The sequence below is a fragment of the Triticum dicoccoides genome, chromosome 3B (genome assembly GCF_002162155.2).
Source record: "Triticum dicoccoides isolate Atlit2015 ecotype Zavitan chromosome 3B, WEW_v2.0, whole genome shotgun sequence".
Classification (NCBI taxonomy): domain Eukaryota; kingdom Viridiplantae; phylum Streptophyta; class Magnoliopsida; order Poales; family Poaceae; genus Triticum; species Triticum dicoccoides.
The window spans coordinates 812,061,117-812,120,735 of record NC_041385.1 but is presented as its reverse complement, the minus strand read 5'-3'; the positions used below and the strand labels follow the sequence as shown (position 1 = coordinate 812,120,735).

The following is a 59,619-nucleotide window of genomic DNA, read 5'->3' as shown; positions in this document are numbered from 1 at the left end:
TATTAAGGTTCAAAACTAATCCCGTAGGTAAATGTAGAGGCAGCGTGCCGACGGCGATCACATCGACTCTGGAACCATTCCCGACGCGCATCGTCACCTCGTCCTTCGCCAGTCTCCGTTTATTCCGCAGCTCCTGCTGTGAGTTACAAATATGAGCAACGGCACCGGTATCAAATACCCAGGAGTTACTACGAGTACTGGTAAGGTACACATCAATCACATGTATATCAAATATACCTTTGGTGTTGCCGGCCTTCTTATCCGCTAAGTATTTGGGGCAGTTCCGCTTCCAGTGACCCTTCCCCTTGCAATAAAAGCACTCAGTCTCAGGCTTGGGTCCATTCTTTGACTTCTTCCCGGTAACTGGCTTACCAGGCGCAGCAACATCTTTGCCGTCCTTTTTGAAGTTCTTCTTACCCTTGCCCTTCTTGAACTTAGTGGTCTTATTGACCATCAACACTTGATGTTCTTTCTTGATTTCAGCCTCTGCTGACTTCAGCATCGAGAACACTTCAGGAATGGTCTTTTCCATTCCCTGCATGTTGTAGTTCATCACAAAGCTCTTGTAGCTTGGTGGGAGCGACTGGAGGATTCTGTCAATGACCGCCTCATCTGGGAGGTTAATGTTCAGCTGGGTCATACGGTTGTGCAACCCAGACATCTTCAGGATGTGCTCACTGACAGAACTATTTTCCTCCATCTTACAACTGTAGAACTTGTCGGAGACATCATATCTCTCGACCCGGGCATGAGCTTGGAAAACTAGTTTCAGCTCTTCGAACATCTCATATGCTCCGTGATGCTCAAAACGCTTTTGGAGCCCCGGTTCTAAGCTGTAAAGCATGCCGCACTGAACGTGGGAGTAATCATCAGCGCGAGACTGCCAAGCATTCATAATGTCTTGGTTCTCTGGGACGGGAGCGTCACCTAGCGGTCCTTCTAGGACATATTGTTTCCTGGCAGCTATGAGGATGATCCTCAGGTTCCGGACCCAGTCCGTATAGTTGCTGCCATCATCTTTCAGCTTGGTTTTCTCTAGGAACGCGTTGAAGTTCATGTTGACATTAGCGTTGGCCATTGATCTACAAGACATATTTGCAAAGGTTTTAGACTAAGTTGATGATAATAAAGTTCTAATCAAATTATGAACTCCCACTTAGATTAGACATCCCTTTAGTCATCTAAGTGTTACACGATCCGAGTCGACTGGCCCGTGTCCGATCATCACGTGAGACGGACTAGTCATCGTCGGTGAACATTTTCATGTTGATCGTATCTTCCATACGACTCGTGTTCGACCTTTCGGCCTCCGTGTTCCGAGGCCATGTCTGCACATGCTAGGCTCGTCAAGTTAACCCTAAGTGTTTTCGCTGTGTAAAACTGTCTTACACCCGTTGTATGTGAACGTAAGAATCCATCACACCCGATCATCACGTGGTGCTTAGAAACGACGAACTGTAGCAACGGTGCACAGTTAGGGGAGAACACTTCTTGAAATTTTATAAGGGATCATCTTATTTACTACCGTCGTCCTAAGTAAACAAGATGCATAATACATAATAAACATCACATGCAATTATATAGTTGTGACATGATATGGCCAATATCATATAGCTCCATTGATCTTCATCTTCGGGGCTCCATGATCATCTTGTCACCGGCTTGACACCATGATCTCCATCATCGTGTCTTCATGAAGTTGTCACGCCAACGACTACTTCTACTTCTATGACTAACGTTTAGCATTAAAGTAAAGTAGTTTACATGACGTTATTCAATGACACGCAGGTCATACAAAAAATAATGACAACTCCTATGGCTCCTGCCGGTTGTCATACTCATCGACATGCAAGTCGTGAATCCTATTACAAAGAACATGATCTCATACATCACAATTCATCATTCATCACAACTTCTGGCCATATCACATCACATGATCAATCGCTGCAAAAACAAGTTAGACGTCCTCTAATTGTTGTTGCATCTTTTACGTGGCTGCAATTGGGTTCTAGCAAGAACGTTTTCTTACCTACGAATCACCACAACTTGATTTTGTCAACTTCTATTTACCCTTCATAAGGGCCCTGTTCATCGATTCCGCTCCAACTAAGGTGGGAGAGACAGACACCCGCCAGCCACCTTATGCAACTAGTGCATGTCAATCGGTGGAACCGGTCTCACGTAAGTGTACGTGTAAGGTTGGTCCGGGCCGCTTCATCCCACAATACCGTTGAGCAAGAAAAGACTAGTAGAGGCAAGTAAGATGACAAAATCCACGCCCACAACAAAGTTGTGTTCTACTCGTGCAAAGAGAACTACGCATAGACCTAGCTCATGATGCCACTGTTGGGGAACGTTGCAGAAAATTAAAATTTTTCCTACGGTTTCACCAAGATCCATCTATGAGTTCATCTAAGCAACGAGTCTAGGGAGAGAGTTTGCATCTACATACCACTTGTAGATCGCGTGCGGAAGCTTGCAAGGTGATGATGTAGTCGTACTCGACGTGATCCAAATCACCGATGACCTGCGCCGAACGGACGGCACCTCCGCGTTCAACACACGTACGGAACAGCCACGTCTCCTCTTCTTGATCCAGCAAGGGAGGGAGGAGAGGTTGAGGGAGATGGCACCAGCATCAGCACGACGGCGTGGTGTTGATGGAGCTGCAGTACTTCGGCAGAGCTTCGCTAAGCACTATGGAGGTGGATGAGGTGTTGGGGAGGGAGAAGGAGGCAACCAAAGGCCGAGACGTTCAGGTATGAAGTCCCTCCTCTCCCCCACTATATATAGGGGTGCCAAGGGGGGGTGGCCGGCCCTAGGAGATCCAATCTCCTAGGGGGTGCGGCGGCCAAGGGGGTTTTCCCTCCCCCCAAGGCACCTAGGAGGTGCCTTACCCTCCTAGGACTCTTGCCCCCCTTGAACCCTAGGCGCATGGGCCTATGTGGGGCTGGTGCCCTTGGCCCATTAGGCCAAGGCGCACCCCCACCAGCCCATGTGGCCCCCCGGGACAGGTGGACCCACCCGGTGGACCCCCGGGACCCTTCCGGTGGTCCCGGTACAATACCGATAACCCCGAAACTTGTCCCGATGCCCGAAACAGGACTTCCCATATATAAATCTTTACCTCCGGACCATTCCGGAACTCCTCGTGACGTCCGGGATCTCATCCGGGACTCCGAACAACATTCGGGTTACTGCATATACATATCCCTATAACCCTAGCGTAACTGAACCTTAAGTGTGTAGACCCTACGGGTTCGGGAGACATGCAGACATGACCGACACTCTCTCAGTCAATAACCATCAGCGGGATCTGGATACCCATGATGGCTCCCACATGCTCCTCGATGTTGTCATCGGATGAACCACTATGTCGAGGATTCGATCAAACCCTGTATGCAATTCCCTTTGTCAATCGGTACGTTACTTACCCGAGACTCGATCGTCGGTATCCCAATACCTTGTTCAGTCTCGTTACCGGCAAGTCACTTTACTCGTACCGTAATGCATGATCCCGTGTCCAACACCTTGGTCACATTGAGCTCAATATGATGATGCATTACCGAGTGGGCCCAGAGATACCTCTCCGTCATACGGAGTGACAAATCCCAGTCTCGATCCGTGTCAACCCAACAGCTACTTTCGGAGATACCTGTAATGTACCTTTATAGTCACCCAGTTACGTTGTGACGTTTGGTACACCCAAGGCATTCTTACGGTATCCGGGAGTTACACGATCTCATGGTCGAAGGAAGAGATACTTGACACTTGCAAAGCTCTAGCAAAACGAACTACACGATCTTTTATGCTATGCTTAGAATTGGGTCTTGTCCATTACATCATTCTCCTAATGATGTGATCCCGTTATCAATGACATCCAATGTCCATAGTCAGGAAACCATGACTATCTGTTGATCACAACGAGCTGGTCAACTAGAGGCTTACCAGGGACATTGTGTGGTCTAAGTATTCACACGTGTATTACGATTTCCGGATAATACAGTTATAGCATGAATAAAAGACAATTATCATGAACAATGAAATATAATAATACTTTTATTATTGCCTCTAGGGCATATTTCCAACAGATGGTGGATGAAATAACGGAGGGATTTAAGGACCTCCTGCTTGACCACCCTACCGGTGAAGGGGAGACTAGGCTGGGTTCTGCTCTGAAGACTCCATGCCTATGGCGAAAGGAGCTCATCAACCTTCCGAACTGGACGCCTCCGCCTCCTCCTCCTCCTCCGGCGAGTCAGGGCACTCCGCCTCCTCCACCGCCTCCTCCTCCAGCGAGTGATGATCAGGGCACGCATGGCGGCACTCCGCCTCCTTCTCCGGTGTGTGGCGGCACTCTGCCTCCTTCTCCGCCTGCGCCGGCGCTCCCGAGCAGCCAGCAGCCTCCTCCTTCTCCGCCTCGCCAGCAAGGGCGGAAGAGACCCGCCACCGCCCCGGCTGCTCCGGCGCGTCGTAGTCCTTCTCCTCCGCCTCGTAAGCAAGCACGAAAGAAGACAGACGCTGCAACCGCTCCGTCTGCTCCGGCGTCTAGCAGCACAACCAGAGGCGGGAGGCAATACAGATACGGTCCACCTCTCAAGCCTCTAGAGAAGTTACCGTACGAGAGGACCGAGGAGGAAAACGATACGATCGTGCGGACCCATGTGAAGGAGTTCTTTGAAGGGGTGAAAGCAAAGAGACATCCACCTCCGGAGGAGAAGGTAGATCCGATGAAAGCAAAGCGCACTCTCGATACCCTAAGGAAACCGGCAAAGTCTCCGCCGAGAACCAACTATGAGCGCATTACTGAATAGACATATCTCCAAGCGGAGCGGTCGGGAAGTACTGTCAGACATCAAAGAGCAAGAGAACGAGCAGCTGCGAAAAAAATTGACCAGCTTGGCGAACAAGCAAACAAATCGTGCCCCCCGCTCAATGTGTCTAGAGGCAATATCGTCGCTAATGTTCCGGGGATGGTGGCCGGTTATGGCAATCTACAAGATTACCTGCCTAACAATGCACTTCCGTATTTCATGGAGGTGGAGGAACACAAATACGAGTACGGGAAGCCTCTCGTCAAAGATGAAAAATTTCTAACAACGATGATGCGAAGATTCCATAATTGGTACATGAAAACCTGCAGAGAGTCTGGGGGGGGGGCGAATACTTTGTATCTGAGAATTAAAGAGGAGCACGACCTCGTTGGAAATGATCTGTTGCCTGTTCCATTTGAGGAGTTCTTCGAGTTCTTCAATCAAAAGGCCCTCGATAAATTAACGGTCTTTTGCTACTGCATGTAAGTACTATTTCTGTCATTAAGTCTCTATATATAGCTCGGCTCTTTCATTGCATGTATTTATAATTAATTATCCTCAATATATTATGCAGATTGAAGATCGTCGAGTGCAAAAAACAAGAAATTTATGATATTGGGTTCATTAACACAAATATCATAGATGAATTTCTGGTTAAAAAGCATGCCAAAGAGGCCGAGGACAACTTGCTACAATCGTTGATCAAAAATCAAAACAAAGATACCATACTCTTTCCTTACAACGGTGAGTGAGTGTTACTGTCATGTGCATATTCGGTTTCCCTTATTACTCAAGCGAGGTTATAGTATTGTAATTGATGATTTATGCATGCGTTCTTCTGGAGATTAAGCTTGAGCGGGGACTAGTAACCGTCTTAGACTCGAGACGAAAAGATCCCGAAACCTATGCGGAAATCACTGAATTGCTCAACAAGTAAGTTCAATCGATAATTATCGCACCATATCGGTAACTTTTTGTTCATTTCCTGATATCTCAAGTAATAATTATTATTTTCTTTGTCTTGCAGGGTTTGGAAACAGTTCACCGCTAAAGCTCCAGGACTGCCGAAGGAGCTGCGATATACATACCCAAAAGTAAGTACTACTGGCTAGCTAGTTGCGCGCATCTCCCGTTGATTCTATAGCTATATTTTCATCAATGCCATTTATAATGCTTCATTATCAGTTTGATTGACCTCTATTTCTCGTAAAGTGCTTGTGGCAGGAACAAGGTAATAATTTCTGTGGATAATACGTGTGCGAGTTCATCCACACCACGACTTTGAAAAACAAGCGGGGCTACTCTCAAAGACAATATGAAGTGCGTAAGCAATAATATTGAGAATTTCATTTTATTACACCATCATTTCTGTTGAGTTTCATTCATATATATGTATTAATTAACCCCCTTCTTCAAATTAGACGTGGCAGATGTGGAATGAACTCCTAGAACCAGATCGCATGAAAGCAATTCAAGAGAAATTGGCGGGATTCTTTCTTGACCACGTCATCAACAAAGCCGGAGAATACCATGCGGAAGTTGATTCAATTGCTAGGGGACTGTAATTGAGAGATCTTACATATTGTACATGTATGTAGCCAGTAGCGTCGGATACATGATACGAAAACTTGTTGTTCGACCAATCTCTCGGAGAATGAGAGGTCGATCGATCATTTCTCTCGGTATGCATGACGAACTTCTGTACTCAATGGTTCCCTTCATTTTCTTACTAGCTAGCGTGTCGAGGGCTATATGTAATATAGTACGTAGCGTCGACCAAGCACGGACATAAGAGAGGACACTTCTCTCTATTAATTAGCTAGCTAACACAATATATGAAACACCTAAATTAACCCCAAAACCCCCAACCCCCCACCCCCTTAAAAAAACAAAAACCTCAGCCACTGGAATGCTAACGCGTGGATGTCTTTTGGTCCCGGTTGGTGCCACCAACCGAGACCAAAGGCCCCCCTGCCTGGGCTCGGCGCACCGGCCACATGGAGGATCATCTGTCCCGGTTCGTGTTTGAACCGGGACTAATGGGTGCAGGTATTAGTAACGACTGGTTGTTTGGATAGAGGAGATTAGCGATGGGATTATGGAAAGTGCGTTTTAAGCTGGTTTTAAGGAGAATCGGTTTTATCTATGTTTTTGTGAATAACCAGTTTATACAAAACTCTGTTTGGATTAGAAAAGTAAAAAACTGGCCGCTTCAGTTATTTGCTTGGATAGCCCGTGACTTGTGAGTGTCTTCTCCCGTTCGTAAACTTCGCTCGTCACTACTTTCCCTAAATTAGCCGTCATGGCTTCTTCATCGAAGCACGCATGTGCCGCTGCTCCCCTCCAGTTCATCCTCAGCCCCCTCTGATTCTCCTCCGCCATTAGCTCGTTGACACCGCTGCTCCATTCCTGTCGGTCGTAAATGAATCAGCGCCTTGACGCCATCTATTGCTCGGCTCCCCTCCGTTGGTGCTTCACCAGGTAGACGCCACTGAAGGGTGCGGACGGCGCCAAGGACTTCCACTCGACGGCTCGCCGTGCGCGGCGGTTGCTTTACCTCGACGTCGGCAAGCACGGACGGCGGCAGCGGCCGATTCCCTCGACGACTCGCGCGTTCGTGTAGTGCGGACGGAGGGAGTACATCACAGAAGAGTTCTTCTCTGCGTAGAGGCGTAGGTCTAGGATGGGGCCAACCAGCTTTACTATGTAGTTACGCACGTGTCGTCACTCGTCGGCAAGGTCAAACCGGTTCTGGTAGGGGAGCGGCACGGCGGCTCGTTCTAACGATGGCGGTGGTCGACTAAAAAAGACCGAAGAGAATGGTAGGACCAGATGCATCCATTTGAGCAATAAGTATTTCCCGACGGTGGGAGGGAGTGCTATTAACCTAGCAAAATGTTAATGCACGCCATCACCAATCAGCCACCCGTCCCGACTCCCGACCCGCAAAGCCAAAAGCGACGCGGGCGAGTCCCAAACAAAAACAAAAATCAGATCGCCAATACTCTCTCTACTCCTCCCAGAGCTCACAAAAGCTCCAATTCTTTTCTCTTCCCAGCTCCTCTGTTCCTCTATCTCGAGTCTCGCCTCACCCCCCCTCCTCCTCGCCGCGATCTCTCCCCCCGAACCCACCCCGCGCCCCCTCGATCCGACCCTCCCCCGGGCGCGCGTCGCCGGCGGGGGACGCCCGGGAGCCCCCTCTCGCCGCCGCCGCCGCGGCCGGTGGTCGCCGGCGAGCCCGGCCCCATTGGCGCGCGCCTCGCCGCCGTCCCGGGGCGCTAGCAGCGTTTTGTTCGGCGGAGGCGAGGCGTTGGTCGCCGGGCGCGATGGGGCGGGGCTGATACGCGGCGCCGATGTCAGACGCGTCGTCGGATCTCGGCGGCGCCCGGGCGGGGCCGCTGCCCGTCGTCGAGCGCGACCTCGAGCAGGTGCGGCAGAGAATTGTCAATTTCGCACTTGTTTCTGTCTCTGCTCGCTTGCTTGCTGGCCGGCTGGGTGGGTGCAACCGAGGGCGCGCGGGTAGATAGTTCCGGCGCAGCATGTTCGTTTCTGTGATGTGTGAGTGGGGTCTCGTGCTCGCCGGCTTCCGCTCGTGTTTGCTGGGCTCGATGGTGCCGGAATTCACGGGGCTGGACGCTGTTTTCGGCTGTTTTCTTGCTGCTGGAGCCGTCCTCCGTGGTGGAATGGAGCCCGGAGCGGCAATGCTGGTTCGGCGCCACTCACCACGCTTGCTGCTTCATCAGGGGGAGTTCGGGACGCCCGTTTATCGGAGCTTATCTTGTGAGATCGAATCGCAAGACACTCGGTTCATGCCATTTTTCTGGTGTGTATGTGTGTGTGTGTGAGTGAAGTTGGGTCCCGAAGGGGATTCAGTTCCGGCGTGGGGCGCTTTGCTTGCCTGCTTCCAGCTGAGCTCGCGCTGGGGTGCAGAGACGACGAGCACTCGGTGTAGTTTTACTCAACGCTCATGTTGGCCTTGGGTACACAAATGCGTTTCTGGATGTGCAGATTGCTGCCATGCATTGCGCTTCTGTAAATTCAGCTCCCCTGCTTCTTTTTAGATAGTGAAATCAAGGCAAGAGAGCAAGTGTTGCTCTGTGAAAATGTCAATCTGAGGAACTAGCAACCAGTTATATCTGTTATCTCAAATCAGTTATTGAGGTGATGTATGCCTTGCGTGTTTCATTCCTTCAGTTTACTCCCCCCCTGCCCTGCGTAGATTAAGCTCCGTACTCAAGGCCATATACTTTTGATATCAGCTTCTCAGGGTTAGACATTCAAGAGGACATACATACATACCCTTTAGTTGCTTCTGATAACTGATGAGATATGACTTGGGAATTCCTTTATATTATTCGGGACAGTCATATTTATTTCTAAAAACACTTCCATGACTTCGAAACATTTCATGGTTATGCCATGCTATTTTGCTTTCCCATTTGGCGTCCGAAAGTCTGATGTTCCTTATAAGTTTATTATATTTGTATGATACATCTTGAAATGGCAGACGAGGCCTGATACAACCTTTCTCTTGGTCGATTCTGGCTTTTGGCAGGCTATCACTGCTCTCAAGAAAGGAGCCTACTTATTGAAATATGGGCGTAGAGGGAAGCCGAAATTTTGTCCATTTAGGCTATCCAATGTGAGATTATTTCCGCTCCGTAACTTCGTATTTCTGAAGTTCTTCCTGATTGTCTCACTTGTAAGGAGTGTTCTTTGTTTCTGCAGGACGAGTCTGTATTGATATGGTTTTCAGGGAAAGAGGAGAAGCATCTAAGGTTGAGCCATGTGTCCCGGATAATGCCTGGCCAACGGACTGTAAGTTAATTATCCTAAAAATGAAATTTCCAGAAGGGGATCTTATCAATGTTGTAAACATCATGATGAACTTTTTGACCTGACTTGCTGTTGGTGTTTGCTTGTATGGAGCTTTTACTCTGAATCACAATTCACAAACCTTCTAGACAAACTTTTGGTTAATGAATGCAGTCATTACTGGGGAGTGGGGACAAACGCTTGCATCATCTTTTGCTTTCTCTGTGGTAAACCGATTTGTGCAGTTGAATTGCTTGTCCGGATATTCTACAGCTAGATGAGTTAGGTTTCAGCTTGGACGAGTTAGATTTCTGCTTTATCAAGCTTTTGAGGCCGGGCAGTACTCAGTTTTGCATTTTAATAAGTCCGATTAACGCTGCATTTGCATAACTTGGCTCAATATAGATTTTTTGGCATGAATTTTAAAACTGTCAAAAGTTGACCATTCTGCTGGGGAAGTTACTTAGCATCTGCATGAATTCCCTTGTAATAGTACGATTGCTTAATCTTTGTGGTGCCATACTTGATCTTGGTCGTTAAGTATCCGCCCTGTATTGAAGTTGCTGTGCAATCTTACTAACTGGACCTTCGTTCTTTCATTTCTGGAATCTAGGCAATATTTCAGAGGTACCCACGACCTGAGAAGGAATGCCAGTCCTTTTCTCTAATTTCGCATGACAGGTCACTGGACATCGTAAGTTTGCCGTCCACATTCCATGTTTATTTCTGCCTGTTCTCTTCCTTTTGTGCTTATACAAGTGTCATGCTTACATGGTAATATTAATTGAATTAATGATGTCAGATATGTAAAGACAAAGATGAGGCAGAAGTGTGGTTTGCTGGGCTGAAAACGTTGATTTCACGAAGTCATCAAAGAAAATGGAGAACCGGCTCAAGAAGTGATACCATTTCGTCTGCTGCAACTAGTCCAAGGACTTTCACGCGACAGAGTTCTCCGTTGAGTTCTCCTTTCAGCAGCAGTGACAGTCTCCACAAGGTAGCATTTACTATCCCTATCTGAATATGTGAATTTGAATTATGTTCTTTTTCGAAAATTCTGTGAGATGATACTTCTTTTTCATCATGTTGATAATACCATTACTTCATGAAGATGAGTTCTGATAGATGCTGTACACCAGGATTTCAATGAAAACTACCGGTTCCGTAGTCCATATGGGAGTCCACCAAAGAATGGCTTGGAGAAGGCCTTTTCTGATGTTGCGTTATATGCAGCTCCCCCCAGGGGCTTCTTCCCATCAGATTCTAATGCAGCATCAGTCCACTCTATGTCTTCTGGACAATCAGATAACACAAATGGGAATTCCGGAGGTATCCCAATGGATGCTTTCCGGATCAGTTATTCAAGTGCAGTTAGCTCTTCAAGTCATGGTTCTGGTTATGATGACGGTGACGCTTTAGGTGATGTTTTAATATGGGGAGAAGGAACCGGGGAAGGAATTCTTGGTGGTGGAAACTCAAGAATTGGAAGTTCCTCAGGTGCAAAAATTGATTGTCTTGTACCTAAACCATTAGAGTTTGCTGTGCGGCTTGATGTGCAGAATATATCTTGTGGAGGAAGGCATGCTGCACTTGTCAGTAAACAAGGCGAGATCTACTCCTGGGGTGAGGAATCGGGTGGGCGGCTTGGTCATGGTGTAGATTGTGATGTGGCGCATCCAAAACTCATTGATGCTCTTACTCATATGAACATTGAGCTGGTAGCATGCGGTGAATACCACACCTGTGCTGTTACACTATCTGGAGATCTGTATACATGGGGGGACGGCGCCTTCAAATTTGGGCTTTTGGGTCATGGTAATGATGTCAGTCAGTGGGTACCAAAAAAGCTGCATGGGCCACTGGAGGGTATACATGTTTCATCAATTTCATGTGGCCCTTGGCATACAGCCATAGTAACTTCTGCTGGGCAGCTGTTCACATTTGGAGATGGCTCTTTTGGGGTTCTAGGCCATGGAGACCGTGAGAGTCTCTCAGTCCCCAAGGAAGTGGAATCTCTCAAAGGGCTTCGGACAGTGCGGGCTGCTTGTGGTGTTTGGCACACTGCTGCAGTTGTAGAAGTCATGGTTGGGAATTCAAGCTCTAGCAATTGTTCACCTGGCAAGATATTTACATGGGGCGATGGCGATAAAGGCCGTTTAGGACATGGTGATAAGGAATCGAGACTTGTCCCGACATGTGTGGCTGCTTTGGTGGAGCCCAATTTTTGTCAGGTTGCTTGCGGTCATTCCTTGACAGTGGCTCTTACAACATCAGGAAATGTGTACACAATGGGGAGTGCTGTATATGGCCAACTTGGAAATCCACAAGCAGACGGTATGCTTCCTGTACGTGTTGAAGGAAAGCTACACAAAAACTTTGTCGAGGAGATCTCCTGTGGTGCTTATCATGTAGCTGTTTTGACCTCTAAGACCGAGGTCTACACATGGGGTAAAGGTGCAAATGGTCGGTTAGGTCATGGCAATACTGATGACAAGAATACTCCTACGTTGGTTGAAGCGCTAAAAGATAAGCAAGTCAGAAGTGTTGTTTGTGGAACTAATTTCACTGCAGCAGTATGCATTCATAAATGGGTATCTGGAGTTGATCAATCAATGTGCTCAGGATGCCGTCAGCCTTTTAACTTGAGGAGAAAACGTCATAACTGCTATAATTGTGCTCTGGTATTTTGTCATTCCTGTAGCAGTAAAAAATCTCTGAAGGCTTCATTGGCACCAAATCAAAGTAAACCCTATCGTGTTTGTGATAGCTGCTACAGCAAGCTGACTAAGGGACCCGGATCAGACATGTACTCTTCAGCTAAGCAGGGAGCTGTTGTACAGGGATTCAGTGACACGGTTGATGAGGAGCTGGAAACAAGGTCAAATGCTAAATTGTCAAGAATATCTTCGATGGAATCTTTTAAGAACATGGACAGTAGATATTCAAAGAAAAACAAGAAGTTCGAATTTAACAGCACTCGCGTGTCCCCTGTTCCAAATGGCGGTTCAAGATCCTTCAATCCTGTGTTTGGATCTTCAAAAAAGTTTTTATCAGCATCTGTCCCTGGATCCAGAATTATTTCTAGGGCCACATCACCTGTTTCAAGAAGGTCAAGTCCTCCACGTTCTATAACACCAACACCTACTTTGAGGAGTCTAACTTCTCCTGGAGGTGTCATCAATGGCACCAAGACGACAAATGATAGCCAAACTCAAGAAGTTCTAAGTTTGAAGTCCCAGGTTCGCACCATGCTGTGTTTTCTCTGTTAGTGTCCTAGAATTTCAGCTTACTTGTTGCAGAGATGTGTCAATTTCTAGTGCTAGCAGGCAGCATTATTAAGTGTGTTCCTGTTTACCCCTGTGAGTCTATGCCTCTATGGTGTACTTAGTTATACACTCTTGTTAACATTAACATGATAGATATTACTCGTTCAACTGTACCAGATAATTCGATACTAACTAACTATCAATCTATTTAAATGGAAGCAGTTCTAAGCACTACCTAGGTATACTACCTGTTGTCTCGTCAAGTTTGATCATGCAAAAAATCAAGCAAAGTTCTCTTAGAATTGAGGATTTGTTTGCTGTTATATAAAGGCGTAAAGCTCTTCACTGCCAGGTGGACAATCTTACTAGGAAGTCTCAACATCTCGAACTTGAGTTGGAGAGAACTACCAAGCAATTGAAGGAAGCTATTGCCATTGCTGGGGAGGAAACCGCGAAGTGCAAGGCAGCGAAGGAAGTAATCAAGTCACTGACTGTACAAGTAAGATTGCTTATTCTGTTTGTATATATGCAACATCTTCATCTACGTACAAGGCCATATAATCAATTTATAATAGCATCAACTGTACGAGGGAAATATCTGCAACTGTGATCCATATCTAGCTCATGTTTTATCTTGTGTATGCTCTGCCAAGGCATGAAACCTGAATTGTATGGTTTTTGGTATCGCGCAAAATCGAACTGTTTCAATAATTAGAACCAATTAAAAGTTGCAATCTCACATGATCCAAGTATCTATTAGCCGGAATTGGTAAAATTATTGTTTGCTAGAAAGAGAGACCTCTTGTCACTCCTGCCACATGTTTATGGCTATTGTCTAAGTGTTGCCAGTTTCTCTTCCATGATAGTTGAAGGGGATGGCCGAGAGGTTACCTGGAGGAGTAGCCAAGAACGGCAAGCTACCACCCCTTCCTGGAATTCCTATACCAAGTGACATATCAGCCATAGTCACCGAAAGTTTGGGCAGCCCAGGAAGTTCCGGAGAACAAGAACAAATTTCAGATGGTCCTAATGGATTGCTTGTTTCTAATGGATCAAGTTCTGTAAGGAACAAGGCAGGCCATCCAGAAATGACCAATAATGGAAGTGTACCACCTGATGCAGAATCCCAACTCGAGGCCGAATGGGTAGAGCAAGACGAACCAGGTGTCTATATCACTCTCACTGCCTTGCCTGGAGGGGCCAGAGATCTCAAGCGAGTTCGGTTCAGGTAAATGCATTCGAATCCTATCGAAAAGAGAACTTTTGTGTTGACTCCTGTATCTTTTCATCTTGTCGCCCATTCGTGTTGAGTTGGTTCATCGATTCATTTTTCGCCTTTGTGGATGCAGCCGTAAGAGGTTCAGTGAGACACAGGCGGAACAATGGTGGCAGGGGAACAGGGCAAGGGTGTACCAGCAGTACAATGTTCACATGGTTGACAAATCGGTTGCCACCATGGATCGCGATATTGCGACTCATTGACTTGACTTTGTGCGTGAGGGCTCTCTTGTCAGTCAAGGTTTTCCGCTAACGTGGCTACCATTTAAGTTGGCCCATGACAAGAGATTCTGGCTGTTAGTAGAGACAAGACAAGTTTTTAGCTTTACACAATTATTCTCTCTACCATTTTCTTCCTTTTTCCTTGTGTGGAAAGTAGATTGCTCATGCAGAAGTACTCCCTCCGTTCCAAATTACTCGTCACCATGATGAGTAATTTGGAACGGAGGGAGTAAAATGTAAATGTCTGGTAGATGTTACTGCCTTGTAAATGCTTATGCAAACACATCAGTTTTATAATACCATTTACTAATTTTCCTCTAGAAAGTTGTTGTACATACCTAGTTAACATCAACAGCTCGCGAGCATGTCTCTGGTGAGTTTAAAATACGTATCATTTACTGATTTGAAGTCTGTAAGAGTTTCAGAAGTGTGGTTTAATTTGATGCGCAGAAAAAGTGTGGTTTAATTTGACAATACTATCTCAAGATTGGATCTAGTTCTTTTTTCCCCTCTACAGGCCTGGGAAGGAACGGAGCAGATGTTTTGTAAACTCCGGCCTAGTCTTGAGCCGCCTACGCCTGATCCGGCCCCCTTCTCCCTCCCCTCCTCTAACCCTAGGTGCGAAATCGACACCTTGAGGCGCCGTCTTGTGGAGAAGTGCTCACAGCCAGGTGGGCTGAATACCTATACGCGCTGGGAGGCTGACTCTAGTGCTGAAGAAGCGAACGGCCACGCTAAAATATGGAGAACAACTCGCAAAAAATTCCCAAAAATGTCCGTGTGATGGATTGAACACACGATTTCAAGTGAGTGAACCAGTTAGTCGATTGTATTCATAGACTTGTTTGTCTAAAATGCCAGCTCATTTTATCTGAACTATACGCGGCGAAAGAAAATAAACTATTTTTGAAATTTTGAACGTGTGTTTATTTTTCACAAAAGTAAATATATTTACAAAAAGAACATTTTAAAAATGTGCTCACAAACTTCTAAAAACTCGAACATTTTTTGGGAATATCAATTTTTTTTAAAAGGAACAAATAAAAAACGAGAACATTTTTGGAAACTACGGACAACCTTTTAAAAATTGCGATTTTTTTAAAAGAGGTACAAAATTGATAAACTCTAACATTTCCCGAACATTTTTTGAATTTGCAAGTCGGAAACATTATTTTTTTTAAATTGGTGATTTTTTTTGAAATATTTGAATATTTTTTGAACTTGTGAACAAAATTAAAAATGCAACCACTTTAATAAAATTTAGTCTTTAATGAGTTTCCGATTTTTAAAAAGAAGTGAACAAAATTTAAAGTACTAAAACTTTGTTGGAATTTCTGAACACAATTTTTAAACGAGAACAAAATTGATAAACTCTAATATTTCCCGGACATTTTTTGAATTTGCGCACAAAGTTTGGAAACATAAACCTTTTTAATATTTGTGAACAATCTTTGAAAACAGGAACATTTTCTAAAACCCATGAACATTTTTAAATTTGTGAACAAAATTAAAAAATGCAAATGTTTTAAGAAATTTTAATCTTTATGAATTTTTGAACATCTTTTGAAAAGAAGTGAATTTTTTTGTAGTACTAAAACTTTTTTCGAATTTCTGAACTAAATTTGAAAACAGGAACAAAATTGATAAATTCTAACATTTCCCGACTTATTTTTTAAAATTTGCAAACATATTTTGGAGACATTAATTTTTTTAATCTATGAACATTTTTGAAAATAGGAACATTTTCTGAAATCCATGAATATTTTTTGAATTTGTGAACTAAATTAAGAAATGCAAACATTTTAAGAAATTTAAATCTTTTATGAATTTTGGGACACTTTTTGAAAACAAGTGAAGAAATTTTAAAGTACTAAAACATTTTTGGAATTTGCGAACAAAATTTGAAAACAGGAAAAAAACTAAAAAAATGAACAGATTTTGAGGAAATAGAAACATTTTTAAATTCGAGAAAATTTTGTTGAAAAAAGAAAGAAAAATGAATAGGGGAAAAATGAAAGAAAATGAAAAGAAACAGGGAAAAAATTAAAAAGGACAGAAAAATAAAAAAACAGGGAAAATAATTTTTTTAAAGGAAAAGCAAAACCGGTCCAGGAACTTCTAGAAGGTTCCCGAAACTAGCAAAAACCGGCTGGGAATCCTCTAGAAGGTTCCCAAAACCAGAACTTGAAAGTTGTATGCCATAGTTGGGCCGGCCCAAACGCTCGCTAGTGCGATTCGCCGTCCCATGTACGAAAACCGTCTCCAAAGCCCGATTACGCACCGGTGGTTATATAGATGTGTAGCAACTTGAGGCCTTAGGGGAATGCATTTCCGCCCAATATGCAAGTTGAGCTCGTTGCAAGGAGAAGGGGCTCAATGGAAACAAATAATTGAGGCTTAATGCAGTCTATTGCAGGAGAAGGGCTTTAGGACATTTCTAACCAAACTCCTAAAATTTAGTCCCTCAAACCTTTACTCCTCAAACCTCAACTCAAGGATCTCTTTCCCCCCGGTGCGGGTGTGATACAAGAGCAATTCAACCGATGGTCTGGCTATGTTGATCAAATCAACATTGCACCACCGAGTGGGTTGTCAATCAATGAGTATGTGCCTATCATCCAAGACCTATACGCGCAACACAACAAGAAAGGGTGGTGACAAGCCATTCATATAGCTTCATTGCTACAAGGAGCTAGTTGGCAATGAGAAGTGGGTACAGAGAAACTACGAAATCATAATGAAGAGGGCAAATAATTATCATACTCGTTGATGCAGAGGAGGAGGAGGAGCAAGGCCGGATGGGCAAACAATTTCAAAAGTAAGGAAGAAGAATGGAGGCGCCGACGCCTAAAAATAGTAGCTTTGTGCTTCGACTAAGACCAAGAAAGCATTCATGACCGAATGGAAAGAAGAAAGGCAACAAGGTGGAACAAGCTCAAGTTCATGGAGGATGAGAAGTGGAGAGAAAAGGTGGCCCCATTCTTCTCTCCTGAGGGTGTTGTCGCAGAACTTAGGTGTCCTAGGACGTGGTGGGGTGTTGTCTTCAGTCCTTCCTGAATTCTTTTTTGGCAACATAGTGGTGTGCATTTGTGTTGTTTGGTTATTACATGATTCACTTTGTAAGAGGGCTGCCTCACTACCTTGTATCGTTTGCCACACACTTTGGTTTGTGCTTTATTTATAAAGCAGGCCAATGCTTGTTACTTGTGTGAGAGAGCAAAGGTGGCGGGCCAATCAATAAAGGTGGAAGCGGAGGAGCATATAATTGCACTCGAGGAGGAGTGAGTTGCAAAAGAGAAGAAGATCGAAGAGCGTGCTATCATGTTCAGATCCAAGCTTGATGGATGACATGATAAGGTAATGTGGGAACTTACTTGTGGTGCGATTTTGGCCCAATCGGTGTTCGGCCACGGTGGTGATGGTGAGCATGGAAATGCTTGAGTTAGTGTATCATGGGATTGGTCCATGACATAAAACATGCTATGTGGTGGCTTTTTGGATAAAGTTGATTGATTTGATGGCTTTTGGATAAAGTATATGCATTTTTTAATTTGAGTTGTTTGATTAGATGAACTATATGTATGTTTGTAGTTGAATTATTGCATATGGTGCATTTGAACCATTCAAACGATTGACGACATACCGCATAGTGTTTTAAAATGCATGTCACAAAGGATGAACGAATTAGTCTAAAATTATTTTAGGAAGCTAATTTTTTTGATGGAACGGGGTTTCCCCCTGATTTTCATTAAGAAAACCATAGCACTTTATCTTACACCACCACAACAGTACAAGATCAACAGAGCTCACATGCAGGGGAGTAGGATAGACCCTGCCTTCACCCCAAATGATAATACTCTTGGAAGCTCAACCTGCCAAAGCGAACAGCTAAAGCCCCACGGGAAGAGAACCAGAAATTACCAAGTAATAGACCGACAGAAAAATCCACATCTTAACCAGCAAGTATATTCCAGCAAAATCCTTAGGAGCTGAATATAGAGGTTCATTTAGGTTTGGCCACTTCTTAACTTCTCATACGAAGGCATTAAGATTTGAGAAAGCATTCGAGTAGTTATAAGATAGGGTTCGATCAAAGTTACCCTTCATTCGCAAAACAAAATTCTTTAGGTCTTAAACATTGTGGCATAGGGGGATCCATTTCCCTCCATGTTTCAAGCCGTCCCTGCATTAGAACATCATAAGTGTTTCATCATTGGTTACTCTATCCATATCATAGTGCATAGAGTCCTTGGCCGAAGTTGTTCTACACTACTAGTGGCAGCTCGATGGTGCAACACATCCACACTTGCTTCCAAGCCTCCCGCGCCTGTGCAACCATCCTGTCCTCAACCTTGCCCATGACATAAACGATCACCCGGACGATCGCCTAACCAAAAGTAAACGCTACGCCAGAGGACTTGAGCACCTAAAACCAGCAAAGAAGCTCAGCAGGAACACACCACAATAGACAAGAACAAGTGGGACGAGGGCAGTGTACATCTACCTACCAAGATAAAGTAGTCACGAGGCTTGGACTTGGCAGCAAATATGCAAGGTTGGCCCATAGGCCGGGCAAAAGGGGCGATCGCCCCGGGCGCCAAGAGGGAGGCCCCCCCGCCAAAAAATAAAATAGTAAACACTATACAATTATACATTACATCTGAAATATTATTAAATGCATGAAATAGAGCCTTAATGTGAAGGAGCCCAAATACACAACACATGCTAATAGTTAATACGCAGGGTTGGCCCTAGCTTTCTAGAGGCCCTTGTGCGAACTTACTATAACGGGCCTTGCCATACCCTATAGTAGAAAAAATGATTTCACGCATATCATGTACCACGAAAAGTCATTATGAAAGCTAGTATACATTTCATTAGCAAATATGGTCTTGAACTCTTGATACACCATGGATATATCATATATGATTATAGGATATACATGCTCCAACAACCCAGAAGTCTTGTTCATCCTCATTTGGATTTTCAGTATTAGACACGTTCTCATGGCCACCCAAATTTGTAGAATCCTCAATGGTAACATTTTCATCAACTAAGTTTTCATCAGGTTATTGTTCCTCAACACTATGAACAACTAATACCCTCTGGATTCTCGGCAGTGGCATTTCTAAAAACGAATTTATGCATAGCATCCTTTTGGGATCCAATGAACTCATCTACAAGTTTCTTCTTTCTTCTTTCCTCACAACCAGAATCTAGGTATCTAGTGAACAAAGAAAGAGAGGGAACATTCTTAAAAACAGAGGGAACACCTGAATTCTTGAATCCTGTTCTCAAAGTAAATTAGAAGAAATCTCGCACTGCTCTAGGTATCCAATGATCCAAATTCAAGCAATGCCACAACCAGAAAATCTACTGCAATGTCATACAACAAGTGAGGAATCAAGCAGGTCAAACATCATTACATCAATTCATCATAACAGAAACAAATAGACAAGGGTAAAAGAACTGACATCCAAAATATTAAAAGGAACTCCCTGGACTCTCTGTCCTTGACCGCCTATCCTCGGACAGTCAGACTCTCACAACTAAACTAACGACGAATGGCCACACCGTGGGCTACTGCTCTCCATGTTCCTCAGGGCACAGGGTGCATCGCCGTTGGCGGGCTCGCCTCTGTGTCTCCATTTGCCGGGGCCCCTTCCACCCTTGGGGATATTTATAGGATCAAAAGAAATCAATTGGAGTGTGATACAATGGAAAATCCATTGATTAGCTTGGGGATTTGGGGTCTTGGCCTTTTAGGAACTCGGGCAATCAATTGGATTTAGGAAAGAAGATGAAGAACACCAGAGCGAGAGATGATGAGTCGGTGGCTTGTTTCTGGGAGAGCGAAGGAGAAGGAAAGATGGAGAACACCAGAACATCAGGGAGAAGGATTCGTGCGTGACTCGCTCGCTTCTTAATGGGCAGGGCCTGCTTCTCTTGGGTACTATATTTTCCCTTGGAAATATACACTATGCATGCACAAGGTAGAGGTCCCTGCTCGGGCTGGGCCCTAGGCTGTCGGACTCGTCGCCATGGCCCAGGGCCGACCCTGTTTATACCATTCAGAGGCAAACCAATGTGACTGGCGAAGTTAAGTTTAAATATGTTAGTCTCCCTTTATGATGAATGTCTTAGACTCATAATGAAATTTATGATAACAAGATTTGAATGTTTAAACCAATGCACACATTTTTATTTAAGAAATAGGTTAGAAATCTCATTTGCACCAAATCAAGCCAAGTGAATCTAGATGAGCATGTCAGATAACCAAATCATGCGCAGAAGTAGAATCAACATGTTTGGTTTTTTTGATTATTCTATTACCGAACCCAACTTGCAAGTCACATTTGCTATACCCTAGAAGTTTCTATGAATATGGTTGCCTAATTTATAGTGGAAACCACTATTAAAATATTTGTTTTTATGATTTAGAAATATCTACCATGTTATTCAATAATATTAAAAGTTATATGAACAAACACATAGATATGCAAATATATGTGTACGCGCTATATAGTTTATTCAATATTAAAATTAATTTGAGGAATTTTTTAACAAGAAGAGATTTGCTAAATCATACAATTTAAATTTTGTAAAATAATATTTTTTAGTGATATATATTATAATTGTATAACAATGGATATAATACTTGAAAACATTCTTATGTGACTGAGTAATAGAATATATTAATTAAATTTATAATATGGTGCACTTACTTTAAAATAAGTATAAAAGTTTAGTAAAAAAATAATTATGTTACATCGCCTCCTGGCCCCCAAATGGTTTGGACCGGCTCTGCAAATATGGTTCAGGTCACGCGGTTCAACAGTGAAGCAAGCATGAGAAGAATGATTATCTGAGTCAGGTTTTTTGTCTTCCACACGGAATGCTACAAAGAAATAAGCACATTGATCAGCTGCTTAAAAATTATTGGTTGTATCTGTTTTTCCTTGGAACCGAGCAACATACGCATGAATCAGGTATCGTGTCCACTAGCAGAAGACCATACATGAAGAACGCGGAGATGGCTCCCAAGATGCCCAACACCATCACACGTGCGCCCTCGTGGCAGTATCCGTAGAAGAAACTGAAGTAAATGCTTCCCAGCAAGAGTACCCACACAATCTCGGACACAATCATCTAGCCAGTGATCTGGAGGGTCCTCCCCTCAGCATGGAAGAAGAATATGATAGTGTAGAAGCCCTCCACGAATAGTGCGGCCAGGTTAATGCCCATGCCAAGCTAGTTATGCATGGGTGCGTCATAAGCAACAAGAGCCGCGACACTAAAGAATGTCGCTGCATAATTGTACACAATTTTCTCGCCCACCGACCCATCCCTCTTGTTGGCGCGGAACGTCAGTACTAACACCCAAAATTATAGAAAAAGAACAACAATTATAGCTGATGTGAAAGAAGTTACGATAACAACCAAAAAAGAGTAATCATAACAGAGTTGAATGAACTGAGCCATACTTTTTCTCACATGATACATTACTAATACTTCAAAATATTGTCCAACTATATTCTTTACATTTTCACCTGCCTGCAGCTGCAGCTGCAGTGGGTGAGGGAGTCCTGAATTAGGGGGTATCAGGACAGCCGAACTATATACTTTGGCCGGACTGTTGGACCGTGCAGATACAAGTCTCAAGACTTCGTCCCGTGTCCGGATGGACTCTCCTTTGCGTGGAAGACAAGCTTGGCGATCCGGATGTTAGATCTTCTTCTTTGTAACCGACTCTGTATAACCCTAGCCCCCTCCGGTGTCTATATAAACCGGAGGGTTTAGTCCGTAGGACAGGGACACTCATAATCATCATAGGCTAGCTTCTAGGGTTTAGCCTCTACGATCTCGTGGTAGATCAACTCTTGTAATACTCATATCATCAAGATCAATCAAGCAGGAAGTAGGGTTTTACCTCCATCAAGAGGGCCCTAACCTGGGTAAAACGTCGTGTCCCCTGCCTCCTGTTACCATTAGCCTTAGACGCACAGATCGGGACCCCCTACCCGAGATCCGCCGGTTTTGACATCGACATTGGTGCTTTCATTGTGAGTTCCTCTGTGTCGTTGCTGCAAGGCTCGATGGCTCCTTTAATCATCAACAACAACGCGGTCGAGGGTGAGACTTTTCTCCCTGTACAGATCTTCGTGTTCGGCGGCTTTGCACTGCGGGCCAATTCACTTGACCATCTGGAGCAGATCGACAGCTACGCCCCTGGCCATCAGGTCAGGTTCGGAAACTTGAACTACACGGCCGATATCCGCGGAGACTTGATCTTCGACGGATTCGGGCCTACGCCAGGAGCGCCGAACAGTCACGACGAGCACGGCTTAGACCTGCTATCAGACAATACTCGGGATATTGCACCTGCAAGAGCTCCGGACCTAAATCTGCGGCAGATCGCGTCGACCGAGGACGGGTGGATGGACCCCGCCCCGGAGGCCGCATACTCATCGGTGGTAGAGCCGAACACAAACTCCACCCCTAAGGAAGTCTGTGTCACCGGACCCCCGGACTTGTGTCCGGCTGCAGGTTCCAGACCGCGCGCCCCCGGGCCCGCCGAATTCGGGTGGGCTCCGGTAATGGAGTTCGCCGCTGCAGATATCTTCCAGCACTCGCCCTTCGGCGACATGCTGAATTCATTAAGGTCTCTCTCTTTGTCAGGAGACTCTTGGCCAAACTATTTCCGGCTCGAGGGGAAGCAGGCGTCGAAGAAATTCGTTGCCCACCCACCACCCACTTTATAGCCACTTTCGATGACGTAACAGACATGCTTGACTTCGACTCCTATGAAACAGACGGTATAGACGTCGACGCAGGGGACGATTTGGAACCACCGCCCACGGGGCGCTGGACTGCCACCTCATCATATGATATATATATGGTGGACATGCCTAAGGAGGACGCTGGCGACAAAAAAGACACAACGGAGGATAAAACCCTCGGACAAAAGCCAAAATGACGGCGCAGACGCCGCTCTAAGTCCAGCCACAGTAAAAATAGCGATAACAGCGCTAGAAAGATCGACACCCCAGTCAACTCCAAAGGAAACAACGACCATATGGACCCAGCGATGGAGCAGGATGAGCCAGGTCACGCCGAACACAGCCCGAAACAGACGCCCAATCACAGCGATCCCGAGGGCCGAACTCATAGACCTGCCTCGGGAGAAGAGCATAGTCCGGACAACGATGCATTCATCATCCCGGAAAAACATTCGGAACGAGATAACCTCCACAGAAGGCTTATGGCCACTACGAGAAGTCTAAAGAAGCAGAAGCAAAGGCTCAAGGCCGCGCAGGAAACGCTCAACTGCAGATGGAATAAAGTGCTAGACACCGAAGAAAAATACGGTGATGATCGCCACACAAAGAGCTACCCAAAGCGCAAGCTGCTGCCAGAATTCGACGATGAGGCCATTCCGCCGAAGAACAATACAGCCAGTAGGCCGGACCAACCACTTCATGACCGCAATAGAGCAGCTACTGACGCCGCACACGATTTACGTGAGCTCCTGTACAAAAAGGCCGGCGCGACCAGGTCCATCTATGGATCTAGAGGACACGCTCCGGCGCAGGATTATGGTCACCAAAACGACCAGACTGATCGAATACCAGTTCGGAATCAGCACCGGACACAACAATAGTCGACAACATGTCACAACATGTCCAGATACAGAGGGGCTGCTCACCCACTGTGCTTCACCGAAGAGGTACTGGACCACGAATTTCCACAGGGTTTTAAACCCGTGAACATAGAGGCATATGACGGAATGACAGACCTCGGGGTTTGGATTAAGGATTTTATTCTTCATATCCACATGGCTCGTGGGGACGATTTCCACGCCATCAAATACCTTCCCCTCAAGTTGAAGGGACCAGCTCGGCACTGGTTGAAAAGCCTCCCCGAAAACTCAATCGAAAGTTGGGAGGAACTTGAGGACGCTTTCAGGGCCAATTTTCAAGGGGCCTATGTCCTACCTCCGGAAGCTGATGATTTAAGTCACATAATTCAACAGCCCGGAGAGTCCGCCCGCAAGCTTTGGAATAGATTCCTCACTAAGAAGAATCAAATTGTCGATTGTCCGGATGCCAAAGCCCTAGCGGCCTTCAAGCACAGTATCCGGGATGAGTGGCTCGCTAGATACCTCGGCCAAGAAAAGCCGAGGACAATGGTAGCCTTAACAAGCCTTATGACCCGCTTTTGCGCGGGTGAAGACAGCTGGTTGGCCTGTAGAGGCACCAGCGACCCAGGCACATCCGAAATCAGGGATGGCAATGGGAAGCCACGGCGCAATAAAAACAAGCGTCAAAACAAGGAAGAAAGTCCGGACAACACATTGGTCAACACTAGATTCAGGGGCTCTCGACCCGGTCAACAAAAGAAGCCATTTAAAGGCAGCAAAGAGGGACCGTCCGGCTTGAACAAAGTGCTGGACAGACTATGCCAAATTCATTGCACCCCCGAAAAACCTGCGAACCACACTCACAGAGAATGCTGGGTCTTTAAGAAGGCCGACAAGTTAAATGCCGAACACAAGGGAAGGGAAACACCAAGTGAAGACGAGGATGAGCCTCGCCAGCCGAACACTGGGGGACAGAAAAAATTCCCACCAGAGGTAAAAACAGTAAACATGATCTACGCGACTCACATACCCAAGAGAAGGCGCAAACGTGCGCTCAGAGACGCATACACTGTAGAGTCCGTCGCCCCCAAACTCAACCCCTGGTCGGCCTGCCCGACTAGTATGCGGCACGGAGGATCGGCTGCCTTGGTGCTCGACCTAATAATCGACGGATACCATCTTACTCGTGTCCTCATGAACGGCGGCAGTAGTCTCAATCTAATATACCAGGACACTGTCCGCAGGATGGGGATAGACCCATCCAGAATCAGCCAAAGTAACACCACCTTTGAAGGGGTGATACCAGGGGTTGAGGCCCGCTGCAGGGGCTCCCTCGTATTAGAGGTGACATTCGGTTCTCCAGATAACTTCAGAAGCGAAGAATTACTCTTCATCATCGCTCCCCTCCGAAGTGGTTATCATGCATTGCTTGGAAGAACGGCCTTCGCTCGCTTCAACGCGGTACCACACTACGCCTACCTTAAACTCAAGATGCCCGGTCCACATGGCGTCATCACCGTTAGCGGAAATACATAGCGTTCCTTACGTGCGGAAGAGTATGCGGCGGCTCTAGCAGCCGGACACTAAGCGGCCTCTCCTATCAGAACACATGATCGGTCGTTAAGACCACAGACATGGTTAGACGAGTCTGGCACACCACCGTCGGTAACATCCCAGATAAACCTGAGCTGGGTGCTATACATGTAATCCCATAGAGGGCACCAAGGTCTGCAAACATGCAATAAAGCCCACCTTTTGACTTGACCTTATTAACAGGCCAATGTCTTACACTTCTACTATCCACTGATAATAACCAACTCTTCGCACGCTTACGTCATACTCTTTTACATGAGTTTTCCTTTTTACAGACACCATTCGTGTGATACCCTCCCAGGACACAGCACAACGGAGACAAAGGCGCAGACGTGCAGCAGGGCCCCGCTCAAAGGTTTCTCTTTAGATTAAGCCCCTGTTTAAACCTTCTTTATTGTCTCTTGTTGCTTGACATCCCATGGGTACTCAATACACCCACAGGGGATACTGGCGTTATTGGCATTTCGCCACAACAGACTAATGCACGTACCTGGAAATACAGGGTTCATAATCAAGGGCGCTACTCAGCCCAGTATATGTTATAAAGTCCGAATACCTTCGGGAGTGTTCGGCGTCGTGAGTTAGGCCTTATATGCATCAACTCCGAATCATGTCTTTGGTCAAATGTTGGGTTTGCCCGGCTCCTGGGTTTGCCACCTTACGTTCTGCTTCTATAGGCTAAGGCGGCCAAAGGAGAACCTGCGATTGTGCCCTGGTTATTCCGGATGAGCACCTGAGTAGAGAAAGCCGAAAACTGTCTATCATGATATAGCGAGAGACTGGTCAACCACTCAAGGACTCATCAGAATCGTTAGGATTCCTCTGCATTAACGAAGGACCGTTTCCCAGTCATGTACACACGCGCCCGTATCCGGATGCACACGAAGGTACCAGGGGCTACATAGTAGCCCCACCGTCAAACTCCTATGGCTAAGTGAAAGTGTTAAAGCTATATAGTCCAGTTGCCTAGTTCTTCGTGCGATCACCTCCTTAATGGACCAAGATGTTGGATCAAGTGTGATTACACACATTTTTGCGAACACCCCCGCATTGTATGCGGCGGCGGGGGGGGGGGCGAAGCCAACGACTGCTAATTTTCAGGTTATATACGCATCAAACGGCCGCACAGGAGGCACAATAACACTTTCATGTGAAAGTATAAACATAGCCTCTATAATTAAAATACAATTGTTTTTACAATGAAACGATTTGTCACTCGAACATGACATTCTTCGAGCACTGAGCCTCTGTTAAACGAGCACCTTCTGTTACCTGCTCCAAGTAGTGCTCGGCCGGATCCTGGCTTCCCGCCGGATTCTGGGATGCAATGATTGTGGCCTCCACATCTGCCCAATATGTTTTAACACGGGCAAGAGCCATCCACGCACCCTCTATGCACGCCGACCTCTTCATGGCATCGATTCGTGATACGGTGCCAAGGAATTGTTGCACTAAACCAAAATAACTATCCGGCTTCGGCCCCTTCGGCCATAGATGGTCTATTACAGACCTCACTGCAAGACTGGACAACCTATCGAGCTCGTCCACAACGGCCATCCTTTCACTCAATGACAACGGGAGCGTTGGAGCACTGAATTGCGACCAGAACAGCCTTTGTACTTCACTATCTTTTTGATCCTCGAAAAACTTGGTCGCATCAGCCGTACTTTTTGCCAGATCCGCATACGCGTCTGCAGCGCTCCAGCACCGATCCAGAGGAGCGTACTTTGAATCCAAGAATTTTATTCGCAACAAAAAGGGGCTTCCAGCCGCGATTTCTCTGGCCTGTCAAAGCTCCTCCCGTGCATCACTAATTTCGGAACGCGTCTCCTTGGCCGCATCAAGGGCCTTCTTTAGGTCAGCCAACTTCGCCTGATTCTCCTTTTCAAGGAGCTCATACTGGCCGGCGGCGTTTTTCAGCTCCACAACCATCTCGGCTATTTTATCTTCGCTTCGGTGATGAGAAGCCTGTTCGGCTCTCAAATCTTCAGCCGCCTTTAGGGCAGCCGCATTGCTAGCCCGGGCTTGTTCCTTGGCTACGGCAAGCTCCGCCCTCAGGGCCTCCACGGCAGCAGCTCCGCCTGCAGTCGAAGCATATCACATTAACATTATGCTCCTCTTAATATTTCCTATAAAAACAAGGAAAACAGAGCACATACTCTGTGACTCGTTAAGCTGCTCGTTCACAAGCATGGTGTTGGCATCCACAACTTCAATCTTTCGCCTCAGTTCGGCGACTTCACTGGTCCGGTCGACCGCCGGACCCTTAGCCACCTGCGCATGAATACAGTGCGATCATTACTTAAGAATATGATCCTCCGTTTGCCGGCTAGGGCTGGCAACCAGAGTCTCAGGGGCTACTATCTATACGGAGCACACCTAGCGCGTGCGCCACAACCAAAAAATTACGTATTTCATTATATACCTCAAAGCCTTTCAGCAGGCTCGTAAAAGCTTCATTCAACCCGCTTGTGGCGGATGAAATCTTCTCAAGCACCATGCTCATTAATGAACAGTGATCCTCCGAGAGAGCAGCTTGCTCCAGAAGGCCTGTCAGCGTGTCCGACCGGTCGTCGAACTGTGCTGGACCCTTCTTATCGCCCCCCGTGGGAGCCGAACGCTCCGGGCTCAGGGCGGCCGAAGTATTAGCTTCTGGCCTTGGCAGATCTGGACTCCTCCGTGACGACACCTCGGGGTCGACGACCCCATGAGGTGGAGAGGCAGGTGGGGTTTCACTCTCCATCATCTCCGGAAGAAGATCCCCCGAAGACGAACTTTGTCAAGAATAGCTGCAAGCCGGACTGCAAAGATTGGATCCTGGTTATTGTTCTCGGAGGAGGAAGCAGTAGCTTCTCGGAGGAGGAAGCTACAGCTCGGCTGAGGGCTGGCCCATTTGCGGGCATGGCGCGGTGAGGACGACCTCCGGGGCAGGGCCCCCTGGTGAAGTTTTCTTCCCTTGGCTAGGCACCTCCGTCTCCAAGTCTTCAGAGGCGGCCCTCTTCTTCCTGCGGGGGGAGGAGACCATAGATTCCCCTCCCCAACTATCCTCCTCCGTGGAGATAGTAATTCCCCGGGTTTGGATGTGCAATGTATGAAGCTCTGCTTCTCTGTTCTTCCCTCCGTCTTTTCCCAAGGGCACTTGACTTAGCACATGACTAAGCATCCTGGCTATGGCAGGACTAGGCGAGCCTTCGGGAAGCGGTGCCGGACACCTGATTCTCTCCGCCCTGCTGAGCCAATCCTGGCCGCGGATGGTTTTCAGAATAATGTTATGATAAATATAAACAAAGTGTTCGGTTTCTGGGTTACTTACTTGGGTATCTGGGCGGTTGCAGCTCAGGCCCGCATCCTTGGTGGTGTCCGAACACTTTACTTGTGGTCCGAAGAATAACTTACACATCCCTTCGAGCGTCATGCCGAAGAAGTACTGAATAGTCCGCGGACCTTCTGGGTTGAACTCCCACATCCAGAGAGGCCGAGGTTTGCACGGCAAGATCCGTCGGACTAGCATTACCTGAATTACGCTGACAAGACTAATGTCCCTCTCAAGAAGCTCCTGAATGCGGCTCTGCAATGTTGGTACGTCATTAGCAGGCCCCCAATCCAGTCCCACGTTGGCCCATGACGCCAGTTGAGGCGGAGGGCCCGAGCGGAAGTCGGGGGCAGCCACCCACTTTGTGCCTCTGGGAGCCGTGACGTAAAACCACCTCCGCTGCCATAGATCGGACACCTCCGGGAAGAAGCCCTCTGGCCATGGGGAGTCAGCGTTCCTGCTTATTGCAGCGCCTCCGCACTCCGCATGTCGCCCCTCAATCACCTTCGGCTTTACATTGAAGGTCTTGAGCCATAAGCCGAAGTGCAGGGTGATGTGGAGGAAGGCTTAGCACACGATGATGAACGACGAGATGTGAAGGATGGAGTCCGAAGCTAGATCATGAAAATCTAGCCCGTAATAAAACACGAGCCCTCTCACAAAGGGATCAAGGGTGAAGCCTAAGCCACGGAGGAAGTGAGAAACAAATATGACGCTCTCGTTGGGCTCGGGAGTAGGGATGACCTGCCCTGGAGCAGGAAGCCTGTGCTTGATGTCGGCGATCAGATATCTGACCTCCCTAAGCTTCGCAATGTCCTCCTCTGTGACAGAGGAGGCCATCCACTGGCCTTGAAGGTTGGATCCGGACATGATTGAAGATCCGAAGTGCCTAAGCTTGGGCTTCGGGTGTTGGGACTCGAGATGCAGAAATGCACAAGCGTGGTAGGAAAGAGGGATAGGCCTCGGCCCCTCGATAAAGGGGGTGAATATCAAGCGTCCTCAGCGTAACCGCTTGGGAATTGCCTAAAAACACGGAGTCATACCAACAGGCGTCGTGGGGTTGCCCGCGCTCGTATTGATGGCGGATCCCGCAATAAGGGGAACACGATCTCTTCTTCGACAAGGCGTGCCAATAAAATCGCCTCGCGACGCGTGTCGAGGCAAGCCGAGAGAAACCAGTTCGTATTGAGCCAGGCTGCGGTGTAAGGGCACACCGTAAAAAAAATTGTTGTCAGTAGATTAGATTTGTAAAGTGTTATGCTCTCTACAGTGGTGTGCGGAAATTATCTCACAGAGCCGGACACAATCCTTAATCTACTTTGGAGTATTTGGAGATGGAACCCGCCTTGCAATGCTGAAGACAATCTGCACGCCGGACTCATCATCATTGAAGCCTGGTTCAGGGGTTACTGAGGGAGTCCTGGATTAGGGGGTATCCGTGTTGGAAATATGCCCTAGAGGTAATAACAAATTAGTTATTATTATATTTCCTTGTTCATGATAATCGTTTATTATCCATGCTATAATTGTATTGATAGGAAACTCAGATACATGTGTGGATACATAGACAACACCATGTCCCTAGTAAGCCTCTAGTTGACTAGCTCGTTGATCAATAGATGGTTACGGTTTCCTGACCATGGACATTGGATGTCATTGATAACGAGATCACATCATTAGGAGAATGATGTGATGGACAAGACCCAATCCTAAGCCTAGCACAAAGATCGTGTAGTTCGTATGCTAAAGCTTTTCTAATGTCAAGTATCATTTCCTTAGACCATGAGATTGTGCAACTCCCGGATACCGTAGGAATGCTTTGGGTGTACCAAACGTCACAACGTAACTGGGTGGCTACAAAGGTGCACTACGGGTATCTCCGAAAGTGTCTGTTGGGTTGGCACGAATCGAGACTGGGATTTGTCACTCCGTGTGACGGAGAGGTATCTCTGGGCCCACTCGGTAGGACATCATCATAATGTGCACAATGTGACCAAGGGGTTGATCACGGGATGATGTGTTACGGAACGAGTAAAGAGACTTGCCGGTAACGAGATTGAACAAGGTATCGGGATACCGACGATCGAATCTCGGGCAAGTACTATACCGGTTGACAAAGGGAATTGTATACGGGATTGCTTGAATCCTTGACATCGTGGTTCATCCAATGAGATCATCATGGAACATGTGGGAGCCAACATGGGTATCCAGATCCCGCTGTTGGTTATTGGCCAGAGAGCTGTCTCGGTCATGTCTGGATGATTCCCGAACCCGTAGGGTCTACACACTTAAGGTTCGGTGACGCTAGAGTTGTTATGGGAATTAGTGTGCAGTTACCGAATGTTGTTCAGAGTCCCGGATGAGATCCCGGACGTAACGAGGAGTTCCGGAATGGTCCGCAGGTAAAGATTTATATATGGGAAGTCCTATTTTGGCCACCGGAAAATGTTCGGGATTTTTTGGTATTGTACCGGGAAGGTTCTAGAAGGTTCCGGAGTGGGGCCCACCTGCATGGGGGGACCCACATGAACGTGGGTAGTGGGGGCAAGGCCCCACACCCCTGGTCAAGGCGCACCAAGACCCCCCCTTAGAAGGAATAAGATCATATCCCGAAGGGATAAGATCAAGATCCCTAAAAAAGGGGGATAACAATCGGTGGAGAAGGAAATGATGGGATTTCTTTCCTCCCACCTTTGCCAATGCCCCAATGGACTTGGAGGGCAAAAAACCAGCCCCCTCCACCCCTATATATAGTGGGAAGGCGCATGGGAGCTTCACCCTTCCCCTGGCGCAGCCCTCTCCCTCCCCAACACCTCCTCCTCCTCCGTAGTGCTTAGCGAAGCTCTGCCGGAGAACTGCAAGCTCCACCACCATGCCGTCGTGCTGCCGGAGCTCTCCCTCAACTTCTCCTCTCCCCTTGCTGGATCAAGAAGGAGGAGACGTCCCCGGGCTGTACGTGTGTTGAACACGGAGGCACCGTTGTTCGGTGCTTAGATCGGATTCGGCCGCGATCTGAATTGCTTAGTGAACAACTCCACCGACCGTGTTCTTGCAACGCTTCCGCATCACGATCTTCAAGGGTATGAAGATGCACTCCCCTCTCTCTCGTTGCTAGTTACTCCATAGATTGATCTTTGTGATGTGTAGAAAATTTTGAATTTCTGCTACGTTCCCCAACAGTGGCATCATGAGCTAGGTCTATGCGTAGTTTCTATGCACGAGTAGAACACAAGTTGTTGTGGGCGTTGATTTTGTTCAATATGCTTACCGTTACTAGTCCAATCTTGTTTCGACGGTATTGTGGGATGAAGCGGCCCGGACCGACCTCATACGTACACTTACGCGAGACAGGTTCCACCGACTGACATGCACTTGTTGCATAAGGTGGCTAGCGGGTGCCAATCTCTCCCACTTTAGTCGGATTGGATTCGATGAAAAGGGTCCTTATGAAGGGTAAATAGCAATTGGCATATCACGTTGTGGTTTTTGCGTAGGTAAGAAACGTTCTTGCTAGAAACCCATAGCAGCCACGTAGAACATGCAAACAACAATTAGAAGACGTCTAACTTGCTTTTGCAGGGTATGCTATGTGATGTGATATGGCCAAAAGAATGTGATGAATGATATGTGATGTATGAGATTGATCATGTTCTTGTAATAGGAATCACGACTTGCATGTCGATGAGTATGACAACCGGCAGGAGCCATAGGAGTTGTCTTAATTTATTGTATGACCTGCGTGTCATTGAACAACGCCATGTAATTACTTTACTTTATTGCTAAACCGTTAGCCATAGTAGTAGAAGTAATAGTTGGCGAGACAACTTCATGGAAACATGATGATGGAGATCATGATGATGGAGATCGGTGTCATGCCGGTGACGATGATGATCATGGAGCCCCGAAGATGGAGATCAAAAGGAGCAAAATGATATTGGTCATATCATGTCACTTTTTGATTGCATGAGATGTTTATCATGTTTATGCATCTTATTTGCTTAGAACGATGGTAGTAAATAAGATGATCCCTCATTAAAATTTCAAGAAAGTGTTCCCCCTAACTGTGCACCGTTGCGAAAGTTCGTTGTTTCGAAGCACCACGTGATGATCGGGTGTGATAGATTCTAACGTTCACATACAATGGGTGTAAGCCAGATTTACACACGCGAAACACTTAGGTTAACTTGACGAGCCTAGCATGTGTAGACATGGCCTCAGAACACAAGAGACCGAAAGGTCAAGCATGAGTCATATGGTAGATACGATCAACATGAAGATGTTCACCGATGATGACTAGTCCGTCTCACGTGATGATCGGACACGGCCTAGTTGACTCGGATCATGTAATCGCTTAGATGACTAGAGGGATGTCTATCTGAGTGGGAGTTCAGAAGATGAACTTAATTATCCTGAACATAGTCAAAAGGTCTTTGCAAATTATGTCATAAGCTCGCGCTTTAGTTCTACTGTTTAGATATGTTCCTAGAGAAAAAAAATTAGTTGAAAGTTGATAGTAGCGATTATGTGGACTAGGTCTGTAAACTGAGGATTGTCCTTGTTGCTTCGTAGAAGGCTTATGTCCTTAATGCACCGCTCAGTGTGCTGAACCTCGAACGTCGTCTGTGGATGTTGCGAACATATGACATACACGTTTTGATAACTACGTGATAGTTCAGTTAAACGGTTTAGAGTTGAGGCACCAAAGACGATTTCGAAACGTCGCGGAACATATGAGATGTTTCGAGGGCTGAAATTGGGATTTCAGACTCGTGCCCACGTCAAGAGGTATAACACCTCCCACGATTTTCTTAGCCTGCAAACTAAGGGAGAAAAGCTCAATCGTTGAGCTTGTGCTCAGATTGTCTGAGTACAATAATCACTTGAATCAAGTGGGAGTTGATCTGCTAGATGAGATAGTGATGTTTCTCCAAAGTCATTGCCACCAAGCTGCTAGAGCTTCGTGATGAACTATAACATATCAGGGATAGATATGATGATCCTTGAGATATTCGCGATGTTTGACATCGCGAAAGTAGAAATCAAGAAGGAGCATCAATTGTTGATGGTTGGTGAAACCACTAGTTTCAAGAAGGGCAAGGGCAAGAAGGGATACTTCATGAAACGACAAATCAGCTGCTGCTCTAGTGAAGAAACCCAAGGTTGAACCCAAACCCGAGACTAAGTGCTTCTGTAATAAGGGGAACAACCACTGGAGCAGAATTACCCTAGATACTTGATAGATGAGAAGGCAGGTGAGGGAGTCCTGGACTAGGGGGTGTCCGGATAGCCGAACTATCATCATCAGCCGGACTCCAAGACTATGAAGATACAAGATTGAAGACTTCGTCCCGTGTCCGGATGGGACTTTCCTTGGCGTGGAAGGCAAGCTTGGCGATACGGATATGTAGATCTCCTACCATTGTAACCGACTCTATGTAACCCTAGCCTTCTCCGGTGTCTATATAAACTGGATGGTTTTAGTCCGTAGGACAACAACAATAACAACAATCATACCATAGGCTAGCTTCTAGGGTTTAGCCTCCTTGATCTCGTGGTAGATCTACTCTTGTAATACCCACATCATCAATATCAATCAAGCAGGACGTAGGGTTTTACCTCCATCAAGAGGGCCCGAACCTGGGTAAAACATCGTGTCCCTTGTCTCCTGTTACCATCCGCCTAGACGCATAGTTCGGGACCCCCTACCCGAGATCCGCCGGTTTTGACACCGACATTGGTGCTTTCATTGAGAGTTCCTCTGTGCCGTCGCAATCAGGAAGGATGCCTCCTCCCGTCTTTAAAGACGGTACCATTGCCAAAGGAGCTTTGGCTGCCGGTCAAGCTATCCGGCTAGGTGGTTTCCTTATGACCGCCTGTTCGGCCACCGCTTCGACGATGACCTCTCGGGTCATCAAAAGCGATCTTCGCATCAACTCGGAATTCGCCGAGCAGCTGGATCCGATGGAGCTCTCTTCCGTAAACGAGCTCTTGGATCGCATCGCTGCCCTGGGAGTCGCTACAGACTACGATCAGATTGGGCTTAAAACTGATCTGAGAGAAATTAACTCTCCCCAGGCTACCCACCATGTTGCTGTGGTAGAAGAACGACGCTGCGACTCTTCCCCTATGTTAAGAACCAGTTATGTCCGGATTCCCGATCCCTCCATGCCAGATTCCCGCGGAGGGACGGACGTCAATCGAGTACTGAACCTAAAGTCAGGCAGCGGACTAGATTCGTTGGACGACCTCCAGCAATCCAAGCTTCCAAATCCGGAAATTCCTCGGCCTTTGAGCCTCAGATTGGGTGGGGTTCCGAATTTAGTTCCACCCGCCCACCCAAACACAAGCGATCTATCCCAAATATGGCAAGAGCCCGTTGAAACAGTACATCATTACTGGGCCAGATTCCTCCTGGTTATGGACAGGATAAAGGACTGCCATGAGGAAAGCGCAATCTCTATTTTCTGCAATAATTGCACGGACAAGGGAATTATGAACGCCATAAGTCGTCGCAAGGTCACGCGCTTCGCCAACCTGGCGACCATAGTACGAAAATACTGTGCGATGGAGAGTGCCTGGAAAACCGAAACTAGATTTTGGGACAATCCGGCCCTAAACACAACCTTAGTCCGGAATAAAAAGGTGCACCATGCTCAAGCACCTGGGTCAAAAATCAAAAAGCAAAAACCCCCCAAAGGGTACGGAACCGTACTGGAGGGATGGCTCAGCGGACCCTGCAAAATCCATAATGCAGAAGGCGCCACTCTAACACATAGCCTCCGGGCATGTTGGATACTACGGCAGGTGGCCAAAACTGGCGAAGGGCTTCTAGCCCCGGAAAACCAGCCCAACAGTACCAGTACGGTATCAACAGTCTTCGAGACTTTCGCATCAAATAATATGCGGAAATGAACAATCCGCAGCCTCGCCGAAGTCTACCAAGTAGCAACAACAAATCCATGGAGCGACACGGCTATCACCTTCAATGCCAACGACGAACCTAAATTCCGAACAGCCCGAGCACCAGCCGCATTGGTCCTCAGTCCCATAGTGGACGGCTTTCGCCTTACCAAGGTACTCATGGATGGCGGCAGCGGATTAAACCTCATCTACGAGGAAACTCTCCAGAAAATGGAAATAGACTGGAGCCGCATTGAGCGAAGCAGCACAACCTTTAGAGGAATAATCCCTAGTCGGGAAGTACGCTGCACAGGAAAAATCACACTAGATGTGGTGTTCGGCTCGCCGGACAACTACAGGTCCGAGGAAGTCACGTTCCAAGTGGCCCCGTTCAGCAGCAGATATCACGCTCTATTAGGGCGAGAGGCATTCACAATTTTCCAAGCCGTACCCCATTACGGGTACATGAAGCTCAAAATGCCCGGGCCCAATGGAATCATCACTCTGATCAGTGATCTGGACATAGCACTCCGCGCCGAAAATAAGACAGCCGCACTAGCCATAGAGGCACTATCCGAAGCACTAGCGGCAGAAGAACTCACGGCACTACGCTCCATGGTGAATAGGGACGATGTGATACTCGACAAGAGATCTAAGTCCACATCTTTCAAACCAGCAGACGAAATAGTCAAATTCCAGGTCCATCCTACGGACCCCACAAAGATGGCCTCCATCGGGGCACAATTAAACCCTGATGTAGAAGCCACACTATGAGAATTCCTTCGGGAAAATTGGGACATTTTTGCCTGGCACCCTTCAGATATGCCAGGAATCCCACGCAGGCTGGCAGAGCACAGCCTAAATATCCTAAAAGGATTCAAGCCAGTCAAACAGGCTCTTTGACGATTTTCCAAACCCAAAAGACAAGCAATGGGAGAGGAGCTAGCCAAACTATTGGAAGCCGGATTCATCAGAGATATAAAACATCCGGACTGGCTAGCAAACCTGGTAATGGTACCAAAAAAGGACAAATCCTGGCGCCTTTGTGTGGATTTTAAAGACCTTAATAAGGCCTGTCCAAAGGATCCCTTCCCCCTTCCCCGCATCGACCAAATCATCGATGCTACCGCGGGGCACGATTCATTGTGCTTCCTCGACGCATACTCCGGATACCATCAAATCAAGATGGCGGAAATAGACCAGGCCGCAACGGCATTCATTACTCCATGCGGACCATTCTGCTTCAACACAATGCCCTTCGGACTTAAAAACGCCGGCGCAACATATCAGCGCATGATTCAGACATGTCTGGCTACCCAGATCGGCAAAACAGTGGAGGCATACGTAGACGATGTGGTCGTTAAGACCAAACACGTCGAAACTCTAATAGACGATTTGAGGCTCACATTCGACAACCTCCGAGCATATGACACTAAGCTTAACCCGGAAAAATGCGTTTTTGGTGTACCAGCCGGAAAGCTCTTGGGCTTCATTGTATCCGGTAGAGGAATTGAAGCAAACCCAGCCAAGATCCGAGCTCTGTCACAATTGGACATCCCAAAAGACCTCAAACAAATACAAAAATTGACTGGATGCATGGCGGCCCTAAGCCGCTTCATCTCCCGTTTGTGAGAAAAAGCATTGCCCCTCTATCGCCTCCTCAGGCGCACCGAACACTTCGAATGGACGGACGCTGCCACAGCCGGACTCGAAGAAATAAAGGCCATACTGGCAACAAATCCGGTCCTGGCCGCGCCCACCTTGGGCGAACCAATGTTGTTATATATCGCGGCAACACATCAAGTTGTAAGCGCGGTGCTCGTCGTCGAACGAGAAACAGAAGGGTACAAATTCCCTCTTCAAAAACCAGTGTACTACGTATCCACTGTCCTAACTCCATGCAAGTCCCGGTACCCACATTATCAAAAAATAGCATACGCGGTGTTCATGGCATCCCGGAAGCTACGACACTACTTCCAAGAGTGTTCGATAACAGTGGCCTCTGAAGTACCTCTCAACGACATCGTAAACAATCGCGACGCGACAGGTAGGATTGCAAAATGGGCCATTGAGATTTTACCATTCAATATGACCTACAAACCACGGCGAGCTATAAAGTCGCAAGTTTTGGCTGACTTCGTCGCTGAATGGACTGAAGCCGAACTCCCTAAAGAGTACGGTGCATACTCCAATTGGATTATGCACTTCGACGGCTCTAAAATGTTGGCCGGCTTGGGGGCTGGCGTCGTCTTGACGTCCCCAACCGGAGATACAGTCCAATACGTTCTTCAAATAATGTACACGGACTCCAACAACGCAGCCGAATACGAGGCCCTTCTACATGGTCTCCGGATGGCCATCTCCATGGGCATTCAATGCCTAGAGGTCCGCGGGGATTCAAACCTTGCAATATCCCAAGTAAATGGAGACTTTGACGCCAAGGATCCGAAAATGGCAGCCTACCGTAACGCTGTCTTAAAAATGTCAGCTCGGTTCGAAGGACTTGAATTCCACCATGTAGCCCGGGACAACAACCAGGCAGCCGACGTGTTGGCACGCATCGGTGCAAAACGCGACGCCGTCCCTCCAAACATCTTCCTGGAGCGGCTCTTTAAGCCATCCGTACTATGAGAAGAGGAGTCCGGAAATAGCAACCCGAAACCAGCCGCGCCACCCAACACGGAACATTCTGACACAGTCGGTGGCTCAGCTAATGAAATAACACCCTCAGCCCACGAAATAATGGCAGTAATCGCCCCGTGGACGGAACCATCCCTAGCCTACTTAACTAGGCAGGAACTCCCCGAAGACCAAAATGAGGCCCGCTGCATAGTTCGGCGATCTAAAGCCTACAAGGTCCATGAGGGAGAACTTTATAAGAAAAGCACAACCGGAGTCCTTCAAAGGTGTATCTCCGAAGAGGAAGGGCGAAATCTCCTGGATGAAATTCACGCCGGACTCGGTGGGCACCACGCCGTAGCCCGGGCCCTTGTAGGCAAGGCCTTCCGTACATGATTTTATTGGCTGACCGCCCGGGCAGATGCTCAGGACTTAGTCCAATGATGCGTCAGTTGCCAGCTCGTTGCTAATCAAAGCCACATGCCACCCACCGCCCTCAAAACTATACCCATCACCTGGCCATTTGCGGTCTGGGGGCTTGATATGGTTGGACCCCTTAAAGGGGGAACCCACAAGCAAAAATACCTATTGGTCATGGTGGACAAATTCACCAAATGGATAGAGGCCAAGCTAGTTAAAACGGCCGAATTCGGACCCGTGATAGACTTCATATCCGGGGTAGTACATCGTTATGGTGTCCCCCACAGCATCATCACTGATAACGGCACGAATTTCACGGCCGACGAGGTTAAACTCTGGTGCAAAAACATGGGCATCAAGTTCAACTATGCTTCAGTCTATCACCCCCAAACTAACGGTCAAGTCGAACGAGCAAACAGTCTAATCATGAGCGGCATCAAACCCAGACTAGTGCGGTTCCTCAAGGAACCTAACACGCACTGGGTAGAGGAGCTCGACTCTGTACTCTGGGGGCTGCGGACCACGCCAAACCGCACTACCGGATTCACACCATTTTTTATGGTGTACGGCGCAGAGGCAGTTCTGCCCTGCGATATAATTCATGACTCACCTCGCGTGTGCATGTACGAAGAAAGAGAAGCCGAGTTGGATCGGCAAGACAGTTTGGACGCCTTAGAGGAGGAGCGGGACGTGGCAAAAGCTCGTTCCGCATTCTATCAGCAGCATGCTCGAAGATATCAAAGCAGAGAAGTACGGGCCAAAACTTACAATGTTGGCGAACTTGTTCTATGCCTGCCGGACAAGAAAAAGGACAAACTTAAGCCCAAATGGGAAGGTCCCTTCATCATCGACCAAGTCCTGACTGCCGGAGCATACCGTCTACGTAACGCATCTGACAACCGACTCGAGCCGAACCCATGGAACGCAGCCCGTCTCCGAAGATTCTACGCCTAGCACCGGACTCAGAGTTCGTCTCCCTCCTCCATCCACCTTTTACATTTTCACTGTCTCTTGTCCCCCTCCTTCTTCCCACTTTTTTTAGTAAAAGCCTTTGATAGGCTGATTTGTGCATTGTTCGCACACATTTGATGTGCTCCTAGCACTCATTATACCTGGGGCTTCTTTAACAGAAGCATATTTATACGGGCTTCATGCCCAACACATGTGTCATACTTCCGCATGTACCTTTTATTCACCATTATATGCATCGATATGACTTAAGTTTTGGCCAAGCTGGGTTGCCTAGCTCCTGTGCTTACCCCTACATTCCCGATTGTTCGGCTAGGAGGTAAAGGGAGCACCTCTGCGATTGTTACTGCCGGGTCAGCCGGATGTGTACCTCAGACTGGGTGAAGCCAAAAGCTAGCGTTCTTAAGGGAATATTCGGTCGATGACTTGAAAGATGATTTATTACTTATTTAACTTATCTGCCCTTCGCAGTACGGACATGCACCTTAGGGCATGCCTCCCAGGGAAAGGAACCCCTAACGGAACTATTCTCCCTGGAAGATGTTTCTTACTAACCATGTAATATAACATAACTAGTTGGGCACTTGTCTGATAAAGCACTAATGACCCCTACGCCTGGTCTGAAGGAAATATGCCCTAGAGGCAATAATAAAGTTATTATTTATTTCCTTATATCATGATAAATGTTTATTATTAATTCTAGAATTGTATTAACCGAAAACATAATACTAGTGTCACTAGTATGCCTCTACTTGACTAGCTCGTTTATCAAAGATGGTTATGTTTCCTAGCCATGGACAAAAGAGTTGTCATTTGATTAACGGGATCACATCATTAGGAGAATGATGTGATTGACATGACCCATTCCGTTAGCCTAGCACTTGATCGTTTAGTATATTGCTATTGCTTTCTTCATGACTTATACATGTTCCTGTAACTATGAGAATTATGCAACTCCCGTTTACCGGAGGAACACTTTGGGTGCTACCAAACGTCACAACGTAACTGGGTGATTATAGAGGAGTACTACAGGTGTCTCCAAAGGTACATGTTGGGTTGGCGTATTTCGAGATTAGGTTTTGTCACTCCGATTGTCGGAGAGGTATCTCTGGGCCCTCTCGGTAATGCACATCACTATAAGCCTTGCAAGCAATGTAACTAATGAGTTAGTTACGGAATGATGCATTACGCAACGAGTAAAGAGACTTGCCAGTAACGAGATTGAACTAGGTATTGGATACCGACGATCGAATCTCGGGCAAGTAACATACCAATGACAAAGGGAACAACGTATGTTGTTATGCGGTTTGACCGATAAAGATCTTCGTAGAATATGTAGGAGCCAATATGGGCATCCAGGTCCCGCTATTGGTTATTGACCGGAAACGTGTTTCGGTCATGTCTACATAGCTCTCGAACCCGCAGGGTCCGCACGCTTAAGGTTTCGATGACAGTTATATTATGAGTTTATGAGTTTTTATGTACCGAAGGAGTTCGGAGTCCCGTATGAGATCGGGGACATGACGAGGAGTCTCGAAATGGTCGAGACGTAAAGATCGATATATTGGACGACTATATTCGGAGTTCAGAAAGGTTCCGAGTGATTCGGGTATTTTTCGGAGTACCGGAGAATTACGGGAATTCGCCGGGGAGTATATGGGCCTTATTGGGCCATACGGGAATAGAGGGGAGAGACCGAAAGGAAGGAGGCACGCAGCCCCCCTCTGGTCCGAATTGGACAGGGGGTGCGGCCCCCCTTTCCTTCCTCCTCTCCCCCTCTTTCCCCCCTTCTCCTACTCCAACAAGGAAGGAGGGAGTCCTACTCCCGGTGGGAGTAGGACTCCCCTTGGCGCGCCCCTCCTAGGCCGGCCGCCCCCTCCCCCTTGCTCCTTTATATACGGGGGCAAGGGGGCACCTCTAGGCACAACAACACAAGTTGATCTATGGATAGTTCCTTAGCCGTGTGCGGTGCCCCCCTCCACCATATTCCACCTCGGTCATATCGTCGCGGAGTTTAGGCAAAGCCCTGCGCCGGTAAAACATCATCATCATCACCACGCCATCATGCTGATGGAACTCATCCCCGAAGCTTTGCTGGATCGGTGCCCGGGGATCGTCATCGAGCTGAACGTGTGCTGAAAACGGAGGTGCCGTACGTTCGGTACTTTGATCGAAAGAAATCATGAAGACGTACGACTACATCAACCGCATTGTCATAACGCTTCCGCTTACGGTCTACGAGGGTACGTAGACATCACTCTCCCCTCTCATTGCTATGCCATCACCATGATCTTGCGTGTGCGTAGGATTTTTTTTTGAAATTACTACGTTCTCCAACAGTGGCATCCGAGCCTAGGTTTTATGCGTTGATGTTATATGCACGAGTAGAACACAAGTGAGTTGTGGGCTATACAAGTCATACTGCATACCAGCATGTCATATTTTGGTTCGGCGGTATTGTTGGATGAAGCGGCCCGGACCGACATTACGCGTACGCTTACGCGAGACTGGTTTTACCGCCGTGCTTTGCACACAGGTGACTAGCGGGTGTCAGTTTCTCCAACTTTAGTTGAACCAAGTGTGGCTACGCCCGGTCCTTGCGAAGGTTAAAACAGCACCAACTTGACGAACTATCGTTGTGGTTTTTGATGCGTAGGTAAGAACGGTTCTTGCTCAGCCCGTAGCAGCCACATAAAACTTGCAACAACAAAGTAGAGGACGTCTAACTTGTTTTTGCAGGGCATGTTGTGATGTGATATGGTCAAGACGTGATGAGATATAAGTTGTTGTATGAGATGATCATATTTTGTTGAAATTATCGGCAACTGGCAGAAGCCCTATGGTTGTCTCTTTGTTGCATAAAGATGCAAGTGCCAAATAATTGCTTTACTTTATCGCTATGCGATAGCAATAGTTGCAAGAGCAATAGTTGGCGAGATGACCATGTGATGACACATTGATATAGATCAATATGATGAAGATCATGGTGTCATGCCGGTGACGATAGAGATGATGACAGTACTTTGGAGATCGAGATCAAAGGCGCAAGATGATCATGGCCATATCATATCTCATATTTTGATTGCATATGATGTTTATCTGTTATACATCTTATTCTGTTTTATTTGACGGTAGCATTTTAAGATGATCTCTCACTAATTATCAAGAAGTGTTCTCCCTGAGTATGCACCGTTGCAAAAGTTCTTCGTGCTGAGACACCACGTGATGATCGGGTGTGATAGGCTCTACGTTCAAATACAACGGGTGCAAAACAGTTGCACACGCGGAATACTCAGGTTAAACTTGATGAGCCTAGCATATAGAGATATGGCCTCGGAACACGGAGACTGAAAGGTCGAACGTGAATCATATAGAAGATATGATCAACATAGTGATGTTCACCATTGAAAACTACTCCATCTCACGTGATGATAGGACATGGTTTAGTTGATTTGGATCACGTGATCACTTAGATGACTAGAGAGATGTCTGTCTAAGTGGGAGTTCTTAAGTAATATGATTAATTGAACTCAAATTTATCATGAACTTAGTCCTGGTAGTATTTTGCAAATTATGTTGTAAATCAATAGCTTGCATTGTTGCTTTCATATGTTTATTTTGATATGTTCCTAGAGAAAATTGTGTTGAAAAATGTTAGTAGCAATGATGCGGATTGGATCTGTGATCTGAGGTTTATCCTCATTGCTGCACAGAAGAATTATGTCCTTAATGCACCGCTAGGTGACAGACCTATTGCAGGAGCAGATGCAGACGTTATGAACGTTTGGCTAGCTCAATATGATGACTACTTGATAGTTTAGTGGACCATGCTTAACGGCTTAGAATCGGGACTTCAAAGATGTTTTGAACGTCATGGACCATATGAGAAGTTCCAGGAGTTGAAGTTAATATTTTAAGAAAATACCCGAGTTGAGAGATATGAAGTCTCCAACAAGTTCTATAGCGAAAAGATGGAGGAGAATCGCTCAACTAGTGAGCATGTGCTCAGATTGTCTGGGTACTTCAATCGCTTGAATCAAGTGGGAGTTAATCTTCCAGATAAGATAGTGATTGACAGAGTTCTCTAGTCACCATCACCAAGTTAGTAGAACTTTGTGATGAACTATAGTATGCAAGGGATGACGAAAACTATTCCCGAGCTCTTCGTGATGTTGAAATCGATGAAGGTAGAAATCAAGAAAGAGCATCAAGTGTTGATGGTTGACAAGATCACTAGTTTCAAGAAAAGGGCAAAGGGAAAGAAAGGGGAACTTCAAGTAGAATGACAAGCAAGTTGTCACTTCCACGAAGAAGCCCAAAGTTGGACCAAAGCCTGAAACTGAGTGCTTACACTGCAAAGGAAATGGTCACTAGAAGCGGAAATGCCCTGAATATTTGGTGGATAAGAAGGATGGAAAAGTGAACAAGGGTATATTTGATATACAGGTTATTGATGTGTGCCTTACTAGTGTTTATAGTAGCCCCTGAGTATTTGATACTTGTTCGGTTGCTAAGATTAGTAACTCGAAATAGGAGTTACAGAATAAACAGAGACTAGTTGAAGGGGAAGTGAAGATGAGTGTTGGAAGTAGTTCCAAGATTGATATGATCATCATCACACACTCCCTATACTTTCGGGATTAGTGTTAAACCTAAATAAATGTTATTTGACGTTTGCGTTGAGCATGACTATGATTTGATCATGTTTATTGCGATACGGTTATTCATTTGAAGTTAAAGAATAATTGTTATTCTGTTTACATGAATAAGACCTTCGATGGTTATACACCCAATGAAAATAGTTTGTTGGGTCTCGATCGTAGTGATACACATATTCATAATATTGATGCCAGAAGATGCAAAGTTAATAATGATAGTGCAACTTATTTGTGGCACTGCCGTTTGGGTCATATCGGTGTAAAGCGCATGAAGAAACTCCATAAAGATGGATTTTCAGAATCACTTGGTTATGAATCATTTGATGCTTGCGAACCGTGCCTTTTGGGCAAGATGACTAAAACTACATTCTCCGGAACAATGGAACAAGCTACTGACTTATTGGAAATAATACATACCGATGTATGCGATCCAATGAGTGTTGATGCTCGTGGCAAGTATCGTTATTTTCTGACCTTCACAAGATGATTTGAGTAAATATGGGTATATCTACTTGATGAAACATAAGTCTGAAATAGTTGAAATGTTCAAAGAATTTTAGAGTGAAGTGGAAAAATCATCGTAACAAGAAAATAAAGTTTTTGCGATCTGATCGCAGAGACGAATATTTGAGTTACGAGTTTGGTCTTCAATTAAAACAATGTGGAATAGTTTCACAGCTCACGCCACCTGGAACACCACAATGTTATGGTGTGTCCGAACGTCGTAACCGCACTTTATTGGATATGGTGCGATCTATGATGTCTCTTACTGATTTACCACTATTGTTTTGGGGTTATGCATTAGAGACAGCTGCATTCATGTTAAAAGGGCACCATCTAAATCCGTCGAGACGACACCGTATGAACTATGGTTTAGCAGTAAACCTAAGCTGTCGTTTCTTAAAGTTTGGAGTTGCGATGCTTATATGAAAAAGGTTTTCAACCTGATAAGCTCAAAACCAAATCGGAGAAGTGCGTCTTCATAGAATACCAAAACTGTTGGGTACATCTTATATCACAGATCCAAAGGCAAAATATTTGTTGCTAAGAATGGATCCTTTCTAGAGAAGGAGTTTCTCTCGAAAGAAGTGAGTGGGAGGAAACTAAGAGCTTGATGAGGTAATTTGTACCTTCTCCCGAATTGGAAAGTAGTTAATCACAGAAATCAGTTCCAGTGATTCCTACACCAATTAGTGAGGAAGCTAATGATGATGATCATGAAACTTCAGATCAAGTTACTACAAAAACCTCATAGGTCTACCAGAACAAGATCCGCACCAGAGTGGTACGGTAATCCTATTTTGGAAGTCATGTTACTTGACCATGATGAACCTACGAACTATGAGGAAGCGATGATGAGCCCAGATTCCGCGAAATGGCTTGAGGCCATAAAATCTGAGATATGATCCATGTATGAGAACAAAGTATGGACTTTGATTGACTTGCTCGATGATCAGCAAGCCATGTTAAATAAATGGATCTTCAAGAGGAATACGGACACTGATAGTAGTGTTATTATCTACTAAGCTTGACTTGTTGCGAAAGGTTTTCGACAAGTTCAAGATGTTGAATACGATTAGATTTTCTCACTCGTATCGATGCTTAAGTCTGTCTGAATCATGTTAGCAATTGCCGCATTTTATGAAATCTGGCAAATGGATAAACAAAACTACATTCCTTAATGGTTTTCTTAAAGAAGAGTTGTATATGATGCAACCAGAAGGTTTTGTCAATCCTAAAGGTGCTAACAGAATGTACAAGCTCCAGCGATCCATCTATGGACTGGTGCAAGCATCTCGGAGTTGGAATATACGCTTTGATGAGTTGATCAAAGCATATGGTTTTATACAGACTTTTGGAGAAGCCTGTATTTACAAGAAAGTGAGTGGGAGCTCTGTAGCATTTCTAAAATTATACGTGGATGGCATATTGTTAATTGGAAATGATATGGAAATTCTGGATAGCATGAAAGGATACTTGAAAAAGAGTTTTTCAAAGCAAGACCTCGGTGAAGCTGCTTACCCATTGAGCATCAAGATCTATATAGATAGATCAAGACGCTTGATAAGATTTTTCAATGAGTACATACCTTGATAAATTTTTGAAATAGTTCAAAATGGAACAGTCAAAGAAGGAGTTCTTGCCTGTGTTGCAAGGTGTGAAGTTGAGTAAGACTCAAGACCCGACCATGGCAAAAAATAGAAAGAGAATGAAAAGTCATTCCCTATGCCTCAGTCATAGGTTCTATAAAGTATGCTATGCTGTCAACCAGACATATTGTATACCTTGCTCTAAGTTTTGCAAAGGAATACAATTTTGATCTAAGAGTAGATCACTGGACATTGGTCAAAATTATCCTTAGTGGAATAAGGATATATTTCTCGATTATGGAGGTGACAAAAAGGTTCGTCGTAAAGGGTTACGTCGATGTAAATTTTGGCACTGGTCCAGATGACTTTAAGTCTTAATCTGGATACATATTGAAAGTGGGAGCAATTAGCTAGAGTAGCTCCATGCAGAGCATTGTGGACATAGAATATTTTGCAAAATACATATGGCTCTGAATATGACAGACCCGTTGACTAAACTTCTCTCACAAGCAAAACATGATCATACCTTAGTACTCTTTGGGTGCTAATCACATAGCGATGTGAACAAACCCTTTGGGTGTTGATCACATGATGATGTGAACTATGGGTATTAATCACATACAGATGTGAATATTGGTGTTAAATCACATGGCGATGTGAACTAGATTATTGACTCTAGTGCAAGTGGGAGACTGAAGGAAATATGCCCTAGAGGCAATAATAAAGTTATTATTTATTTCCTTATATCATGATAAATGTTTATTATTCATGCTAGAATTGTATTAACCGGAAACATAATACATATGTGAATACATAGACAAACATAGTGTCACTAGTATGCCTATACTTGACTAGCTCGTTTATCAAAGATGGTTATGTTTCCTAGCCATGGACAAAAGAGTTGTCATTTGATTAACGGGATCACATCATTAGGAGAATGATGTGATTGACATGACCCATTCCGTTAGCCTAGCACTTGATCGTTTAGTATATTGCTATTGCTTTCTTCATGACTTATACATGTTCCTGTAACTATGAGAATTATGCAACTCCCGTTTACCGGAGGAACACTTTGGGTGCTACCAAATGTCACAACGTAACTGGGTGATTATAAAGGAGTACTACAGGTGTCTCCAAAGGTACATGTTGGGTTGGCGTATTTCGAGATTAGGTTTTGTCAGTCCGATTGTCGGAGAGGTATCTCTGGGCCCTCTCGGTAATGCACATCACTATAAGCCTTGCAAGCGATGTAACTAATGAGTTAGTTACGGAATGATGCATTACGTAACGAGTAAAGAGACTTGCCAGTAATGAGATTGAACTAGGTATTGGATACCGACGATCGAATCTCGGGCAAGTAACATACCGATGACAAAGGGAACAACGTATGTTGTTATGCGGTTTGACCGATAAAGATCTTCGTAGAATATGTAGGAGCCAATATGGGCATCCAGGTCCCGCTATTGGTTATTGACCGGAAACGTGTTTCGGTCATGTCTACATAGCTCTCGAACCTGCAGGGTCCGCACGCTTAAGGTTTCGATGACAGTTATATTATGAGTTTATGAGTTTTGATGTACCGAAGGAGTTCGGACTCCCGGATGAGATCGGGGACATGAAGAGGAGTCTCGAAATGGTCGAGACGTAAAGATCGATATATTGGACGACTATATTCGGAGTTCGGAAAGGTTCCGAGTGATTCGGGTATTTTTCGGAGTACCGGAGAATTACGGGAATTCGCCGGGGAGTATATGGGCCTTATTGGGCCATACGGGAATAGAGGGGAGAGACCGAAAGGAAGGAGGCGCGCAGCCCCCCTCTGGTCCGAATTGGACAGGGGTTGCGGCCCCCCTTTCCTTCCTCCTCTCCCCCTCTTTCCCCCCTTCTCCTACTCCAACAAGGAAGGAGGGAGTCCTACTCCCGGTGGGAGTAGGACTCCCCTTGGCGCGCCCCTCCTAGGCCGGCCGCCCCCTCCCCCTTGCTCCTTTATATACGGGGGCAAGGGGGCACCTCTAGGCACAACAACACAAGTTGATCTACGGATCGTTCCTTAGCCGTGTGCGGTGCCCCCCTCCACCATATTCCACCTCGGTCATATCGTCGCGGAGTTTAGGCGAAGCCCTGCGCCGGTAGAACATCATCATCATCACCACGCCGTTGTGCTGATGGAACTCATCCCCGAAGCTTTGCTGGATCAGTGCCCGGGGATCGTCATCGAGCTGAACGTGTGCTGAACACGGAGGTGCCGTACGTTCGGTACTTGGATCGGTTGGATCGTGAAGACGTACGACTACATCAACCGCGTTGTCATAACGCTTCCGCTTACGGTCTACGAGGGTACGTAGACATCACTCTCCCCTCTCGTTGCTATGCCATCACCATGATCTTGCGTGTGCGTAGGATTTTTTTTTTGAAATTACTACGTTCCCCAACATGGTCTCAATGCATGCCCTGGTTTTTTCATAACTGAGAAGGTATTCGGACACACTCCAGACTCTAGGGTCCCGAGGTTGAAGCGAAAAGGTCGGCAAAGACAAACGATCTACAATCCGGCTAGAAGGCATTTTACATGTCATTTTAAAATACATCGTCAAATTGACTGATTGTACTCCTTTTCGATCCCGTCTAACAGGCTATCTAATTTACAGTCCTGTTGGGAATACTTAGCGGCCAACTCTACTTGGCCGTACATTAAGCTCACAGGGATCTCCTTCCCATCGGGCCCCACAGGTCCGACCTCGGCCATGTGGTTCGGATCCGCCTTCTTGTACCACGTCTTCACCATGGCCCAGGACTCCCTGGCGCCTTGACGGCAGGCCGATATCTTCCACAGACGGAAGCTGCCGTGCTTCCTGAAGCTTCTCGGCAAGCCCTTCAAGGCTTTCGGGTAGGGAGACGGACGGCCATAAGGCCTGGGCGACGCCACTTATCGCTTGCCGAACACGTTCGTGAAGTTGCATCAGCTCGGGGAGTTGATCACCCGTTGAACCAGGCATTTCCTCCGCAGGGCGACCTGTGAGCACACCTAAAGATACATTTCTGTCAATCGACTTCCTCGCCGAACTCTTCTTTTCAAAGGAGTTTGCTCAAGCACTTACTATAAATGCCGCGACGAAGCCGCTGATTCTCCTTCACGGAGCCAGACAGCTGGGCCCGAACACCTTTCAGCTCTTCTCCCAGCTGGGTGTGGGCATCTTGGAGCTTGTTCCTCTCCTGCTGCACCTTCATAAGCACCCTCTTGCCGGCCTTCAGCTGGCGCAGTAGCTGTTGCTTGTCCGGATCTAGTCCGGCACCCTCTGCAATATTATTGTCAGATTTACGCACACGCCGCACTTTATTAACTACTTATCTTTTCGAAGTACGCATTACCAACGGGGGTCTCTGTAGCTCCCCCTGTGGCGGCCAGTGCCGCCTCAAGTTGGGCCTTGCACTCTTGAAGCTCCTGGGGCAGGTGGGTATTCTTCTCCGTAAGATCCTGCGTAACAAATGATCCTTAAATAAGTTATTTTAACTATTTTAAGTCTCGGGGGCTACTGGCATATATAACTATTAAAATTCCTTACCCGTATGTCCTTCACATACTGCTCCGTGGCTCTGGTTAAACCATCTTGAGTGGCATGGAGATGCGCGTCTCCCGCATTAAAGGCATTCAACGCCTCCGGGGAGAAACACGCGTCACGAAGAACTGTCCGGCGACGCCTGTGATTCATGGCGCTCTCCACCTCAGACCTGGTGGCGGACAGCCTGTCGGCATCCTCCGCTGGAGGAGCATCCGGCTCATGCCTTGTGTTCGCCTCCCCTTCCAGACCACGCGTTGGAGCATGGCTGGCGGAGGCTTGATTGGCAACCTCTCTGGACACTGTCCGGCGAGCGCTCTTTCTCCTGAAAAAGTCATGAGCCTTAATATACCTCCTAGGGATCTTTCCCTTAAAAACGGCGGTGCGCCGTACCGTTGCAGCGACGTTTCGATTCGCGCCGCACTCCTCTTCCGCCTGCTGGGCCGAACTGACCCTTGTTGGTCAGCCGCCGCGGGTTCGGCTTCCCGCCTTAAAGACGCCTCCTGCGATGCACCATCGGTATATGATGGTCAGAAATGAGCATGGATCAAATGATGGTGTCAGGACTCCGGTCGTAGTCACCTGGGAAGCCGGAGATAAACCGGGGTAGTCAGCCGTAATGGCGACTGGAACATTGTCCATGCTAAGTTGGTGGAACACCCCGTCAATCAGCTCCACCTTTATGTCCGGATCCTCTTCGAAGGCCGGATCAAGGGATCGTCCGGGATCCTCGGGCTGTGGTGTCAGGCTTTGTATGCCCTCCACGTCCCAGTGCAGCTCCTGCGTCAAAATCACAAAGTAAGACACTTGACTTTGGGAATATGGATCGGATAGATAAACGTCCGCTTACCCAGCTCCGAGGGTTATTCATGGAGAATCCATTCAATGGACTCGTGCGGAGAAAGTCCTACTTCTCCCCCTTGTACAAGTCGGACAGGATCTTTACCAGATCGGCGGCCGATCCCGGCCCTTTGCGGCCATGATGGGTGGCGTCATCTTCCCTGTTGAAATCCCACATGGGGTGGCCCCTATATTGAAGCGGCTGCACCCCTCGCATGATGCACGTGGCCATGACTCCAATCATGGTCAATCCGGAGTGGGCCAGTAACTTAATCCGGCCCATCAGATAATGGACGCTCCCATCATCTTCCCGTTGAGGGCTCCGCGGGCACTAACTCATGCGTTTCTTCAAGGGAGCGTTCCTGAACTCCGGGAGACCGATCCGAACTGGATCCGGCAGAGGGGCATCCTCCATGTAGAACCATTCCAAAGGCCAGTCTTCGGACGCCTTCTTCGGGGTACCAGATAGATATCCGGTCCCGGCGATGCGCCATATTTCGGCTCCGCCCACTTGATATATCGACCCCTCGTGAGAACGGGGTACGAGGCAAAACAATCTCTTCCACAGCGCAAAATGGGGCTCGGTGCCCAAGAACAGTTCGCAAAGAGCTACAAAACCCGCGATGTGCAGAATGGAGGCAGGTGTAAGGTGGTGAAGCTGGAGTCCGTAGAACTCCAGGAGCCCCCGGAGAAACGGATGTATGGGAAATCCGAGTCCCCTTATTAGATAAGGGATGAAGCATACCCGCTCTCCTTTGGAAGGGTTGGGGACGCTCTCCGCCTGCTTTCCACCCCTGAAGGTGGCCAGTCCGGCTCGAACCGGAACCATGAAGGCTGGGGGAAGATATCCCTCGGTTTGGAGCGTCACTAGCTCGCTGTGTGGAACTGAGCATCTCCCCCAATCTCCTGGCTGAGGGCTGGGAGCGCGAGAGGAGCCGCGTCGACTATCCATGGTGGAATGGATTTTTGCCAGAGGCGCTTCGATGAGTACTTGCGGAAGGAGGATGGTGTGAGTTGGATCTAGATCCTCGCCTCTCTTATAGACGGCTCGTTCGCGCGGCTAGGGGGTAAAACGTAAAAATACCCTAGCTTTTCGCATTCATACGACACGTGGAAGAGGGCCATTATTGGACGTAGAAGCCAAGAAGCGCAACATTTATAAGGAAGCCGGACGCTATTCGACAGGTACATGAAGTTTGAAGGAGAACCCGTCTTGCAACACCGAAGACAATATACGCGCCGGACTCGTCGTCATTGAAGCCTGGTTCGGGGGCTACTGAGGGAGTCCTGGACTAGGGGGTGTCCGGATAGCCGAACTATCATCATCGACCGGACTCCAAGACTATGAAGATACAAGATTGAAGACTTCGTCCCGTGTCCGGATGGGACTTTCCTTGGCGTGGAAGGCAAGCTTGGTGATACGGATATGTAGATCTCCTACCATTGTAACCGACTCTATGTAACCCTCGCCCTCTCCGGTGTCTATATAAACCGGATGGTTTTAGTCCGTAGGACAACAACAATAACAACAATCATACCATACGCTAGCTTCTAGGGTTTAGCCTCCTTGATCTCGTGGTAGATCTACTCTTGTAATACCCACATCATCAATATCAATCAAGTAGGACGTAGGGTTTTACCTCCATCAAGAGGGCCCGAACCTGGGTAAAACATCGTGTCCCTTGTCTCCTGTTACCATCCGCCTAGACGCACAGTTCGGGACCCCCTACCCGAGATCCGCCGGTTTTGACACCGATAGCGGGAAAGGTCGATAGAAGTATATTGGATATAAATTATGTTAATGTGTACTTTACTAGTACTCCTAGTAGCACCATGGTATTAGATACCGGTTCAGTTGCTAAGTGTTAGTAACTAGAAATAAAAGGCTGCGGAGTAAACGGAGACTAGCTAAAGGTGAGCTGGCGATATGTGTTGGAAGTTTTTCCAAGCTTGATGTGATCAAGCATCCCACGCTCCCTCTACCATCGAGATTGATGTTAAACCTAAATAATTGTTATTTGGTGTTTGCGTTGAGCATAGACATGATTGGATTATGTCTATCGCAATACGGTTATTTATTTAAGGAGAATAATGGTTACTCTGTTTATTTGAATAATACCTTCAATGGTCTTGCACCTAAAATGAATGGTTTATTGAATCTCGATCGTAGCGATACACATGTTCATGCCAAAAGATATAAGATAGTAATGACACTACCACCTACTTGTGGCACTACCATGTAAGTCATATTGGTATAAAACGCATGAAGAAGCTCCATGTTGATGGATCTTTGGACTCACTCGTTTTTGTAAAGTTTGAGACATGCGAACCATGTCTATTGGTGTATATGCATGAAGAAACTCCATGCAAATGGACCGTTTGGACTCACTTGATTTTGAATCACTTGAGACATGCAAATCATACCACATGGGCAAGATGACTGAAAGCCTCATTTTCAGTAAAATGGAACAAGAAAGCAACTTGTTGGAAGTAATACATTTTGATGTGTGCAGTCCAATGAGTGCTGAGGCACGCAGTGGATATCGTTATGTTCTTACTTCACGGATGATTTGAGTAGATACTGAGTATATTTACTTGATGAAACACAAGTCTGAATTATTGAATGGTTCAAGTAATTTCAGAGTGAAGTTGAAGATCATCGTGACAAGAGGATAGAATGTCTATGATATGATCATAGAGATGAGTATCTGAGTTACGAGCTTTGGCACGCAATTAAGACATTGTGGAAATTGTTTCACAATTAATACCGCCTGGAACACCATAGTGTGATGGTGTGTCCAAACATCATAGTTGCACCCTATTGGATATGGTGCGTACCATGATGTCTCTTATCGAATTACCACTATCGTTCATGGGTTAGGCATTAGAGACAACCGCACTCACTTTAAAAGGGCACCACGTAATTCCGTTTAGACGACACCGTTTGAACTATGGTTTGGAGAAACCTAAGTTGTCATTTCTTAAAAGTTTGGGGCTGCGACGCTTATGTGAAAAAGTTTCAGGTTGATAAGCTCGAACCCAAAGCAGATAAAATGCATTTTCATAGGACACCCAAAACAGTTGGGTACCTCCTAATTCAGATCCGAAAGCAATAGGGATTGTTTCTTGAATCGGGTCCTTTCTCAAGGAAAAGTTTGTCTCAAAAATTGAGTGGGAGGATGGTGGAGACTTGATATGGTTATTGAACCGTCAGTACAACTAGTGTGTAGCAGGGCACAGGAAGTTGTTCCTGTGGCACCTACACCAATTGAAGTGGAAGTTGATGATAGTGATCATGAAGCCTCGGATCAAGTCACCGCCGAACCTCGTAGGATGACAAGGACGCGTACTGCTTCAGAGTGGTACGGTAATCCTATCTTGGAGGTCATGTTGCTATACAACAATGAACCTACGAGCTATGGAGAAGCGATGGTGGGCCCGGATTTCGACAAATGGCTCGAGGCCATAAAATCCGAGAGAGGATCCATGTATGAAAACAAAGTGTAGACTTTGGCAGAACTACCCGATGGTCGTAAGGCTGTTGAGTACAGATGGATTTTAGAAGGAAGACGGACAATGATGGTAACAGTCACCATTAAGAAAGCTCGACTTGTTGTTAAGATATTTTCCAACAAGTTCAAGGAGTTGACTACGATGAGACTTTCTCACTCGTAGCGATGCTAAGAGTCTGTTGGAATTATATTAGCAGTTACGGTATTATTTATGAAATCTTGCAGATAGGATGTCAAAACGTTGTTTCCTCCACGATTTTCTTGAGGAAAGGTTGTGATACAACCAGAAGGTTTTGACAATCCTGAAAGACGCTAACAAGTATGCAAAGATCCAGCAATCCTTCTCAGGACTGGAGTAAGCATCTCGGAGTTGGAATGTGCGCTTTGATGAGATGATCAAAGATTTTGGGTTTATACAAAGTTTATGAGAAACTTGTATTTCCAAAGAAGTGAGTGGGAGCACTATAGAATTTCTGATGAGTATATGTTGCTAACATATTGTTGATCAGAAATGTTGTAGAGTTTCTGGAAAGCATATAGGGTTGTTTGAAAAGTGTTTTTCAATAGAAAACCTGGATTAAGCTGCTTGACCATTGAGCATCAAGATCTATGAGGATAGATCAAGAATGCTTAATGGTACTTTCAAATGAGCACATACCTTGACATGATCTTGAAGGTGTTCAAGATGGATCAGTCAAAGAAGGAGTTCTTGCCTAAGTTGTAAGGTATGAAGTTAAGACTTAAAGCTCGACCGCGGCAGAATAGAGAGAAAGGACGAAGGTCCCCTATGCTTAGACGTAGGCTCCATAGTATGCTATGCTGTGTACCGCACCTGATGTGTGCCTTGCCACATGTCTGGCAAGAGGGTAAAAGGTGATCAAGGAGTGGATCACCAGATAGCGGTCAAAATTGTCCTTGGAGTAATAAGGACATGTTTCTCGATTATGGAGGTGATAAAGACTTCGGCATAAAGGGTTACGTCGATGCAAGCTTTAACACCTATCCGAATGACTCTGAGTAGCAAACCGGATACGTATAGTGGAGCAACCATTTGGAATAGCTCCAAGTGGAGCGTGGAAGCAACATTTACAATATGGCCTAGAGATTTGCGAAGTACATACGGATCTGAATGTTGCAGACCCATTGACTAAAACCTCTCTCACAAGCAAAACATGATCAAACCCCAGAACTCATTGAGTCTTAATCACATGATGATGTGAACTAGTTTATTGATTCAAGTAAACTGTTTGGATGTTGGTCACATGGCGATGTGACCTGTGAGTGTTAATCACATGGCGATGTGAACTAAATTATTGACTCTAGTGCAAGTGGGAGACTGTTGGAAATATGCCCTAGAGGCAATAACAAATTAGTTATTATTATATTTCCTTGTTCATGATAATCGTTTATTATCCATGCTATAATTGTATTGATAGGAAACTCAGATACATGTGTGGATACATAGACAACACCATGTCCCTAGTAAGCCTCTAGTTGACTAGCTCGTTGATCAATAGATGGTTACGGTTTTCTGACCATGGACATTGGATGTCGTTGATAACGAGATCACATCATTAGGAGAATGATATGATGGACAAGACCTAATCCTAAGCCTAGCACAAAGATCGTGTAGTTCGTATGCTAAAGCTTTTCTAATGTCAAGTATCATTTCCTTAGACCATGAGATTGTGCAACTCCCGGATACCGTAGGAATGCTTTGGGTGTACCAAACGTCACAACGTAACTGGGTGGCTATAAAGGTGCACTACGGGTATCTCCGAAAGTGTCTGTTGGGTTGGCACGAATCGAGACTGGGATTTGTCACTCCGTGTGACGGAGAGGTATCTCTGGGCCCACTCGATAGGACATCATCATAATGTGCACAATGTGACCAAGGGGTTGATCACGGGATGATGTGTTACAGAACGAGTAAAGCGACTTGCTGGTAACGAGATTGAACAAGGTATCGGGATACCGACGATCAAATCTCGGGCAAGTACTATACCGGTTGACAAAGGGAATGGTATACGGGATTGCTTGAATCCTTGACATCGTGGTTCATCCGATGAGATCATCGTGGAACATGTGGGAGACAACATGGGTATCCAGATCCCGCTGTTGGTTATTGGCCAGAGAGCTGTCTCGGTCATGTCTGCATGATTCCCGAACCCGTAGGATCTACACACTTCAGGTTCGGTGACGCTAGAGTTGTTATGGGAATTAGTGTGCAGTTACCGAATGTTGTTCAGAGTCCCGGATGAGATCCCGGACGTCACGAGGAGTTCCGGAATGGTCTGTAGGTAAAGATTTATATATGGGAAGTCCTATTTTGGCCACCGGAAAATGTTCAGGATTTTTCGGTATTGTACCGGGAAGGTTCTAGAAGGTTCCAGAGTGGGGCCCACCTGCATGAGGGGACCCACATGAATGTGGGTAGTGGGGGCAAGGCCCCACACCCCTGGTCAAGGCGCACCAAGATCCCCCCTTAGAAGGAATAAGATTATATCCCGAAGGGACAAGATCAAGATCCCTAAAAAAGGGGGATAAGAATCGGTGGGGAAGGAAATGATGGGATTTCTTTCCTCCCACCTTTGCCAACGCCCCAATGGACTTGGAGGGCAAGAAACCAGCCCCCTCCACCCCTATATATAGTGGGGAGACGCATGGGAGCTTCACCCTTCCCCTGGCGCAGCCCTCTCCCTCCCCAACACCTCCTCCTCCGTAGTAGTGCTTGGCGAAGCTCTGCCGGAGAACTGCAAGCTCCACCACCACGCAGTCATGCTGCCGGAGCTCTCCCTCAACTTTTCCTCTCCCCTTGCTGGATCAAGAAGGAGGAGATGTCCCCGCGTTGTATGTGTGTTGAACGCGGAGGCACCGTTGTTCGGTGCTTAGATCGGATTCGGCCGCGATCTGAATCGCTTAGTGAACAACTCCACCGACCGTGTTCTTGCAACGCTTCGGCATCGTGATCTTCAAGGGTATGAAGATGCACTCCCCTCTCTCTCGTTGCTAGTTACTCCATAGATTGATCTTGGTGATGCGTAGAAAATTTTGAATTTCTGCTACGTTCCCCAACAATCCGAACAGCCGGACTGTTGGACCGTGAAGATACAAGACTCAAGACTTCGTCCCGTGTCCGGATGGGACTCTCCTTTGCGTGGAAGACAAGTTTGGCGATCCGGATGTTAGATCTTCTTCTTTGTAACCAACTTTGTATAACCCTAGCCCCCTCCTGTGTCTATATAAACCGGAGGGTTTAGTCCATAGGATAGGGACAATCATAATCATCATAGGCTAGCTTCTAGGATTTAGCCTCTACGATCTCGTGGTAGATCAACTCTTGTAATACTCATATCATCAAGATCAATCAAACAGGAAGTAGGGTTTTACCTCCATCAAGAGGGCCCGAACCTGGGTAAAACATCCTGTCCCCTGCCTCCTTTTACCATTAGGCTTAGACGCACAGATCGGGACCCCCTACCCGAGATTCGCCGGTTTTGACACCGACAATGGGTGCGCATGCCAGCTATTGTGAAATCCATGAGGTATCACATGTCAAAGGACAGATAAAAATTAAATGGAACTGTCTCACGTGTTTATCCTAACATATTTGAATCACACAAATGAATTCTTGTAACGGAGGTGCAATTTGTAATGGATATCCTATATAGAGACGACCGCCGGTGAACTCATATCGCCTCATACATTTAACCAAAAAAAACAACAGACCATAGTTGAACTAAGATTCTAAACAGTAAGCCTCCAAGCAAGGATACACAGAACTACCAAGAAATCAATGAAATCAGGCAAGTACTTGGCAGAAAATATATATTTCAGAGGCTGCGGTAAATGATAACAGTATTGTAGAAAAATACTATAATATAGTTGAGTGTGCATCTACATATTCATTCTATTTTGACGAAATGTTTGTATCTACGACCACATCAATTGGCATGCCGAACCTACGCATGGGAAAACAGAGCCCAGCTTCACACACAAAAAATCATTCTGTCTAGCCTATATATGTTTATAACCATATCAGTATAGGGGCTTGCATTTCGCCTGATTGATCAACACTGCAATGTTTAAAGAATTAACTTGTTAAGTATGAGCCATGCTTGCCTGATTCTGGACATGAAATGGTTAAAAAAATTCTAAAATAATTCACTGTTTTGAACTACAACATTATTATATTTGGAAGGTTTCTATGCCCACTGGACTATATACATAACACGTGAAATTATATTCTTGCATTTAAGCTTGGGTCCTTTTTTTCATGTTAATGTTGATATTTGGCTGGAATTTGCTTACTATATACTCCCTCCGTCCGAAAATACTTGTCGTCAAAATGAACAAAAAAGGATGTATCTAGAACTAAAACATATCTAGATACTTCCCCTTTTATTCATTTTGATGACAAGTATTTTCGGACGGAGGGAGTATATATTATAAAAGGCTATTCTTTTTTCATACAAGCTACTGATACCATGGTTTGAGAAGAACAACGAATAGGATCTATACCATGGCTCGGGAGTTTTCTGACTCTTCTACAACTGATTAAGAATGTATCTCAGCAGCTTGGTGTAGAAGGAATCATATATGGCATGACCACTAAAGATAATTTTCAACAATGGCACTTTTGCTCTTTTACAGCTTATTAAGAATATATCTCTATATTGTGGTGTAAAAGCAAGCAAATAAACCATTAAAAAAAATTCTCAACAACATTCAAAAAAAGGAGGAAGCACACATGACATGACCAGTAAAGATAATTTACGACTTTCAACACCCGGGTGCCCCTACAGTACGTGCGGGTGCCTCCCGCTCCCTCAGTCCCGTGTCTCCGACCAGCAGTACTATGACATGCGAGTGTTCTTCCCTAGCGTATGTGTGGGTGTTCGACGAGCATAAGAGTAGTAGAGAGATGCGGCTTAGGGAGGGATACTCACATGGGCGCGATAACGAGAAGCGGATCAAAGTCATTCGCAAACCTCGCTGCCATCTCACGTTCATCCGGCCTGGCCTGGCCTTGCCGCCGAGCTCTCACGCTCTGGACCAGGGCTGACCCATAGGCCGGGCAGAAGGGGCTACCGCACCGGCCCCAAGAGGGGAG

At 46.3% G+C, this 59,619-nt stretch overlaps 1 protein-coding gene across 1 annotated transcript; it reads left to right on the top strand.

The window, feature by feature from the left end:
* Positions 1–8,063: 8,063 nt before the first annotated feature.
* Positions 8,064–14,737, top strand: LOC119278641 (PH, RCC1 and FYVE domains-containing protein 1-like). The gene is made up of 9 exons (XM_037559975.1): positions 8,064–8,242; positions 9,370–9,456; positions 9,543–9,632; positions 10,243–10,323; positions 10,432–10,626; positions 10,769–12,868; positions 13,248–13,394; positions 13,762–14,123; positions 14,245–14,737. Exons 1-9 carry the CDS (start codon positions 8,168–8,170, stop codon positions 14,375–14,377), a joined length of 3,270 nt encoding a protein of 1,089 aa, XP_037415872.1. The 5' UTR covers positions 8,064–8,167; the 3' UTR covers positions 14,378–14,737.
* The last annotated feature ends 44,882 nt before the right edge of the window (positions 14,738–59,619 follow it).

What these genes read in the sequence shown, in the direction of transcription:
- LOC119278641 (XM_037559975.1), top strand. Translation starts at nt 8,168, where the DNA reads ATGTCAGACGCGTCGTCGGATCTCGGCGGCGCCCGGGCGGGGCCGCTG. An exon ending in TCAAGTCACTGACTGTACAA is followed by an intron (nt 13,395 to 13,761) that starts GTAAGATTGCTT and finishes CTTCCATGATAG; the next exon opens with TTGAAGGGGATGGCCGAGAG. An exon ending in CTCAAGCGAGTTCGGTTCAG is followed by an intron (nt 14,124 to 14,244) that starts GTAAATGCATTC and finishes TTGTGGATGCAG; the next exon opens with CCGTAAGAGGTTCAGTGAGA.